The sequence below is a fragment of the Oncorhynchus clarkii genome, chromosome 6 (genome assembly GCF_045791955.1).
Source record: "Oncorhynchus clarkii lewisi isolate Uvic-CL-2024 chromosome 6, UVic_Ocla_1.0, whole genome shotgun sequence".
Lineage (NCBI taxonomy): Eukaryota > Metazoa > Chordata > Actinopteri > Salmoniformes > Salmonidae > Oncorhynchus > Oncorhynchus clarkii.
The window spans coordinates 66283997-66356085 of NC_092152.1; the positions used below are offsets into that span (position 1 = coordinate 66283997).

General features: G+C 43.4%; 3 protein-coding genes and 1 long non-coding RNA gene across 12 annotated transcripts; all 4 read right to left on the minus strand.

Moving 5' to 3' along the window:
- Positions 1-5722: 5722 nt before the first annotated feature.
- Positions 5723-10914, minus strand: LOC139411462 (ataxin-1-like). Its single transcript, XM_071157868.1, has 3 exons — positions 10795-10914; positions 7961-9102; positions 5723-7485 (listed from the first exon to the last, which is right to left on the minus strand). Exons 2-3 carry the CDS (start codon positions 8963-8965, stop codon positions 6097-6099), a joined length of 2394 nt encoding a protein of 797 aa, XP_071013969.1. The 5' UTR covers positions 8966-9102; positions 10795-10914; the 3' UTR covers positions 5723-6096.
- A 646-nt stretch (positions 10915-11560) lies between these two features.
- LOC139411464 (myotubularin-related protein 10-like) lies at positions 11561-37373 on the minus strand. The gene is made up of 16 exons (XM_071157869.1): positions 36707-37373; positions 36467-36527; positions 29515-29651; positions 28421-28493; positions 25758-25900; positions 21161-21254; positions 20703-20850; positions 20201-20288; positions 19854-19942; positions 19447-19577; positions 19211-19280; positions 15315-15385; positions 15031-15203; positions 14547-14717; positions 14200-14382; positions 11561-13907 (listed from the first exon to the last, which is right to left on the minus strand). Exons 1-16 carry the CDS (start codon positions 36761-36763, stop codon positions 13284-13286), a joined length of 2313 nt encoding a protein of 770 aa, XP_071013970.1. The 5' UTR covers positions 36764-37373; the 3' UTR covers positions 11561-13283.
- A 283-nt stretch (positions 37374-37656) lies between these two features.
- On the minus strand, positions 37657-52613 carry LOC139411465 (uncharacterized). 9 transcript variants are annotated; one of them, XM_071157878.1, is made up of 10 exons: positions 51920-52559; positions 51673-51740; positions 40439-40581; positions 39900-39984; positions 39437-39793; positions 38840-39298; positions 38640-38744; positions 38506-38530; positions 38372-38406; positions 37657-38278 (listed from the first exon to the last, which is right to left on the minus strand). In XM_071157878.1, exons 3-10 carry the CDS (start codon positions 40550-40552, stop codon positions 38082-38084), a joined length of 1377 nt encoding a protein of 458 aa, XP_071013979.1. In that variant the 5' UTR covers positions 40553-40581; positions 51673-51740; positions 51920-52559; the 3' UTR covers positions 37657-38081. The 9 variants fall into 9 exon arrangements, with proteins under 9 accessions (XP_071013979.1, XP_071013972.1, XP_071013977.1 ...); XM_071157871.1 differs by having other exon boundaries at positions 38506-38533; positions 39900-40581; positions 52067-52557; XM_071157876.1 differs by lacking the exon at positions 40439-40581 and having other exon boundaries at positions 38506-38533; positions 51920-52557.
- Positions 52614-53196: 583 nt separating this feature from the next.
- LOC139411466 (uncharacterized) lies at positions 53197-55839 on the minus strand. Its single transcript, XR_011634604.1, has 3 exons — positions 53914-55839; positions 53716-53820; positions 53197-53510 (listed from the first exon to the last, which is right to left on the minus strand). It is a non-coding gene; the product is annotated as an uncharacterized lncRNA (long non-coding RNA).
- Positions 55840-72089: the final 16250 nt, after the last annotated feature.

Here is a 72089-nt window from a genome sequence, read left to right on the forward strand (position 1 = left end):
GGTCCAGCTTTCAAGCAATGCTAAGGACTCACCCTAACATGATCCCTCACTGTAACCTCTCCCTATCCAGAGATACAGTCCATCTCCAAATGCCTTTCTGCTTATGAATAAAACACCAGGAGAGTGCCAAGAGGGGTCAATACAACAAGAGTGAACTGATCCACCTTTGCAGCTACAGAAAAACGGGGAAACTGGGTCACTTGGAAGCATCATTCCATTAACACATTGTACAGATCTTAAGGCGTTATTGACAAGCTTGATAATAGCCATACAAAACATTATCTCTACAAACATGCACAACTGTCAAGTGATTGTTTCATTGGGTTTTGTGTTGTTTAGCGCTAATAATTAAAAACTTCAATTAACCAACCGTTAATTTTATAATACTATAAAGGATGGCAAATTAGTGCATTTTTCTTTCTTGAATAAAATTGTAATCAAAAACGTACAGGTCAAATGTTTCCCCTTTCTTACGATGGTTAAGTCAAGAGAAGAACCTAGAAAACTGCTGAAGTAGCACTTTCACGCTCCGAGCAGAAGTCTGAGAACGATGCTAGTCTGACTAACAGAGGGCGTGCTGCTAATGTGCCTGTCCACTTGACTGTCTGCTGAGAGTCAGAGTGGTCATACAGCCACTACCACATACTGTGTTCAAGACAGAGAGGAAGAGGTAAATAAAAAGGAGGCACTGCTTTGCACCTAGAATGGTTGTCCCAGACCAGAATACTGAGTTTGATACACATGTTGTGTAGCATGGCAAGGGGAGGAGAGGAGGTGGTAAGACACAGAAGTGCTGTTTGTGCATGTGAGGAGTTCTGTTAATAATATTTTACTGAAGTAAGAATATCTGGAGGAAAGAGTGTGTTGATGAGCAGTGGGGTGTTCCAGGAAGCAGGATCATTACCGTAGCCAGTTAACTTTGATAGGCAGCCAAACAAATCTCTTCATTTTCATTGAGAAAACTAAACCCAAATATGGATTGTTGGTTGTCAAGTCAATTATACCATTACCACTTTCAAGTTGATAATTCTCGAAAAAAAATGCAGGTATTTACGTTTTTGGGGGGACCGTTAGCTGGCTAACTCATTGATCCTGCTTTCTGGAACAGCCCCCAGGGAGGTGGGACATGAGATGCAACCCATTCACAAAACATTTGACAACAGTGCACAGACACAGGCAGGCTGTTGACAGTGTCCTTTTTCAGAGCATCTGCACTCTCCACACCATCTCCTATAAAATGTGAGACAGGCCCAGCTGAGAGCCCTTGGTAAGGCAGTGGATTTTGGAGAGTAAAAGTTCACCAAAGAGAAGACTCTGACCCTACAGGGCTGAATACACACCGTAACATTCATACCATATCTAAACAAGGTATTGCTACACATGACCAAGAGAGATCGTAAGGCCAAAATCTAACTGGATTTCCATGCACATAATTTGCATTTCAGCACAAATCCATAGATGTCAATGACAGATTTACATCAAAATTTGAGTTACACATGCATACCCATCTATAGTCATGATTTGGCCCGTACTGCTTGGCAGCGGAAGGTGGAGGTAATAGGCTGAGCTGACTGGAACAAAACACTGCTGAACTTAGGTTAGTGACAACTAAGGGTCTGAACAAAAACCTAACTAAATAAATCCACTATATTCAGACACCTAAGAGTGGGCACTGATAAGCAATAGTACTCAGAGAGATCAGTGTACAATGACTGCATCAGCCACCTTCTTAAATAGATTACAAACCTGTCCTACCCCGTAGTAGGTACACTTGGACACTGAAGAGCAGAATACTTCAGAGTTTACTGCATAGCACATGCTTATACTACATGACGTTTTTAGGTATTCTGTGTAACTGTATTGCTTATAGCATAAATTTAACAAAACGTGATCACTGTAAAAAAATAAATTAATAAGTATTGAGAGGTTTAGGGTTAAATGTCTACTGCTCCACTGTGGAAAAATCATCCAGCTCATCTCTGTATGGCATTTGACCACTACCGTATTTAAAAACATTTATATTTCAACAAAATGTCAAATTGGTTGTCATGACGGTATCAAATGGTATGTGACTCTGCCCTGATCAGGCCTAACGGACCTCCCCTCTCCCTCTCCTTGTTGTTGAAGACATGAAGACAGTCAGAGGTTTTATCCTCAGTGAACTGTGAGTCCTTGGGGGCTCCACTCAAAATAAATGTTGTGGAGGCAGTAGGGTTGGAAGGGGTGTATGAACTAGATTTGACACAGCCATCTATAAATAGTGTGGATGAGGGACTCCAGTCCATTAGAAGGCATTGGGTGTCACCACACACAATCACCAGTCTTCACCTCAGAGCTCAAAGACCAGGATACAGGTACAGACAGGCCAGCTGAGAGATGCTCTAACACACAGTTACCTTCTCACACAGTATCGGTGAGCCTGGGATATTAATGCTTGGATCTGTGTTGGAGCACATCTTGTGACACAGGTGATATCAAAACAAATACACATTTACAGACAGGACTGTCGGTTCACAAGTGACCAGAGACATTAAAACTAGACAAAACTGATGTGAAATGTCTTTCTGACAAGAGCATTAACATTTAAGAATAAAAAAAATAACTGGAATTACCATAAGCTAATGGGAATATCTGGCTGCTTTGTGGAATGACATATCAAACTGAATGTCTGTCTGCTTTATGGAATGACATATCAAACTGAATGTCTGTCTGCTTTATGGAATGACATATCAAACTAAATGTCTGTCTGCTTTATGGAATGACATATCAAACTAAATGTCTGTCTGCTTTATGGAATGACATATCAAACTAAATGTCTGTCTGCTTTATGGAATGACATATCAAACTAAATGTCTGTCTGCTTTATGGAATGACATATCAAACTAAATGTCTGTCTGCTTTATGGAATGACATATCAAACTAAATGTCTGTCTGCTTTATGGAATGACATATCAAACTGAATGTCTGTGTGATTTTTACATCTGCTCTAATTGCACTTCATCTTGATTTCATCCACTTGAAGTTTCTGTGACTAAAATCTGTGTCCGAAAAAGGAAACTGCAGCATTTTTTCTTAGCTAATTTGTAAACAGCGTCAACCATGCAAGTTAGAATCTCTATTGCCAAAACACCCTTAAGAATACTTTAAAAGAAATAATGTAATAACTACAAAAACATTTGTAATTCCCATTACAAGGTCAGTGTGAATCAACAGGTGAAGTTTTCTATGTGCAATACAAGACAATCTTAAGGTCCACTGGAAATAATATTGCCATGGACAAAATAAAACAATTCTACATGTAGACAAGTAGATCAAAAGACAAAGGAGAGGACAAAACAGAGGACAGTTAAGATGCTGATTTGGACTCAAGCCTCTCTGGGAGATGCACTTGAATAAAATCATATAGGGTAACCATACAGGGTAACCATATAGGGAAACCATGTGGGGTAACCATACAGGGTAACCATACAGGGTAACCATATAGGGAAACCATATAGGGAAACTATATAAAACCATATATGGTAACCATATAGGGAAACTATATAAAACCATATATGGTAACCATATAGGGAAACTATATAAAACCATATATGGTAACCATATAGGGAAACTATATAAAACCATATATGGTAACCATATAGGGAAACTATATAAAACCATATATGGTAACCATATAGGGAAACTATATAAAACCATATAGGGTAACCATAAAAAAACATATAGGGTAACCATAAAAAAACATATAGGGTAACCATAAAAAAAACATATAGGGTAACCATAAAAAAAACATATAGGGTAACCATATAGGGTAACCATAAAAAAAAACATATAGGATAACCATATAGGGTAACCATAAAAAAACCATATAGGGTAACCATATAGGGTAACCATATAGGGTAACCATATAAAACCATAATGAATACTATCAGTGAGGATCGGAGCCTGAACCACCAGTCCATCAAAAATGAGACTATTCTCTCCAGAGGAAATGCCTGGTTTTTGAAAACAAATTATTTTCAAAAGACATGCTTTGATTGTGAATCTGTAATAACCATACAAAGAACAAAACATTTCAGAGACAAATTGTGCATCACCTTTGAAAAGCAGGAACGTTTCAGGTCAGGGTTAAAGATAGTATTAGGTCTGATACGCAAGATTTTAATATAAAAACAATAACAAAATACACAGAAAACCCCAAATAAACAGAAAAGCCACTATTGCTTTGATTTTGGTAACTGAGCAAGGATTGACTAGACTCATATACCCATTTCACACAGTCGTGTAAGCTGGCCAGGCCAGATAACATATCTAGTGCCATCCTGCTTTTAAACGAGCAGAGGCACATAGCTAGCTAGCCATGAACAACCTAAACCAGACTGGGAAATGGCAGGATAACCTTAAACCAATTATATATACTGGAAAGCAAGCCAAAAGATCCCCCCAGTTTGTGTTGAGACAGTAGTGTGAAAAAGGTATGAAGCAGGGCCAACTCCATCCCCTCCAACACACACAGGGCTCCCCCTCATAGGCCCAGCTGAACTGAAAGAGATTCTGTGGGGCCAACATGGCTCTATGAGGGCAGGGTCCCACTCTTTGGCCCTCACCGTCCACGACGGGCTGCAGCCAGTACTGCTCCATGCAGGCTTCATTCCCACAGGCGACATTAGTGGAGCAGCCCGTGCCTCCAGTAGTGGTACCTACAAATACAGTGACAGTAAACAGTCACCAGTCAGGCAGGGGAATGCTGAGAGGTATAGCAGGCAGGAAGGGCTGCATTCAGGAAGATGAGTGTTGTTTTGTCGTGGTCACTGATAATCACTATGATACTGGAATGCATGATCTCTTTTGGTTTCTTTCGAAGGGAAAACTGACATGTAACCGTGGCACAAACTGGGGTTGGGGTGTAAAATGAAAAACGGGGAAGCGTGGTTGGTGCGTTACGAAAGGAGTGAGCAGTTTCCTAGGTTCTGATTGGTTGATTGAAGGAGCTGATTGAAAGACCTCTAAGGCTGCCTGCCCTCCTCTCAGACCCTATCTCAGCAGACTGGGCCCTACGAGGAGAGGCAGGGAGATGAGGGAGAGCGTCTGTGCCTTAGTAGAAGTCCTCTGCTCCTACTAGAGAAGCACACTAAGTTACGATGACACACATCAAGAGTCTGCATCAAGAGAACCAACATCATTAGAGGGAAAAGCATATATGTGCCGATGCCAGCAATTCAGCACCGCAAGTGCAATTTTAGTCTTTTTTTCTTTTTGGGAGAACGCTTTTGAAGGTAACAGACCAAAATAGAAATGTGGGGGGAGACAGAGCATAATAGGATAGCTATGTTCTTGTCACTGTGTCAGACCCTGTTGTCTGTCTACCAGACATGAGCTATATATTCTCCCCAGTCTTGGGTTTCCAGAGGAGATGGTTTGGTCAAAGAAGAGAGAAAGTCCAGTGAATGCGATCACCTCTGATAAGGATGGTTCTGAGGGTTGGTTCACCTCTGATAAGGATGGTTCTGAGGATTGGTTCACCTCTGATAAGGATGGTTCTGAGGGTTGGTTCACCTCTGATAAGGATGGTTCTGAGGGTTGGTTCACCTCTAATAAGGATGGTTCTGAGAGGTTGGTTCACCTCTGATAAGGATGGTTCTGAGAGGTTGGTTCACCTCTGATAAGGATGGTTCTGAGAGGTTGGTTCACCTCTGATAAGGATGGTTCTGAGAGGTTGGTTTACCTCTGATAAGGATGGTTCTGAGAGGTTGGTATTTCGGAAGGAAGATGCAGTCTGAAGACTTTGGTAGGTGATTCACCAGCTACATACACTCCCTGCTTCTGCATCTGCTCCCTGTCAGCCTGGGAGAGCAGAGACCCAATCTCCTGATCACTGGACCAAGAGCTGTCCTGACTGACTGACAGGCAAATAGAGCGGACCTGACCAGCCACCAGACCAGGTAGTTCCCCTGAAAACAAAGAACTTGTAATCTTATTAGGTGTGCAAAATATCAAACATTCAGAGGCTACATTCCCACTCTTTTTCCCCTTTCCCCCTCTCTGATGCTTTCACTCCTCTGACAGTCTCTTCTGTGGTGTGGACTGCCATGGTTGGTGCTACTTCCCAGCATTAGAGCGCCCCTCGATGGACAGTTTGACCTCCTGTGGGATGAAGGAGGGTCGAGAGGAGCCAGAGGGGCCCAGCTGAGGGTGTGCCCCTTCCTCTACCTTCATGTACCTCTGAAGGCCGGGGGCGGACCAGCGTCTCTGAGACGCGCTCGAGACTGTTGACACCACTCCCAACCCCGCCCCTGGACGAGCAGAACCCTCCGTGTGCAAATAGTAACTGCTCTGGCTCCTAGTTTGCTCTGCTGAAGTCCTATTTGGTCTGGTGGGCATCTCACTCTGCACAACACCCCCTAGTTGCATGGGCTCCTCTTTATCCCCCCTCTCCCTCTGGACGCGTTCCATCCTGAAGTGAGGCTGTGGCCTGGGCTGCTGGGGGGCAGGGGGCCCCATGGGCTGGCCGATGGCCCCTGATGTGGAGTTGACTTTGGTGGAAGTCCTGGCTTGGGTCTGCTGCTGCTGCTGTTGTTGCTGCTGCTGCAGGGGCTGTTTCTGTTGCTGGGGTGGCTGCTGCAGAGTGATGGACACACACACGTCTCCTACCTGCAAGTGGTGGCAGGCCAGGCCATAGAGCTGGGCCGTGCGCTCTGGGCTGCAGGAGGACCAGCCCTGGCCAAACACAAAGAAGGGGTGTTCCGGGGGCACGTCGATGGTCACCTTGCTCTGCTGCTCGCCCACTGTGAAGTGCAGCGCCACCAGGCCGGGTCTCTGCTGGCTGGTCCTGATGTCCACCACCATGCTGGAGTCGATCTTCAGCCCCCCGCTCACCTCAGCACTCCGCACAAAATCCTGAGTCTGCAGGTCCTCTACACGCTTCAGCTCCCCCGTGGCCAGCTGGATGATGGCCCCCTTCATGAAATGGGAGGGATTGGAGGGGGCAGGGGTGGGCGCCGGGGCCAGGGCCTGCGTGAGGGCTGCCGCGACTGGAACAGAAATAGGCTGCTGCTCCACGGCGGCCAGTTCCACCACAGCCCTGTCTGGGAGGCACACTCTGGCTGGAGACTCAGAGGCTTTAGAGTAGGTGGTGGGGGAGGCTATGGTGACAGCAGGTGTGTCGTCATTGGTCCGGCTGGGGTAGTGCTGGGGTGGCTGTTGATGTTGATGATAGTCTAAGGGGACCAGGACTGTCTGTCCATTGGCCAAGATGACCGCATGGCCTGGCTGCACTGCCTGCTGTTGATGGGCCGTCACCCTGGGGTCTCCATACACCACAGGGTGGATCGCGTATGCTGTCCGGCCAGTACTCTCCCCTGCCTCCCCATGAGCCTCTCTGCCTCTCTGGGAGCCCTGGGATAGGTTCAGGGGACCAAAGGACACCTCTTTGCGCCCTCCACTCACAACTTGGACAGGAGAGGCTAGGCGACCAACAACCTGCTGAACCTTGAGGATGACAAAAGACACATCTTAACACATTTCAATCAACCTTTTCAGATTTAAAATGTAATAAATTGTTGTGTCTGAGAAAGAAGACTTGAGTTTTGTCCTCCTGTACCTCCTCTCAACCACCATTATTAAGCCTCAGAAACCAGTGGTTTCCTATCAACTCTAGTCGAGACCACAAGCCAGAGCATTTTTAGTCTTTCCTTGAAGCAGCAGGCAGTGTGTGGATGTGACTGGTTGCCCAATGATCAGCACACCCTCAAGTAATAAAGGAAGGAAGTGGAGGGGAACATGGATATTGTGCAACTGTCACAGCAGACACTATAAAAAGTCAAGTGCACTAAATAAAAGTCTGAATTTTGGACAATTCAAAATCAAAACTCTCCTTATTCGAAAACCATTTGAAAATAAAACATTTATTTAAAATAAGTAAATACGTGCGTGTAAGTTACTACAACAAAACCTTGAGTCTTACCTCCAGGTCAGTGTCTGGGGTGCTGCGCTGCCCAGGCGAAGCCCTCTCGTCCAGCCTTCGGCTCTTCAGGCTCCTGTCCTGTGCGTGCTCCAGTGCTACAGAGGTGGATGCTGCCTGCAGCAGCCTTGCATTCCTGGCATTGTAGTCCTGGAGCATCTCCCTGGCTGCCTGCTCCCTCTCCCCCCCATTCACCTCCCTATCCCTGTCCGTCTCCTGCTCCCCGCTGTAGGGGTCCCTGGGGGCAGGCGCAGCCCTGGTGCCCTGAGGGTGGTAAAAGACAGGCACTCCCCGAGGACTGAGCTCTGCGGCGGGCAGCGGGCCCAGGTGCTGGGCAGCCTGTTCCGAGGTCAGCATCAGCGGGACCCCTCCGGACGACCCCACTTTGGCAAAGGCATGGGCAGATACATGGGTCTGGGTAGGAGGGGAGACCAACCCCTCCTGGATGACTGACTGGTAGGGGACCAGGTGGGGCTGGGAGAGGGCAACTGAGGGGGAGATCAGGGTGCTGGGAACAAATCCAGGGGGGACTGCATAAGGGACTGCACCATATGGAGAGACAAACTGGAAAGAGGAGTGGGGGATCTGGGCATAGCCTAGAGGGGGATAGGAGATACCTGGATGATGTTGTAGGAGAGATGAGGGGACAGTGTAAGCTGGAGAGATATGGCTTAACACTGGGTGTAGATTGGTCTGGGAGTAGGAGACAGAAGGGAGAGCCACCCTATAGAGCATGCTGTACTGGTCAACAGGCAGCCCTTGGAGGCCCTCAGCACTCTCTACTCCATAGTGTAGACCAGGCTGAGCATGCAGCCACTCCTCTGCTGTGCCACCTCCCTGAGTGTCACTACCGACCCCTGAGCTCTGAGTGGAGGGCACTTCCTCCCCCCCTCCCCCTCCCATCCCACTTCCTGCCCCACCAGTAGCACCACTGCTACTGGTGCTGTTGTTGAGATCCCTCTTCTTGGGAGGCAGGCACTCCTGATTGCGCTCGTGACCCGGCTTCATGACGGTGCCGTGTGGTCTTGTCTGGGCGTGAAATGCTCTTTACTGTGCAGCACGGGGAGTGGAGCCCGTTGGCCAGGCAGTCAGCACCACAGGAACCAGCTCTGAGAACCTGCAGCTGACCTCGTCCACCGCCTCACCTAGAAACACAGAGAGAGACAGTGTGACCAGCCGCCAGACGACCCCAACGATTCACCTTAACATACTACATCAACACTAGACCCACGTCACAAGCCAGGCTTAGAGTGCCAAGATGTTTGAGAGAGATAGTAGGAAATGAAAGGAAACTTGTGTTTTCAGACCTAGACACAGGAGATCCACAAAATGATGGACACAAACAAACAGAATTTCAGTTAAAGATGCACTATGCAGAAATCGCTCCGCAATTTACTGATTGCTAAAATTCTAATAGTTCGCCTGATTTCAGTTTGGTGACAAAACAAGCAAGTATAGTATAGAGAATCATTGTACCTTCTAAACCGCTTTGAAGTATATTTTCCATAACCAAAAATATTGTATATTCAGCTGTTTGAAGCTGGTGTACAAAACCTAAAGTAAAAGATGCAAAAACAAATAGAAATAGCGCACATAGAACACATCTACCGCTTCTTAGACTTGCTTTCAATGAGAATGACAGATCAATAACACACGTCTATGTGAATTTTGTCAGGTCGCCCAAAAAGCTACATATTGCAGCTTTTAACTCTGGATATTATTTCCTTGAATAATTAGGCCTATTTGATGACAGGAGTTGAGAAAACCAACAGTACCATAAAGATCAGGCACACACTTCAACTCATTTATGGTCTACGCCATATTGCTTTCTCCCCATGGCAACAAGTTATGTTACAGGCTGAACTGTATGACATAGTGAATCACAGCACAAGAGGAAGAGGGGGAGTGAGTAAGAGAGTAATGGAGAGACTTCTCTACACCTCAGCTGCTGCAACCAGAAATGCTTTCAGATTACTCAGAACCATTTTTTTCAGCTAGCCTAATTATATTGTCTTGTCCCATGACACGGCTGTGTATTAGTAGGAAGCCAGGCGAGGGAAACGTAAGGGTGAAGACAGATGAGATTGTTAAACACCTACACAACAAACCCTCTTCCACCCACACACATCCTCTCTTTCTTTATAAAACCTTATATAAAACGTGCTAAATGACCAACATTCATATCACATGCCTCACTTTTCATGTGAAGAGGAGCGCAGGACACTTGATATATTCATAAATTTAGTGCTAACATTTCCCCCAATATAACCAATCTTTGACATGTCCATGAAGAAATTAGCGTTATTCGCTACAGTAGGCCTATTTGGTGAAGGATGCTGTTGTCATCTTCTTTGAATAGGAGCAATGATCTCAAGGCATAGATCATGTTGTCATTCGCAACGTAAAACATTGGACAAACTGCACTATAACTTAACATGTTCACATCTGATAATCAAATTGATTAAGCTCTCTTGATAGTTCTATAGCTAAAACTGAAATTTGAGTTGGGATGGGAGTAAAAAGTAGCAATCTAGTTGGGTGTTTCCTCATGTCATTCAAACAAGCTTGAGAATACTCATACTGGCTACAAAACATGATCAAATAATTGGATGACAATTACCTACTGTTCTGTGCACAGTTAGAAAAGTTAACTTTCGTGGGATGAAAATAATAGTGAAGTGAGAAGGCCAAGCAACGTCAGAATTTATGGCTTGACATCAGCGAACACTAGTAATGGCTTGCTAGCTAGCTAGCTGGATTGCCATTTATCACCTGTTATTATCGGTCAAATATAGTATCTCCAGACGCCACGACTTCCTGTCTTCTCGTGCACTTACCTCCAAATATCATTGTGGATATGCCTCGACTGCCTTAAGCTTTCGGAACAGTTAATATGATAAAGAAATATGGATGAAATCAGGGCTGATTAGTCGAGCCCATTTCAGAGGCCAGCAGACGAAAACCCAGTGGCGCTCCTAGATGACGTCAGACATAGTAAATTCGATTTCCTTGAGGCATATAAATCATATAAATCCGATAATTTTCATAAATTTGAGCTTCATAGCCAATAAAAAAATATGCATGTTTACCTTCTGCTAGGAATACTTGATTTGCCATTTCCGCCCCCGAATGTCTGCATGCACAGTTATCTATTTCCCTTTAGAACACACATTGCCTTGTTCCTCTCTAAATGGCAATCCTCAGGCAATGAAAACAGGTGGTATTTTAGCCATTATGGGTATCTCCTTGAGATTCGTTAGGAGGTGCCTGAAATACGAATGCAGTAATTTCTCAGATTTACAGTACCGGTATATTATTGTGACGTGTTGTTTTTGCAATTTTCCCGGTTGATGCTCCGAATTTACAGCAGGGGGTGCTGGTGGCATGCTTATTGATATACGTTAGAGTGTACAGTAGCTTTGCATTTTCTTATCCATACACTGACTGTAGTATGATCTGGTTTGAATGTAATCAGACCTGTATATAGCATGGTTAATATATTATTTTGAATAGCATGTGAATATTTTCAGTTTCCCTCAAATCTGTGTTGCAGACATTGCTAATCGTCTCATTTTGACAGCTTCGCAATCCAGCCCAGTCACAAGCGTTGCAGCCATTTTATTGGATGTCTGTGAAATACTGAGTACAGGAATTTTAACACACATCTCCCCCCATAACAAAAAACAACGACAACTTCTGAAATTGTTAGCATTTTTGTTTGCTCTAAATTCTTTAACATTGACATTTGGCCATCCCTTATGGTCAGAGTGTTGACAGTGCTTTTGCACTTCAGAACCCTCAATTTTACAAGTGTTCTGCAAGCATTAAATGTGCATCTCCAAACTTGACCTAACATATTGACACTCCACAGAGCACAAATGTACAACATAACATTAATCCAAACATGGTACTTCAGATCAAGCACTTAAATTTGGCTTCCAGATGCAGCTTTTGAAGTACTCAGTCTCAATGTCATTACTCTGGGTGTAACAACATGCATAGCAGAATAAGTGAACCGGTACATTGAACACAGTAAGTCACCCAAATTTCCATCTAAAATGGAATTTCCTACATTCCTGTTTTAGACCATTTGCATTATTGAATAAATATGTGCACTGTTGATCAATATCAAATTGTGTCAAATTAAGAGCACAATTGTTATACAATAACTGCTGAGTGCACCAATGCTGTGAATTAGTGGTAAACTAAAACAAGGGCTGTGCATCAATGGAATATAAACTAGAAGTTGGGGCTAAAAAACAGTGAGTACCATAATTAGAAAATTGTAAAATAAGTCATTTCAAGCAATAAAACTGTACATTATTTGCCAATATTATTTTCACCTTCTCAGAATTCAAACAACAATCACCATTACCAGTAGTTATTTCATACAGCTTCACTTCATATTTGGGATTTGTTTTGTTAATATCAGGTGAAGGAGCAATGAGGGCTCATTAGAGAAAACAGATTCCAACTGTTTACATGTCTCCACTTCAAACCCACTCTGAAACAAATCACCTGACTATGGTGAATAGACATGATGATTGTCTGAGCATCAGTTCAGACGGCGTCCAGCCATTAGCAGCATCAGTTCAGGCTGTGTGGGTGTACAGTAATGATAGGACAGGTATCCAGCCTGCCCAGAAGTTCTTTACTGCCCACAGCTCCAAAACATACATGTCCAGAAACTGATGCATTTCAATGCCAAAGCCATCAAGGGAAAAGTTGATTGATGAATGTCCACAAATGTATTGTCTCGAACGGTGAAGACATTTTCCAGTGCCAGTTCCCTGGCATTTTATTGGTGTGTTGTGTGATTGAAGATCATTTCCTGCAAGAAGGCCTAATAGTAAATAGCCCCGTCTGCCCTTCTCCTTTCACTATTTAGTTATTATTCATTCTAGAAATAATGCAGTACCTTACCAGAAGGTCTCTAGAAATACAACTAAACTAAGTGATACAAATAAAGCGATAAGTGTCTACCACAGATTTAACTCCTCCTCATAACTCATTTTTTCCTTCGCAAAGTGTCATCAGCACTACATCAATGTCACTACAAAATCATATTCCACTAACATTCTTCTACGTACTCAACTGAATCTCAAACTAGAAAGTGAAACTGGAAAACAAAATTGACTTCCTACAGAGAGCAACCCTGGCAAACCCCTGAAGAAATGTGTGATTTAAGCAAAGAATAATAATCTTGTGCAAAAACAAACAGCCACATCATCACATTCAACTGAGCTAGCCTCCAGCCTCCAGCATGATAGGACATCCCTTCTGGACTCTAAGCACTGATTTGAGTGAGAACTTTAGCCACGGGACCTCAGAGTGCCTCATTGGCCAGAGTTTCAGTGGAGAGCCATATCTTTGCCCCGTTCAGGAACTTGCTGAGAGGAGTGCCCAGGATGCTGCGGCGGCACATGTTCCCCACGGGAGAGAAGGGGAAGGAGGAGCTGAGGTACTCTGGAGTTGAAGAGGGCTCGTGGGTGGAACCGGCCTTAAAGTACATCCTGCTGTGGTCTGATGGGGGGGGGCTGGGGTTGGAGGTCGGGGTGCTGGCCGGAGTGGCCCCCTTGTACTGGCGTAGCTGGCTCTGCAGCTTCTCTACCTCATCAGCCAGCTGGGAGAGCTTGTGGTATGCGGTTACAGGGCCGCCCTTGGGGATGCTGGCTTCAGGGACCCAGCGCAGGAAGTAGAGCCTCCACAGGGCCAGGTGTGAAGGCAGGAGCTGGGGGATGAGCATCCCCTGTAGGTCTGCGGGCCGGGAGACCCAGTCCCTGAAGAAGCGCTCTGTTGGGCTCTCCACCACCTCTCTGATCTGGGAGAAGTCTGGTTTGAGCAGCGGAACCAGGGAGTTCCGCCTGGTCAGGGTGAGGCTGTCATGGCCGTCCATCAGGATGTTCCTCAGGGAAGAGGGCATCCCTCGGAGTGTAGAACTGTAGTTTTTCTGGAAGCGAAAGGAACACACACTCATTTACAAGTTATTTAATTTAGAATTTAGAATGTATACATGTAGATGGTGTTGATTTTACTTTGATGGACATGACATTTTGATCTTCATGAATTCAGGTTATTTCCAGGCATCTGGGACGGTCCCTGGATAGTCTTGCATAGCTATTCTTGCAAAGCTCCCTAATTTACACATCTAGAATTGAAATGTACTTATCCTGTTAAGGGGTAGTTGACAACTCTCTCTTTCACTGTATTCATTTGCATTCTCAAACAAAGAGCAAACTGACCTTGGTGCGTCTAAAGGACTTCACTGTTCCATTCTGAACACAGGTGGCACCTTTTCCAACATACATGGGGTTGTTGAAGAGGGCCTGGTCTTTGGGGGTGAACTGCTGTGACCAGTCCCAGACAGGGGGGAAACGCAGGGCCTTCTCTTCCCCCATAGGGATGCACTTACTCTTAGCAAAATCCTGTGGAGGAGGACAGTTAAGGTTACTAATACTGCACACAACTGCACACAGATCTGAGCTGCATCATATCAGAGGCGGTTGTATTCAACTCCGTCAACGCACAACCATGTTGTTGAGGGGGAACTTCCTGTGTTTGTGGCTTTGTGTGTGTGTGAGCTCCTCACCATGCTGTTCTCAGTGCGCTGCTGGGGACAGTTGAAGAGAAAGGTGCTGAAGACAGGGATCCACATGCTGTCACTGAGCACAGTCAGGTATGTCTCAGTGAACTCAAAGGCTGCTGGGTACTGATTTATAATCTGCCACACACAGTCCAGGAACAGCTGGAACAGAGGAGACTGAGGGGATGGAGGAGAGGAAGAGGGGGAAAGGTAGAGAATATTGTGATTAAGGGCGGCAGGTAGTCTAGCGATTAAAACCGTTTGGCCAGTAATCAAAAGGTTGCTGGTTTGACTCCCTGAGCCGACTAGGTGAACAATCTGTTGATGTGCCCTTGAGCAAGGCACTTATCCTGAGCGACTTACAGGAGCAATTAAGGTTAAAAGTGTTTGCTAAATTACTAAAATCACTGGACACAAAAACAATGACAACATTTCAAAGTACATCTACATGTCAAGCTCCATGTCAAGTATGCAAATAGACTAAGCCTACCTCCTCTTTGTCATTCTTCTTCAAATGGTTGCACCGGTGGAGGAAGCGATGGCCAGCCATCACCCACTCCTTCTGCACCAGGCTCTGGAAGCCAGTGAGGCTACGGAAGTGAGGGTCCAGCATCAGTTGTACCAGAGAGGACACCACACAGCTCAGGTCCCTGTCTTCTTCCTCTGGAGAGAGAAGAGAGAAAAGAAGAGAAGAGGAGAGAAATACAGGTCAGACAGAGACAGACAGACAGACACACACACACGACTAAAGGACAAAACCATGCATTTCTTTACCTTGCAGAATGACAGACACATGTTTTCCCTCCAGCAAGTAGACTACCTCGGCTGAATGCTTCAGGAAGGCCCTGGAGACAGGAATATGAAAGGATACAGTTGACTTTACTCTAGGTACAAATATGGCGCCGACAGAGATGGCCGCCTCGCTTCGCGTTCCTAGGAAACTATGCAGTTTTTTGTTTTTTTACGTGTTATTTCTTACATTAGTACCCCAGGTCATCTTAGGTTTCATTACATACAGTCGAGAAGAACTACTGAATATAAGATCAGCGTCAACTCACCATCAGTACGACCAAGAATATGTTTTTCGCGACGCGGATCCTGTGTTCTGCCTTACAAACAGGACAACGGAGTGGATTCCATGCAGCGACCCAAAAAAACGACTCCGAAAAAGAGGGAAACGAGGCGGTCTTCTGGTCAGACTCCGGAGACGGGCACACCGTGCACCACTCCCTAGCATACTTCTTGCCAATGTCCAGTCTCTTGACAACAAGGTTGATGAAATCCGAGCAAGGGTAGCATTCCAGAGGGACATCAGAGACTGCAACGTTCTTTGCTTCACGGAAACATGGCTCACTGGTGAGACGCTATCCGAGGCGGTGCAGCCAACGGGTTTCTCCACGCATCGCGCAGACAGAAACAAACATCTTTCTGGTAAGAAGAGGGGCGGGGGCGTATGCCTTATGGCTAACGTGACATGGTGTGATGAAAGAAACATACAGGAACTCAAATCCTTCTGTTCACCCGATTTAGAATTCCTCACAATCAAATGTAGACCGCATTATCTACCAAGAGAATTCCCTTCGATTATAATCACAGCCGTATATATCCCCCCCCCCAAGCAGACACATCGATGGCTCTGAACTAACTTTATTTAACTCTCTGCAAACTGGAAACGATTTATCCGGAGGCTGCATTCATTGTAGCTGGGGATTTTAACAAGGCTAATCTGAAAACAAGACTCCCTAAATTTTATCAGCATATCGATTGCGCAACCAGGGGTGGAAAGACCTTGGATCATTGTTACTCTAACTTCCGCGACGCATATAAGGCCCTGCCCCGCCCCCCTTTCGGAAAAGCTGACCACGACTCCATTTTGTTGATCCCTGCCTACAGACAGAAACTAAAACAAGAGGCTCCCACGCTGAGGTCTGTCCAACGCTGGTCCGACCAAGCTGACTCCACACTCCAAGACTGCTTCCATCACGTGGACTGGGACATGTTTCGTATTGCGTCAGATAACAATATTGACGAATACGCTGAATCGGTGTGCGAGTTCATTAGAACGTGCGTTGAAGATGTCGTTCCCATAGCAACGATTAAAACATTCCCTAACCAGAAACCGTGGATTGATGGCAGCATTCGTGTGGAACTGAAAGCGCGAACCACTGCTTTTAATCAGGGCAAGGTGTCTGGTAACATGACCGAATACAAACAGTGCAGCTATTCCCTCCGCAAGGCTATCAAACAAGCTAAGCGTTAGTACAGAGACAAAGTAGAATCTCAATTCAACGGCTCAGACACAAGAGGCATGTGGCAGGGTCTACAGTCAATCACGGACTACAGGAAGAAATCCAGCCCAGTCACGGACCAGGATGTCTTGCTCCCAGGCAGACTAAATAACTTTTTTGCCCGCTTTGAGGACAATACAGTGCCACTGACACGGCCTGCAACGAAAACATGCGGTCTCTCCTTCACTGCAGCCGAGGTGAGTAAAACATTTAAACGTGTTAACCCTCGCAAGGCTGCAGGCCCAGACGGCATCCCCAGCCGCGCCCTCAGAGCATGCGCAGACCAGCTGGCCGGTGTGTTTACGGACATATTCAATCAATCCCTATACCAGTCTGCTGTTCCCACATGCTTCAAGAGGGCCACCATTGTTCCTGTTCCCAAGAAAGCTAAGGTAACTGAGCTAAACGACTACCGCCCCGTAGCACTCACATCCGTCATCATGAAGTGCTTTGAGAGACTAGTCAAGGACCATATCACCTCCACCCTGACACCCTAGACCCACTCCAATTTGCTTACCGCCCAAATAGGTCCACAGACGATGCAATCTCAACCACACTGCACACTGCCCTAACCCATCTGGACAAGAAGAATACCTATGTGAGAATGCTGTTCATCGACTACAGCTCGGCATTCAACACCATAGTACCCTCCAAGCTCGTCATCAAGCTCGAGACCCTGGGTCTCGACCCCGCCCTGTGCAACTGGGTACTGGACTTCCTGACGGGCCGCCCCCAGGTGGTGAGGGTAGGCAACAACATCTCCTCCCCGCTGATCCTCAACACTGGGGCCCCACAAGGGTGCGTTCTGAGCCCTCTCCTGTACTCCCTGTTCACCCACGACTGCGTGGCCACGCACGCCTCCAACTCAATCATCAAGTTTGCGGACGACACAACAGTGGTAGGCTTGATTACCAACAACGACGAGACGGCCTACAGGGAGGAGGTGAGGGCCCTCGGAGTGTGGTGTCAGGAAAATAACCTCACACTCAACGTCAACAAAACTAAGGAGATGATTGTGGACTTCAGGAAACAGCAGAGGGAACACCCCCCGATCCACATCGATGGAACAGTAGTGGAGAGGGTAGCAAGTTTTAAGTTCCTCGGCATACACATCACAGACAAACTGAATTGGTCCACTCACACAGACAGCATCGTGAAGAAGGCGCAGCAGCGCCTCTTCAACCTCAGGAGGCTGAAGAAATTTGGCTTGTCACCAAAAGCACTCACAAACTTCTACAGATGCACAATCGAGAGCATCCTGTCGGGCTGTATCACCGCCTGGTACGGCAACTGCTCCGCCCACAACCGTAAGGCTCTCCAGAGGGTAGTGAGGTCTGCACAACGCATCACCGGGGGCAAACTACCTGCCCTCCAGGACACCTACACCGCCCGATGTTACAGGAAGGCCATAAAGATCATCAAGGACATCAACCACCCGAGCCACTGCCTGTTCACCCCGCTATCATCCAGAAGGCGAGGTCAGTACAGGTGCATCAAAGCTGGGACCGAGAGACAGAAAAACAGCTTCTATCTCAAGGCCATCAGACTGTTAAACAGCCACCACTAACATTGAGTGGCTGCTGCCAACACACTGACAATGACACTGACTCACTCCAGCCACTTTAATAATGGGAATTGATAGGAAATGATGTAAATATATCACTAGCCACTTTAAACAACGCTACCTTATATAATGTTACTTACCCTACATTATTCATCTCATATGCATACGTATATACTGTACTCTATATCATCGACTGCATCCTTATGTAATACATGTATCACTAGCCACTTTAACTATGCCACTTTGTTTACATACTCATCTCATATGTATATACTGTACTCGATATCATCTACTGTATCTTGCCTATGCTGCTCTGTACCATCACTCATTCATATATCCTTATGTACATATTCTTTATCCCCTTACACTGTGTATAAGACAGTAGTTTTGGAATTGTTAGTTAGATTACTTGTTGGTTATTACTGCATTGTCGCAACTAGAAGCACAAGCATTTCGCTACACTCGCATTAACATCTGCTAACCATGTGTATGTGACAAATAAAATTTGATTTGAATTTGATTTGATTTGTAACATTTACACATACATCTTAAGTACGACATTCATTAACTCTGACCAAAAGTTGAGTCCAACCAAAATTATCCTGTTCTTGTTCATGAAATATTACCACCATTAAAAAATGTAAATAAAAGGACTAATATATATACCAGATGGTAGAGAAAGAACCAGCAGGAGCGTCTGTCAATGCTAGTACTTTTCTAAATGAAACTTCATGCAGGACAGGACAGCGGCAATGCCAGTGCAAACAGCATGGTGAGCCAACCCGCTGGGCCAGTGGCGTCTAAATATTTGCACATACCTAACATACTCCAGCCATCGAGAGCTTTCCATGGACGACAGCCACTTCTCCTCAGACTCCTCAAAGGGCTCTGCACACAAACAAACACACAGTCAAACATCCCAAGAGCTTTCAGAATCCCTAAGAGCAGCAATAAAAGCCTAAGAACAACAAAGGGCCTTCATAAAAAAATGAATTAAGCAACAAATAAATCACAACATTCATTTGATTGATTGATTTCAATTCCTCCGACTTACCGATGACACAGATCTGCCGCACTTTGACAAAGGCAGCCTGGATGTCCTGGATGTTGGGCAGGTTCTTGTCCAGGTCGGACTTGAGGACGTCACTGCGCTGTGGGTGGCTCTTTGTTATGGCACTACAGATCCTACCACAACACAGAGCAGGAAAAGACTGTTGGAAATGGTCTTTACAGCACTGCTTATTTGACAAGCAGTTTATTTACTAATCTTTGGTACTGCGAGTCTGGACAGAATAGTTTGGCAAGCTCACTTGTCAGTTATGCCAAAATAACAAATCACAGTGCTGACATGATAATCACACTATTTGAAAGGAAATTGAAAACCGATGATTGTAGTAAACAATATGAAAACATCAACAAATATAAATGGATTCATTGATATTCTATTCAGTCTTATTATACCTCTGGTCCAGCTTCCTCTGCTGCAGTGGGTCACTGATGCTGGCCATGCGCACCAGGGCACTCCCGTTGGGGTGATTCCAGCACCACAACTAAGGGAAACACACACAAACACACACCACCTTGTCATGTTTCAGCAGTCACACACAAACGGTCCCCCTTGTTCTCTCACTTACAAACACTCACATACGCTCAAATGCATAGTCACTCCTCTCAAAGCACGTAACAAATCGGAGTCATTAATACTTGATAGAAACAGTCGGTCTAGGGAATTCTGTCTAAAACAGCAAGAAAGGCTTTTATTAAGCAAAAGCGGTTGTTTTTTGGGATGAAAGAGGCTGGCCACTCACAGGGATACGGTGAGCAGTGAAAAAACATAGGTACTGCTTCAGGTCTTGATCCGCCAGGGACACTGGGACCACAAAGTACTCTGGGAGACTGGAGAGAGATATATAAGAGGGAAATATGCATTACAGAGATGCTCCAAATGGCAAGAGGTTAACATTTGATGTCACTGAGTCAGGCGTCATATTATCCACAGCAGAGCCTGAAATGGTTCACCACAATATGAAAATAAATAACTCCAATTCTGTGGCAGCAAGTGAAGCAATTACTACATTTCCATCTCCACAAAGATTATATTACATAAAGTGTCAATGTAAGCCATTACCTAAGTGTGTTACATAAAGTATTACCATTCTGCCTGATGAGGATTATGACACTCTAATAAACTATGTTAATCATAATCCAAATCTGGTAATAATCCATGATGTCGTTTAGAAAATGAGCTGAACGCCTGCAGTAACCCTCCCTCCCCCTCATCCCCACTCCCCTAAACTATGTGGGCCCCACCTGGGTGAGACGACGTAGCCCTCGTTGATGGAGCACACCCTCCACTCTGCTGCACCTGTTCTCTTGATCTCTCGGTCCCATTCAGAGGGCCGGTCAAACAGGGGCATCTGCAGTCCTCCTCCGGGATCTACGCCAATAACTCGCTCCCCTGCACATGTAGCAGTGAGTTCTTGCTAATTAAAGACACACACCTGCTTGCTGTATTTCCTTCAACTCAAACATTGCAACAATTGTAAATATCTGTTGATGCCCCGGTGTTCCAACAAAACTCAATTGATCACATTGTTCCGTTAACAGTGTATTTCGGCATGTTTTCCTTTAGGTTCCTCACATGTCAAGACATGTACAGTGGGGATGCTATTGATAGCTAGAACAGTTTGGCAGACCACAGGGAATAAGGGTGTGTCAAAGCCTTTTCAGTCAGAACCAGATGATTAAGCAGTGTACTGTATACCTACCCAAGGATCCATAGTATTGCTTCCTTATGTATTCAAAGCCAAACAGCAGCTGGGGATCAGCGGGCTGGGAGTAGTGAGCGATGGCCAGGCAAACCTTAAATCACAGGGTGGGGCAAACACATGACTTCAAAAGGAAGGAACTGAACAGGTATATTCAGTACATACAGTGCCTTTGGAAAGTGTTCAGACTCCTTGACTTTTTCCACATTTTGTTACGTTACAGCCTTATTCTAAAATGGATAACATTCATATTTTTTCCTCAGCAATCTACATACAAACCCCATAATGACAAAGTAAAACAGGTTTAGATTTATTCGCAAATGTATTCAAAATTAAAAATAAACAAAATACATATATTTTTACATTTGCTAAGATTTCTAAAAACTTGTGTTTTTGCTTTGTCATTATGGGGTATTGTGTTAAGGTTGTTGAAAAAACAATTCATTACATTTTAGAATAAGGCTGTAACATAACAAAATGTGGAAGGGGTCTGAACACTTTCCGAATGCACTGTAGGCTCTCTCTTTTTTTCTACTGTGTTATTGACTTGTTAATTGTTTACTCCATGTGTAACTCTGTGTTGTCTGTTCACACTGCTATGCTTTATCTTGGCCAGGTCGCAGTTGCAAATTAGAACTTGCTCTCAACTAGCCTACCTGGTTAAATAAAGGTGAAATAAAATAAAAAAAATAGGGCCTAGTTATACGAGCCTGGAAGTTTCCCTTTGCTGCTTTTTGACTGTAACACCAGAGTATACACCTTTATATTATACTAGGGAAATTGTTTTCATAGCTAAGGCTGGCAGTGAGGACTAGTGAAGAGCAGAATAAACAACCTCTGAAGAATGAAAACAGTTGTTTTGTGAGGTGTTAAAGTTCATAGTAAACCATTGTTATGTAAATGCAGGCTGAAAAGTAGCAGTGGCCTGGCTTTGGCCCCAGGTGAGAGCAGATCTGCAGGAGCCATGGTCCAATGACATGGGTGCCGGCACACATAAATGGAAACAGAAAAGTATTTTGGATAAAACACTGCGGTAAGTCCTGTATGGAAATGCACCACTTGGGGCCAGGATATTTTCCAGACTCCCTGACCTGACAACAATACACTCTAAGGGAGATGGTCTGCTAGAATCTTTAAGATGTGACGGCAGATACTTCTGTACTGTGAATGGAGACAGGTTTCAGTGACTCCATAGGATATGCTGTCCCTTTTCAATGAGTTGTGTCTTTGAAATGCTCTTTGAGGCACGTTCTGGCTGCCTCGGAGTCGGCTGACCACGGCCAGTGTTTTTTTCTGTTCACCTCTTACAGGAGTTGTTTTTATTCATTTGGAGGTGATGCTTTTATTGGCTAAAGACTCAGGAACCTGCTTGGGAACTTTCAATACCACTTCAAGCTGTGCCTTGGCTACAAGGGGCCTCTAACTTTACTACAAGATTCCACCATTTAAACAGCTGAATGTATTATTTAGCCCAGACATTCTCAACAGCTGAGGCACTAAGTCATGTTTTCTACGCCTTGAAGGGTAGATAGAACTCACACACAGGAATACTATGAAGAGTAAAATAGATGGTCAAACTTGAATTTGACCATTAATAAAAAAACACAAGTCATTTCACCACATGCTGTATTTCATTTTAAGGGAGTGACAAAAACATTAATTTATGTCTCACTATTTCTAATAAAAGGCAAACGTTGAAAAGCAACGGCAAACATTTGAAAGACTTCAACCATTGAACCATAATCATGTATTTGTAAGTGTGCCTTGAGACGATCTGGGTAGCTAAGTTGCTCCAAGCAGTCAGAGTTAAGCGTGGCAGCCAGGATTTCATTTAAGTGAAACCTAGGAAAGCAAACTTTAGCAGAACGCCTATTTCTATTGGGATAGAGGGCGGAGTCTGGCGTTTGGAGCTTTCCATCAGTGGCAGTGGCATAGAATTACACAATGCTGTCCATTCATTGGAGGAGCTGCGACCAAAACACAGGACACAAGGAAGGAACTTGTGTTCATGTATGTATGTGTGTGTGTGTGCCTCTGTATATATTTGAGAGACTGCTCCCAACTCTGTAAATTCCTTTGGTATAATAAGCTATTATAGAATGGCTTCATTCCATATGTCACAAAGAAAAAGGACCAAGCCCTGGTTTAGCTCCCCACAGTAATTACATGGTGTGTCCCCATATAGAAATAGACACAGGGAGTGCAGTTAAATCCCACTCTGTACCATTCCAATACTTACAGCAGAAACACCCATTCATAAAAAACACCATGTGTAATCAGAAACAACCAGGAGTTACCATTGGACTTCTAAACAGCTGTCATAACAGTGCCCAAGACCCCCCCCCCCCCCCGAAGGCAGAGTAGCCAGGTAATGTTAATAGTTACTTCTTAGTTCAATATCTTTCAGGTGTGTGTTGAGGGGCTTCAAGCGCTAGCTCCCCCTTTCTCTGACAAACTGCTCCCACGTGGCATGCACCATGCGCTCTGGCTGGAGATCTAAGGTCACGTGTGTACATAGACGCAGGCTGTCAGGAAGATATATATATATATATATATATATATATATAGGTCTGCAGTCTCCCTGCCATGGCCATGCAGAGGACTCAGGGCTGCTGCTAAGAACTCTTGGAGGCCTTACTCCACATAACACAGAATTCACCTTTGGACCAGAACCTGGGGTGCACAGCATCTGTGTTTGCAGAGTGATCAGAAACTAGAGGGCTGAATGGTTGTTTTGTTCCCTGGTTGTTTTTTGTGGTGACTTTAAAACCTCTCTATCCGGCTTCATATGTTCCAAGGGGCTTGCAGGTTATATCCAGGGTGGCTCCCTCCTCCCCCCTACCCGGCTCCCTCCTCCCCCCTACCCGGCTCCTTCTCCCCCCCCCCTACCCGGCTCCCTCTCCCCCCTACCCGGCTCCCTTCTCCCCCCTACCCGGCTCCCTTCTCCCCCCTACCCGGCTCCCTTCTCCCCCCTACCCGGCTCCCTCATCCCCCTACCCGGCTCCCTCCTCCCCCCTACCCGGCTCCCTCCTCCCCCCTACCCGGCTCCCTCCCACCCCCACCCGGCTCCCTCCCACCCCCACCCGGCTCCTTCTTCCCCTCCCACCCCCACCCGGCTCCTTCTCCCCCCCCCCCACCCGGCTCCTTCTCCCCCCCCCCCCCCCTACCCGGCTCCTTCTCCCCCCCCCCCCCCCACTACCCGGCTCCCTCCTCCCCCTACCCGGCTCCCTCCCCCCCCTACCCGGCTCCCTCCTCCCCGGCTCCCCCCCCCCCCCCCCCCTACCCGGCTCCCTCCCCCCCCTACCCGGCTCCCTCCTCCCCGGCTCCCCCCCCCCCCCCCCCCCCCCCCCTACCCGGCTCCCTCCCCCCCCTACCCGGCTCCCTCCCCCCCATACCCGGCTCCCTCCTCCCCCCTACCCGGCTCCCTCCTCCCCCCTACCCGGCTCCCTCTCCCACCCGGCTCCCTCCTACCCGGCTCCCTCCTACCCGGCTCCCTCTCCCTCCTACCCGGCTCCCTCTCCCTCCTACCCGGCTCCCTCTCCCTCCTACCCGGCTCCCTCTCCCTCCTACCCGGCTCCCTCTCCCTCCTACCCGGCTCCCTCTCCCTCCTACCCGGCTCCCTCTCCCTCCTACCCGGCTCCCTTTCCCTCCTACCCGGCTCCCTCTCCCTCCTACCCGGCTCCTTCTCCCTCCTACCCGGCTCCTTCTCCCTCCTACCCGGCTCCTTCTCCCTCCTACCCGGCTCCTTCTCACTGCACACAGCATCACATTGTCTAGAATGAGCACAACAGGCCCACAGGGCTCGGTAACACTGTATACAGACTTTCTTTTTTTATATTGTTTTATTGACTGTATGCCTGTTTATTCCATGTGTAACTCTGTGTTGTAGTTTGTTTCGCACAACTTTGCTTTATCTTGGCCAGGTCGCAGTTGTAAAATTAGAACTTGTTCTCAACTAGCCTACCTGGTTAAATAAAGGTGAAATAAAAATAAATAAAAACTCCAGGTGAATGCTCTTGACCAGGCCTGTTTGTTGGCTTTGCTGTCAGAAATAGAAGAGGGGAGAAGAGGGGTGGAGAGGGGAGGAAAGGCACAGAAAGGAGGATACAGGGAAGCCTACATCACCCAAGAAGGGCCTCCTCAGTGTGTTTGTCAATGGGGTTACCATACACATACAGTCCTGTTTGGTTTTCTGGGAGAGGACATAGTACACATGGCATTTTTTCTCATCCAAAATAAAGGATTAACTAGTGTCATTGCCAGCATGTTTGCGCTCATACTCACATAATGGGACTTAACACTGATAATCATGTAGGCTAGCAAGAGATGATTAAAAAATATTTAAATCTGACAGTGGCAGTCTTTTGGGAACAGCTATACTGACAGCAGAGGCATTCCACTCCACAGTGAATTACCAGTGAAATCCTCTTAGAAACTAATCCACTGTAGTGGTGAGGCAGAGTTGAGTTGGAGGATTACCATGCTAGATGGCTGGTATCTAGCCTCAGGTACAATTCAAGAGTCAACACCATGTAAATGTATATAGTGTTTATACATCAAAAATGTCAATTTTGTTCAGAAAGCTTATATCGCAAACCTTCTTGGCGCTTTGGGGCCCAGCCTCGTCGAAGCGGAACCTGATGATTCGGAAGTCCTTGCAGTAAAGGATGAGCTCGTTGGGATTAAACTTCAGCTTCTGGTTGGAACACAGAACCTTCTGCTTCCCCTTAGCATCGTTCACTGAGAGGAACAAACACAAAACAAAGACCAGGGGCGAGACAGTGCTATAAAAATTGTATTTCACCTTTATTTAACCAGGTAGGCTAGTTGAGAACAAGTTCTCATTTACAACTGCAACCTGGCCAAGATAAAGCAAAGCAGTGCGACACAAACAACAACACAGAGTTACACATGGAATAAACAAGCGTAGTCAATAACACAATAGAAAAAAAGAAAGTCTATATACAGTGTGTGCAAATGGCATGAGGAGGTAAGGCAATAAACATCCCGTTTGTACTATCTGCAGGAACTCCTCTGTATGGAAACTTGCAGGAAAGAACAGACAATGGTGGCAACGTCAGCTATCTTAATCTACAGAGACAAACTAAACGCCTTTTATACACTACGTCTCCCACCCCTGTTTGCACACATCTGCTAACTGCCACATTAACAAAGAGATTGAACTTTTCTATAAAAGCTGAGAGCCAAATCTGTTCGTAGAGCTTTCAACTCTGACTATTCTTAGTGATGGTTTATTGCATCATTTTTGCAAATCATATAATACATTTGTTGTTTGAAAGAATCTGCAGTCTCTCTTCCTGACAATTTGGCGACAAGGACGAGATGGCTAACTCCGTTTGCTGATTGCCCCTGGGGAGACCGAGGTTGCGTTAGATGTGGCACGGAGCCCCACACTCCGACTAAGCAGAGCATAAAAGGGACCCGCTCGGACTGGCAGGGAGCGTCAGTGAGTGGATACGTCATTCAGAACAGACAAAATACATTTATTGAGTATGTATGTAGTATGCTTATTGGTCTTAAGATACAAATTCATTGATTTGACAAATGTCAAGAAAATGTTGAGCAATGTTATAAAGCAATGACTTCAAATAAGTGGTATAGTCGTTGTGCGTTCTCAATGGTCATTGTTAATTCTGGCTTTTGTTGCCAGCAGAACAGTGTCTGGAAGTAGCTAGCTACTTTACTATTAATATTTTTGACAACTTTTACTTCCCTACATTCCTAAACAAAAGTATGTACTTTTTACTCCTTACCTTTTCCCTGACACCCAAAAGTTCTCGTTACATTTTCAATGCTTAGCAGGACAGGAAAATGGTCTAATTCACACACTTATCAAGAAAACATCCCTGGTCATCCCTACTGCCTCTGATCTGGCAGACTCACTAAACACATACTTTATTTGTAAATTATGTCTAAGTGTTGGAGCGTGCCCCTGGCTATCTGTAAATACATTTTAAAAAACAAGAAGATGGTGCTGTCTGGTTTGCTTAATATAAGGAATTTGAAATGATTCATACTTTTGATACTTAAGTATATTTTATCAATTACATTTACTTTTGATAGTTAAGTATATTGAAAACCAAATACTTAGACTTTTACTAAAGTAGGATTTTACTGGGTGACTTACTCTTTTACTTGAGTCATTTTCTAAAAAAAAAGGTATCTTTACTTTTCCTCAAGTATGACAATTGGGAACTTTTTCCACCACTGGTGAAATCCATAGATTAGGGCCAAATGTATTTATTTTAATTGACTGATTTCTTTATATGAACTGTAACTCAGTCAAATCTTGAATTTGTTGCATGTTGCGTTTATATTTTTGTTCAGTATATAATGATCTTAGAACCAGAAGGGGATTATTTGCATGTTTCCATGGCACACCAGGAATCTAGTCTTGGCCTGTGTACCACCACCTGCACACACATTCACTACCTTAAGACCAATGCCTCGTCTCAGTTTGTGGTGGGTGGAGCGTTGGGTCAGTAATTTTGCCAAGCTAAGGCTCTCATAAAGGACCTTTGTTGAGGGCGTACTGAGTAGAAAACATTGCTTCATGCTCTATCAGCTCAGCACAACAGCCCCACGCTCCCAGCCACGTCAGCAGAGAGTGAGGCTATGAGTTACACAAACAAGGTTAATCCGGAACAGGCTTTTCAGCCAGGGCCCTCTGTCTGGGCTATGACCTCATCTATGGAGATACTAAAAATGGATCCGTGTCCAGGGGGAGCAGGCAGGCAGTTACCAAAAATGATGTGTGTCAAATCAGCCTGGTATCAGCCTAAACACAGAGACTGGGGTCAGCCAGATGGGACGTGATTGGATCTGAGAGATCCGACTGGTCCCTCAGCCATCATACAAAAAAACATTCATGGGGATTTCAAAGGAGGAGAGCACAACCTGTCCATTGTGCATTCATAGTTCAACAGCTGGGTGTAGATGAAGCATTACAGCTGCAGCGGTCCAAGAAGTGTAGGGGGTCTTACAAAATCCACTATATCGGTCATAAAGACAGAATCGTGGGAGGCAATGCGTTTCATAGGTAATTTATTTTACACAGGCTATTAAAAAAAAACATTACCTGTCAGGAACCAAAACTGATCTTTTCTTCTGGACTAAAGGGACTGCCAGTGTCATATGAGTAGGCTACTTTCCACTGAGAGTTATATTTTGGTGGAGATTGCGGTTTGAGTTTGTTTACCATCTCATCACCATGGTTAGCATAATAGCACATGGTCTTACCTGTCACCACTTGCTCCACACACGCAAGGGGAACATCGTGCTCTCCAAGCAGACGGTTGGCAACCTGGAACCTCTGAGAGAACAACACAACACAGAGATCAACATGGTGAGGAGTGTAGGTACCTGGGGAAAAAGCAAACAATAGTTCCAGGGAGACCAGAGGTTTTAACTGGAGCGGAGTGAGACTGCACCACATGTTATCAACAGCTGAGAAGAGAATATTTGAACCATCTGGAAATGCTCTGCCAGGAACACTGATGATGATACTGTTGTTTTTGTATTTCAGTGAAATATAATGATTAACATGGAATCAGCTGATAAATGGAGATCATTGACAACTTTCGAGCAAATGTGTGAATCTAAAAGTTACCCCATTTGCACTGAAAGGCAAATCCAGAATTTTGCCATCAATGAGGACCATTAAGATCAAGGCTGATTTCCAAGAGCAGTGCAATCCGTCCACGAGTCCTATAAACTTTAGTTTTTCAAGTAAACAGATCTGGGATGACTCACTAAGTTGTTTAAGAGGTGAAGGCATCAAAATAAGCTTAACACAAAACAGGTGGTCTAAAAGCACAGGGTGGGAGGTTACAAAAAACATCTGACACTGGAAGAAAGACACCAGTGTCCTACAAACCTTTTTGTTGATGGGTATTTCACAACAGGCCTATCCCACATGCTGCTTATCATGTGACAACCTTGACCACACTTTCTCCAATAAATCTCCAATAAACTCAGGTGTGATCATGTAGGGCCAGTCTCCCAGGACACAGATTAAGACTAGTCTTGGACTAAAAATACATTTTAATGGAGAATGTCTCGGATTAATCCGTGTCTGGGTAACTAGCCCATAGAGCTACAGTCATTTTTGGGAGAGAGGCACACAGTGTACCACAGGAGGTTGGTGGCACCTTAATTAGGCAGGACGGGCTCGTGGTAATGGCTGGAGCGGAATCAGTGAAATGGTATCAAATACATCAAACACACGGTTTCCATGTGTCTGATGCCATTCCATTCTCGCCGTTCCAGTCATTATTATGAGCAGTCCTCCCCTCAGCAGCCTCCACTGGAGTGCACTCACATTGAAAATATACCTGTTTGGGGAGGGCATCATGGGTGATGAAGGAAACCTTGAAGTTGGTGCATATCAGCTTCCCCCACAGGTCACCATGACTGCTATCTGCTCCGATGCACTTCCTCACAAAGCTCACTTCATTCACCACAATCTCCCCTGAGAAACAAACAGGAAGTAACATGAACCAACATGAACCATGACATTTAGGTTTCAAAGAAAATAGGTATAAAACATAGGCCTAAAAGGGACAGAAATGGAAGGTGTGAGTGTTAACCACAAAGTTATTTTTTCATGACAGAGGAGGTCAACACAACACTCTGTTGCCTAACCTATAGGCCTAGTAGCCCGTTGTGCCCTCTACTCTTTAACCCCTCTTTGGTTCCAGTAGCATCTCAGGACAAAACACCCACAGCCTGACAAACAACCTGGTGTCTGAACCAATGAGGGTTCCCTCCATTTACAGGACTTTCCTCTCCTCCTCACAAACAGATGTTTTTAATTACCTCCATAGCCCAGATGCACACGGCTCCAAGAGGTATTTATTTTTCAATATAAAAAAAGAGCCCATGATGAGTCACATACACTGCTGACTGTTTCTACTCCAGGATCGCTCTCTCTCTGGCCATTCAGTGGGAGTTCACAGACTCAGCACATGCACTACGGGCTTGCCAGGAAAACCCCATGAGCAGGAGAATGGGGATCAGGTGGGCCTAGCTGTCCTTCTCCTGGGAAAATGATCTGCCATTAGAAGAACTGAGAACCCAGCATAAACGTTTAACGGAGCACAGCCTCAAACGGACAGAGACCACTTTGGTTAGTAAGGCTGCTTGATGGATCAAGGTCCTCCTCTCAAGTTTTACATCCAGATCAAAACCACTCTTCATCAAAGACAGGTCTACCCAGTCCTAAACTAGACCGTAACTTTCTAGACTAAACCATTCATGTAGATTTTATTGATGTTGCCATTTCCTGTGTCACTGAACAGGGACCTAAGAGGTCTGACAGTAATTAGCTCTCAACCTCGCTGGCAACATTGAAGGACATGAATGTTTATGACAAACCATTCTCTCTCTCAAACGCTTCAAATCTAAACAATCACCAGATCAATGAATGCAGCTGCTACCTTTGCATAGTGCAAAATTCCTGGCATTTCATGATAGATTAAGCATGAATTTACCATTGCATGAAATGAAGACATAAAGTAGAAGAGACTGTATGATAGACTAGTACATGAATGCAGTGGTGATTCCCTATATCGTGGCAGTATGGTTGTGAGTGACACTGCAGCATCGCTAGACTATAACAGCTGGAGCTGTTTTGCAGAGGGTTACCATAGGACAGGCAGGGAACAGCCAAAGCGAACCAGGCCCAGCACTGTAAACAGGATCATCACATGTCAAAATGACAGATTTTCCCTCAGTCAGCATGAGTTTAACCCATTCAGCCCAGAAGTAATCTGTCACTTTCCATTTAGCTGGTTTATTTTGATGCATTCATTCAGATTATACACTGCATTGTCTATGAGCAAATTAGAGCCTGCCCGTACACTCAAATTAGAGCCTGCCCGTACACTCAAATTAGAGCCTGCCCGTACATTCAAATTAAAGCCTGCCCGTACACTCAAATTAGAGCCTGCCCGTACACTCAAATTAGAGCCTGACCGTACATTTACAGTTGGAAGTTTACACACACTTAGGTTGGAGTCATTAAAACTCGTTTTTCAAGCAGTCCACAAATTTCTTGTTAACAAACTACAGTTTTGGCAAGTCGGTTAGGACATTCACTTTGTGCATGACACAAGTTATTTTTCCAATAATTGTTTACAGACAGATTATTTAATGTATAATTCACTGTATCACAATTCCAGTGGTACAGAAGTTTACATACACTAAGTTGACTGTGCCTTTAAACAGCTTGGAAAATTCCAGAAAATGATGTCATGGCTTTAGAAGCTTCTGATAAATGATGTCAATTAGCCTGAGTCAATTGGAGGTGTACCTGTGGATGTATTTCAAGGCCTACCTTCAAACTCAGTGTCTCTTTGCATGACATCATGGGAAATTCAAAGGAAATCAGCCAAGACCTCAGAAAACAAATTGTAGACCTCCACAAGCCTGGTTCATCCTTGGGACCAATTTCCAAATGCCTGAAGGTACCACGCTCATCTGTACAAACAATAGTATGCAAATATAAACACCATAGGACCGAGCAGCCGTCAAACCGCTCAGGAAGGAGACGCATTCTGTCTCCTAGAGATGAACGTACTATAGTGTGAAAAGTGCAAATCAATCCCAGAACAACAGCAAAAGACATTGTGAAGATGCTGGATGAAACAGGCACAAAAGTATCTATATCCATAGTAAAACGAGTCCGATTTTGACACAACCTGAAAGGCCGCTCAGCAAGGAAGAAGCCACTGCTCCAAAACCGCCATTAAAAAGCAAGATTACGGGTTACAACTGCACATGGGGAAAAATACAGTATTTTTTGGAGAAATGTCCTCTGGTCTGACGAAACAAAAATATAACTGTTTGGCCATAATGACCATCGTTCTGTTTGGAGGAAAAAGGGGGAGGCTTGTAAGCTGAAGAACACCATCCCAACAGTGAAGCACGGGTGTGGCAGCATCATGTTGTGGGGGTGCTTTGCTGCAGGAGGGATTGATGCACTTCACAAAATAGATGGCATCATGAGGTAGGAAAATGATGTGGATATATTGAAGCAACATCTCAAGATATCAGTCAGGAAGTTAAAGCTTGGTCGCAAACGGGTCTTCCAAATGTACAATGACCCCAAGCATACTTCCAAAGTTGTGGCAAAATGGCTTAAGAACAACAAAGTAAAGGTATTGGTGTGACCATCACAAAGCCCTGACCTCAATCCTATACAAAATGTGTGGGCAGAACTGAAAAAGCATGTGCGAGCAAGGAGGCCTACAAAACTGACTCAGTTACACCAGCTCTGTCGAGGAAAGGGACAGAATTCACCCAACTTATTATGGAAAGCTTGTGGAAGGCTACCCGAAACGTTAAACAATTTAGTGGCAAGTTAAACAATTTAATGATAATGCTACTAATACAAATTGAGTGTATGTAAACTTCTGACCCACTGGGAATGTGATGAAAGAAATAAACTCTGAATCCTTCTATCTACTATTATTCTGACATTTCACATTCTTAAAATAAAGTGGTGATCCTAACTGGCCTAAGACAGGGAATTTTTACTAGGATTAAATGTCTGGAATTGTGAAAACTGAGTTTAAATGTAGTTGGCTAAGGTGAATGTAAACTTCCGACTAACACATGGAGTACACGGTGTAATGAAATGCTGACTTGCAGGTGAATCTTGCACTGTGAAGGCTACTCCTTGTAGATGACGAATAAACAAACGTGAACATGTTACTTATGAATTACGCCCAAGGCTAGGCCTATTTGTTCTTGCCTGTATTCCATGTTAAACATTGTTAACAAGCTACATTATATCACCCATGCCACTGCATCACAAGATGTTTAACGTTGGCACAAGAATGTAACAATAAGACTTTATGGCCTGTGAGTTTTATTGAAGATGAGGAGTGGGTATAGTAGGGTGGAGTTCTACTGTCATGTTTCACAGCATGGATTAAGATCAGACAAGGAACAGAGAGAGAGACTGAAGAAATAGGTTGTCGCTCTTGTAATTGTGGGACCAGTCAGCAACCGCCCACCATCACCCCTGTATTTACTTCCAAAGCTAGGTCTAATAATCTGCTGGCTTGATGAGTTAACAACTCTTTTGTGGAGGCAGAATGCTGACAGGTCTGACACAAAAGTACAGTACTGCCTGAACTGCAGCCTTTAACCCCCACTGGACTGCAACTCTGCCAGTAAGTAACCTGGGTTACCACAACATCTAACAAACAGTACTGTGGTCACATCATCAACCGCTTACATCATAGCACTCTCTGTTTATCACAGAGTTGGCTACTTTCAGTGCCGATTCAGATAAATGTCAATTGGCCACGGTCATGGTCTATCATGTGACCAGAGGTAACACAGATTCAGAACAATCACAAGGACTATCCTGTGTGTGATTGGCATGTCAAAAACATGTATATCACGTAATCATACTGGAGGAAACAAACACTTCCTAGGATGAGTCCACAAAACCCTAAATCAAATAGGGCTACTCATGTGATCACACCTGCCAACTGACAAAACTAACCACAACCTGGCTTTGCTTCCTGGGGTTTTGTAGCTTTCAAAGCAGGCTACCTGTGTTTGTGTACAGCACCTAGCAAACCAGATCACAGTTTGGACATCTGGTGGCGAGGGAAACAAGCTCAGAGACCCAACATGGTCTCTGTATACAGTGATTATCACAATCCTCTGAGTCACACGAGACTAGGGAGAAATGCCTCAGTCACAACACAAAGATGGCAGTTAAAGGGACAGATATGCTTCAGCATTCCACCTGTACAATAGTAGAGTACAGTGCGCCAGTAACACCATCACATTGCTGATGGATAGCGACAGGACACGTCATTTTGAGAAACTCATGACTTTGCCCATATTAGCCTAGCTTGTGTGATTAACGGAGCAGAACTCATGCGCTGACAAACTAAGTGGTGAAGAGAGACTGAGGACAGTAGGAGTATGTGGGCCAGAGAGGTGAGAATGTGCTTGGGAGTACAGAGAGTTAGCTTTGCCTCATGCAAACACCACTGCTAGGCACATTTTTCCACCGCCTCAGGAGAGGCCTCAGCTCACATTCTCCTACTGAGAAAACAACAGCGGGACATCTATTACAGTACCTGTCTAACTATTATTACAGATGCCTACAGTTCAGATGAACATGTGTCAAAGGTGACAGTGTGTCAGCGAGGAGCCGAAACAAAACAGTCAATGTTGGTCGTCTATGTTTGGACACCCACACACACTCCAGAAACACAGGTCACATACAAAGAGAGAAAGAGAGTGTGGGGGGTGAGAGAACTAGGCCTAGAGGAGGAGAAAAATATAAACATTCAGCGAGAAGAGGGAGAAACCCAACCAGACAGTTCAATAATTAGAGGTGGGCAGCCAGCAAAGGATCCAGCCAGGGATGAAGAGAGAACCTGATGAAGACAGAGAGATAAACAGAGAGCTACAGAAATTAAGGGAGGAGGACAGATGAACAGAGAGAGAGAGGGGAAGACAGACGAGAGGAGGACAGTTGAGATGAGTTGTTGAGATGAGTTAGCCCCACTGTGGTCCTCTGTCTCGTCAGGTTGGTGTGCACTTGAATGGATCATTCAATCAGAGACCCCTTTGAATGGGTCACATTTAAGTCGCATAGCAACCCTACCGAGGAGCTGGGAGGCCCACAAATAAAGCCAAAGTCTCTCCATTCAGGGCCACCCTCACAGAGTCATGAACTAAAGATCAGAACATAGACCATAGTGTAAAATCAAACCTGAGATTCAATGTAGGCTAAACTGTTCGTAGTCAGGTTGAGGGAGAAGAAGTGACTATCATATTTTGTAAAGAGCTGGCCAGGTTGCACTGCGTGAGCGCATCATGTGCCAATCATGCCAATCACACACTGCCAGCATTCATTGAAACACACTGACAGAACCCAGCAATAACAATAGCTAAACCTCCAGCCAAGGAAAAACCAGTATCCCTCTATAAAACATTCCAGTGTCTTAAAATAATCCACTGAAATAGATAAGGGTAAAACTATACATACCAAAGCAGGGCTACAGAGTGTGACAGTTTTACTCACATATGCGCCCAAATATTGCTGAGCAATGTAAAAAAAATAATTAAGGATTCTAGTTTTATTACATCAAATATTAGTCAGTGTGTTCCTAACTGTATTTGTGTATGCAAACATTTTCCAATTTAAGTCAGTGTAAAGCCCCGCAAAGCAGAGAAAATAGCAATAAAGTGCAAGAGGGAGGTTTTGTTATTATTTCAGCAGAGTAAGTAAAACCAGGCAAGGCGCATCTATTTTAGAATGAAGGAAGGTCCATCCTCTGTTGCTTAATTATAAGGAGTGAACGCCTCAAAGGGAAATTCATCCCACAGCACAACCTCTGATTCACAACTTGTCCTCAGACACAGATATAGGCCTAATGACACTTCAAGGTCATATGGTCAAGTGTTTCTTTATCTTGCTCCATTATATCAGTGAGCTTCCGCCTCCATAACAGCCATGAATGAACTGAAATGCTTAAGAATGTTGTTGGCTTTTAATATGGAGAGGTTGGGTGTCAGTTTAGCTCACACAAACACTGCCAACTTAATGGAAAAAAGTAAACAAACCTGAGGCCCTGCCACGCATTACAAATTCAAAGTTGCCAAGAAAAACACACGAAAGGCAAGAAATAGTTTTCAGTGACTGATGCTCCGTGAACAGGAAATACCCTTGTGAATCTCTTATTGTAACCTCCTTAAGACAGTCATTAACCAACTCGCATCCTCTCTGAGCTGGGATTTGACTGCAAAATAAGGAGGCATATCTGAACCAGCCCATTGTTAACTAAGGCTAAATTATGCACAGTTAGTTGCAGTGATGAAAAGGTGGCCAGGCAGGCACTGCACTGCCATGGTGACTTGAGACAGCCTAGAGAAAATAGACTTTCAGTTGGATGAGATTACCACAGCCTAATGATGCGACAATATTTGATGCCAAATGCCTGTGGGGAAAACCACAAGTGAGGTGCACTGACAGAGAACACATTCAAAACAAGAAATTACATTTAGTTGAAGAGATATGGGAGTTTTCACTGGCTGGTCATTGAAATATCAGTCATCTTCTACCTTAGCATGAAAAGAAAGACTATAGCTGGATGAGGTCAGCCTTTACTGGTTATTTTTCAGGAGCGGGATATTTTGATGGGTGGTTAAATGTATGTATTCTCTATGTACTCATAACATAGTTGATAGTTACAAATAGAACAGTCAGAAACAACAAGCTAGCTGTGGCAGAGGGAACTGTAAACTCACCTGGAAGTAACTTGGCCTCTAACTTCTTGATAGGTGGCTGTGGAGTTTTTTTCAGATCGGTCTGCATGAAATATAAAACAGAGATAGTTTGTTAGTCTATAATAAGAAAACTAAATTATGCACAACATATAGCTAGTGAATTGAACAAGTAATCCTAGCTAGCGAACTACTCAGTAATAGCAAGTAACTGTAAGTATACCGAGGACAGAGTAACTTTGCTAGTCAAGTGAGGTTACTCACCTGTACAGGCAGAAGGTAGGATTTAAAGGTTGGTTTCAAGGGCTTCACAGAAAACATTATTCATAGCTTGAGTCCAATAACTAAAGATGATTAATGGATACTTCCAAGATTACAGTGAGAAAAGAATGTCAAACGTTAACTTGTACCTTGGCTAGAACAATAACAGCTAAAAAAAATAAACTGCTGAAAATGTGAAGTAGTCAACAATACAGTCAAATTTTTCGAGATAGATTTCCCCATATGGATCAGGCCGGGATAGCTTGCTGGGTATCTCCTTTCGTTTCGTGTCAACACAGCTGCTGTCTGTGCTGGCGAGCTCTGGTTGTCCTCCTCGCGAGCAAGTTACTAGCTAGCCTTGTAGTTAGCTGCTAGCAAGCAACTTTTACGTCGTCAAACAACCTAGCTAGCTTTAGCTAACTAGCAAGCATTCCATTCGCAGAACTTTGAGAACGCCTAGCTGCAGACCGTGAGTTAATTCACTAATTTACTGGAGAAGAACTCCACAACGTAAACCCTGCTGGCATACAGCAGCGATAACTTTCGTATTTAGCTAGCAGCATTATATCCAAGGCTTTGCTATCCTTTTTGCTATGGACACAATGGCCATGTTTCCATTCGGGAGGAGACAGAGGGGGGAAGAGCATCGGTCTATGTTGCACCCCCAAGCACAGATCTGGGACCAGCTGTAACTGACTCCTGTTCAGATTTAAGATTTAAAAAAACGGAGAAAAAAAATCAATTTAAGGGCTTTTGACCTGAAACGGAGGGTAGGGAGGGCCCCAGAAAATGCTATATCTTAATCTCTTGATACCTCAAGCATCGTCTGGTTCATTAATTTGTCTATTTAAGACAATGATTACTCATGTTTAGTCTACACTATCGCCCATTGATATTGCAATGATTGAGTACCATGCCCCCCCCCCCCCCAACAAAAAAATAAAAAATAATAATGTACATTTTATTTCTGCAATGTTTATTCCATGTTACAAAATAATTAGGTAATCACACATATTACACAATATCAGAGAAACAGTAAGCACAACTGTAGGACTGAGCACTAACACCATCTAGTGGAAATGTTCAGTAGAGCATGAATTAACACAAAAACATTCAATTAAAAAAAGAAAGTAAATTCTCATTCTCTTTAATTTAACTTCATTTTTGTTTTTTATTGAGTCACATAACCTGTACAATCAATAAGAATCACAAATGTTTTTTTAACCAACACTCAACCCCTCCCACCGGCCATCCCAAACAAACCCCTGGCAGCCCCGCCCAAATCCGTGTCTAAACACAATATGAAAGACCAATCATGAAAACTTAATCTTTAGCTCACTTTTCTACATCATATGAGTAACTATTGGCAGCTAGTAACTCATACTTTCGCTCCAATCCTGAGGTGGCAGGTGGATGATGTCTGAGTGGCCTGGGGGTCAAAGGCCTCATACTCAGTATTGAGCATGACTACAGAATAGGGCTCGACAGCAACAGCAGCAGGATCTCTCACTTCAGTCAGCTTCAGAAGTGAGTAGAGCCCCCCATCCTCTCCTCTGCCCTCAGCATATGGGGAGCCTACACCCAGAAAGAGGAAGCAGTGGGGTTAGATGGGTTTGAAAATCTGTCAGTATTGCAAATTCCTTTTATGGAAATAATATGCAAACTTACAGTCTGAGTTAATTGTCTCTTCTGCATTGTCTGCTCTGCAATGATTAAATAAAGTATTTATTATAAAATTCCATAGGACCAACATGTAATTAATTCATGGCTATCGGAAATGTTATTTTCAAATAATGAAATACCTTTTCATTCTCAGAGTGTGAGATTCTGCTGGAGGAAGAAAGAAACAGAAAGCCCATGTCAATAACATTAAATTATTATTTTTTTTAAATACATACCTGATGATAGAACATACAGTATGTGGGTTTTTAATCACCTTGCGAAATCTTGGTATTTTTCATCACGACAATGACAATGGCAGTAACAAACAGGCAGGAGAAGAACAAGGTTCCCACTACATACAGTGGTATGTAAGGATCCCCTTTTAATAAAACACAAAGCATTCAGAATGAAGATCAATTAGGTATTATTCATGATAATTTTATGTATTAGTAATAACAATATACTGTGACTCACCAGGAGTATATAACAGGGCTGTGTCATTCCTGTTGGGGTGGTTGTTGAATTCTCCATTCACACTGACTGTGACATTAGTTATTACCTTCCAGTGCCCTTTTTTATTCTTAAGCACCTGTATGGCACAAACATACTGTCCGCTGTCTGAATATGTGGCATTGCTGATCTTAAGGTTATGAAAGATAGGGCCTGTTTGGGGACTAGATGAAGTATTTGACCTTCGTTTCAGCAGGGCCTCATCAATGAGACAATGGTGGTCATATAATTGTCCAGTACTATCATAAGAATAAGAATAAATACATGTGCTACTGTTGCCATTGATGGTTTTGATCCAATACACTGAAAATGGAAGGTTAGAGTAATCTTTGGCTACTGTGAAATTACATGCAAGGTTGACTGATTCTCCATGCTGTTTGGTAACATACGTTTTAGTTTCCACATCAGGGTAGAATTTCACCACTACAGAAACAGAACATAATTTGAAGTTAAATATTTTCCTAAACAGATGTATATATACATACAATATTTTGTACAGTATACTGTAATGTGAGTTGTATATCATTTAGAAATTGTGAAAGTTAGGAAATGTGAACTTACTCTTTGGTTCAACAAATGCCACAATAAATGATTCCACCTGATCTTTTGAAGGTTTAAAGGGGAATAAGTGTTGGTCATTTGATGGAAAGGTATGAAAACATGCAAAGAATCCAGTGACGCGTTTCTCCGATTTCATATTTAAACATTGTTTGATACTGTTTTTGCAGGGTTTTGTTTCTAATGTAAATGCTGTATTGCACTTCGGATCTTGGTCACATTTCTTCTCATTGTCACGAAGACTGCAATTAAAAGTGCAATCCACTATGTTGTCTTCATCTAGATCAAGTTGCCAAATTCTCTCTTCACATTGTAGGAATATAGCTTCCTCTTTCTCTTGATAATTTAGATAAGTGTTCCCTTTGAGAGAGAAAAAGGTTTCCAAAGTTAGAATCAAGCTCCTCAATTGTAGACTCACAAACCCTATTATTCAAGTCTTAAACTGTTGATAAAAATAGTTACCGACCTTGACATTTTCCTACGATTCCTACGAGAGTCATCACCATGAAGACAGATAGCATATCCATGACCATTGAACTTAGATTACAAAGCTGTTTTGTTCATGATTCACAGAATGAGGAAACAGAGCAGAATTTTACAGGAAGGAAGAATGAACAGAGGGTGTTTGTGGTGTTTGTATGATATACAGTTGATGTTGGAAGTTTAAATACACTTAGGTTGGAGTCATTAAAACTCGTTTTTTAATAACCACTCCACAATTTTCTTGTTAACAAACTACAGTTTGGCAAGTCGGTTAGGACATCTACTTTGTGCATGACACAAGTAATTTTTCCAATAATTGTTTACAGACAGATTATTTCACTTAAAATTCACTGTTTCACAATTCCAGTGGGTCAGGAGTTTACATACACTAAGTTGACTGTGCCTTTAAAAAGCTTGGAAAATTCCAGAAAACTATGTCATAGCATTAGAAGCTTCTGATAAATGATGTCAGTTAGCCTGAGTCAATTGGATGTGTACCTGTGAATGTATTTCAAGGCCTACCTTCAAACTCAGTGCCTCTTTGCTTGACATCATGGGAAAATCAAAGGAAATCAGCCAAGACCTCAGAAAACAAATTGTAGACCTCCACAAGCCTGGTTCATCCTTGGGACCCATTTCCAAATGCCTGAAGGTACCACGTTCATCTGTACAAAGAATAGTATGCAAATATAAACACCATAGGACCGAGCAGCGGTCATACCGCTCAGGAAGGAGACGCGTTCTGTCTCCTAGAGATGAACGTACTATAGTGCGAAAAGTGCAAATTAATCCCAGAACAACAGCAAAAGACCTTGTGAAGATGCTGGATGAAACAGGCACAGATATCTATATCCACAGTAAAACGAGTCCGATATCGACATAACCTGAAAGGCCACTCAGCAAGGAAGAAGCCACTGCTCCAAAACCGCCATAAAAAAGCCAGACTACGGTTTGCAAGTGCACATGGGGAAAAAGACCGTACTTTTTGGAGAAATGTCACATGGTCTGATGAAACAAAAATAGAACTGTTTGGCCATAGTGACCATCGTTATGTTTGGAGGAAAAAGGGGGAGGCTTGCAAGCCGAAGAACACCATCCCAACCGTGAAGCACGGGGGTGGAAGCATCATGTTGTGGGGGTGCTTTGCTGCAGGAGGGACAGGTGCACTTCACAAAATAGATGGCATCACGAGGAGGAAAATTATGTGGATATATTGAAGCAACATCTGAAGATATCAGTCAGGAAGTTAAAGCTTCGTCGCAAATGGGTCTTCCAAATGTACAATGACCCCAAGCATACTTCCAAAGTTGTGGCAAAATGGCTTAAGAACAACAAAGTAAAAGGTATTGGTGTGACCATCACAAAGCCATGACCTCAATCCTATAGAAAATGTGTGGGCAGAACTGAAAATGCGTGTGCGAGCAAGGAGGTCTACAAACCTGACTCAGTTACACCAGCTCTGTCAGGAGGAAAGGGCCAAAATTCACCCAACTTATTGTGGAAGGCAACCAGAAATGTTTGACCCAAGTTAAACAATTGAATGGCAATGCTACCAAATACTAATTGAGTGTATGTAAACTTCTGACCCACTGGGAATGTGATGAAAGAAATAAACACTGAAATAAATCCTTCTCTCTACTATTATTCTGGCATTTCACATTCTTAAAATAAACTGGCCTAAAACAGGGACGTTTTACTAGGATTAAATGTCAGGAATTGGGAAAAACTGAGTTTAAATGTATTTGGCTAAGGTGTATGTAAACTTCCGACTTCAACTGTATATACACATGGAGTACACGGTGCAATGAAATGCTGACTTGCAGGTGAATCTTGCACTGTGAAGGCTACTCCTTGTATATGACGAATAAACAAATGTGAACATGTTACTTATGAATTACGCCCAAGGCTAGGCCTATTTGTTCTTGCCTGTATTTCATGTTAAACATTGTTAACAAGCTACATTATATCACCCATGTCACTGCATCACAAGTTGTTTAACTTATGCACAAGAATGTAACAATAAGACTTTATGGCCTGTGAGTTTTATTGAAGATGAGGAGTGGGTATAGTAGGGTGGAGTTCTACTGTCATGTTTCACAGCATGGATTAAGATCAGACAAGGAACAGAGAGAGAGACTGAAGAAATAGGTTGTCGCTCTTGTAATTGTGGGACCAGTCAGCAACCGCCCACCATCACCCCTGTATTTACTTCCAAAGCTGGGTCTAATAATCTGCTGGCTTGATGAGTTAACAACTCTTTTGTGGAGGCAGAATGCTGACAGGTCTGACACAAAAGTACAGTACTGCCTGGACTGCAACTCTGCCAGTAAGTAACCTGGGTTACCACAACATCTAACAAACAGTACTGTGGTCACGTCATTCACTGCTTACATCATAGCACTCTCTGTTTATCACAGAGTTGGCTACTTTCAGTGCCCATTCAGATATATGTCAGTTGGCCAAGGTCATGGTCTATCATGTGACCAGAGGTAACACAGATTCAGAACAATCACAAGGCCTATCCTGTGTGTGATTGGCATGTCAAAAACATATATATCACGTAATCATACTGGAGGAAACAAACACTTCCTAGGATGAGGTTCTCCTTTTTGACTAAGTCCACAAAACCCTAAATCAAAGAAAGTTCACTAATTAGAGGTGGGCAGCCAACAAAGGATCCAGCCAGGGATGAAGAGAGAACCTGATGAGGACAGAGAGATAAACAGAGAGCTACAGAAATTAAGATAGAAGAGAGAGGAGGACAGTTGAGATGAGTTGTTGAGATGAGTTAGCCCCACTGTGGTCCTCTGTCTCGTCAGGTTGGTGTGCACTTGAATGGATCATTCAATCAGAGACCCCTTTGAATGGGTCACATTTAAGTCGCATAGCAACCCTACCGAGGAGCTGGGAGGCCCACAAATAAAGCCAAAGTCTCTCCATTCAGGGCCACCCTTACAGAGCCATGAACTAAAGATCAGAACATAGACCATAGTGTAAAATCAAACCTGAGATTCAATGTAGGCTAAACTGTTTGTAGTCCAGTTGAGGGAGAGGAGGTGAATTTTGTAAAGCAAGGCCAGGTGGCACTGCGTGAGTGCGTCATGTTTACTTTCACTGCCAGTATTCATTGAAACACACTGGCAGAACCCAGCAATAACAATAGCTAAACCTCCAGCCAAGGAACAACCGGTATCCCTCTATAAAATATACCAGCGTCTTAAAATAATCCACTGAAATAGATAAGGGTCAAACTATACATACCAAAGCAGGGCTACTGAGTGTGACAGTTTTACTCACATATGCGCCTAAATATTGTCGTGCAATGTAAAAAAAATTAAGGATTCTAGTTTTATTATATCAAATATGAGTCATTGTGCTCCTAACTGTATTTGTGTAGGCAAACATTTTCCAATTTAAAGTCAGTGTAAACCCTGCAAAGCAGAGAAAAGAGCAATACAGTGCAAGAGGGAGGTTTTGTTATTATTTCAGCAGAGTAAGTAAAACCAGGCAAGGCGCATCTACTTTAGAATGAAGGAAGGTCCATCCTCTGTTGCTTAATTATAAAGAGTGAACGCCTCAAAGGGAAATTCGTCCCACAGCACAACCTCTGATTCACAACTTGTCCTCAGACACAGATATAGGCCTAATGACACTTCAAGGTCATATGGTCAAGTGTTTCTTAATCTTGCTCCATTATATCAGTGAGCTTCCGCCTCCATAACAGCCACGAACGAACCAAAATGCTTAAGAATGTTGTTGGCTTTTTTGCAACAATAGTTTATGGAGGGGGCAACATGAATTGAGTGGAGGGTCATGGCCCCTCCCTGTACACGGATTGAGTGGTGGTTAGACACATAAATAGACTTTTCATTATTTACATTCTCTTTAAATGTCTCCTTGTTTATCTTAATACACTGGAGCAAAATGTAATATGGAGAGGTTGGGTGTCAGTTTAGCTCACACATAAACACTGCCAACTTAATGTAAAAAAGTAAACAAACCTGAGGTCCTGCCACGCATTAAAAATTCAAAGTTGCAAAGAAAAACACACAAAAGGCAAGAAATAGTTTTCAGTTACTGGTGTTCTGTGAATCTCTTATTGTAACCTCCTTAAGACAGTCATTAACCAACTCGCATCCTCTCTGAGCTGGGATTTGACTGCAAAATCAGGAGGCATAGCTGAACCAGCCCATTGTTAACTAACTGGAATCCATACATCCTGAGGCTGCATTCATTGTAGCTGGGGATTTTAACAAGGCTAATCTGAAAACAAGACTCCCTAAATTGTATCAGCATATCGATTGCGCAACCAGGGCTGGCAAAACCTTGGATCACTGCTATTCTAACTTCCACGACGCATATAAGGCCCTGCCCCGCCCTCCTTTCAGAAAAGCTGACCACGACTCCATTTTGTTGATCCCTGCCTACAGACAGAAACTAAAACAAAAAGCTCCCACGCTGAGGTCTGTTCAATGCTGGTTCGACCAATCTGATTCCACACTCCAAGACTGCTTCCATCACGTGGACTGGGATATGTTTCATATTGCATCAGACAACAACATTGACGAATACGCTGATTCGGTGTGCGAGTTCATTAGAACGTGCGTTGAAGATGCCGTTCCCATAGCAACGATTAAAACATTCCCTAACCAGAAACCGTGGATTGATTCGCGTGAAACTGAAAGCGCGAACCACTGCTTTTAATCAGGGCAAGGTGACCGGAAACATGACCGAATACAAACAGTGCAGCTATTCCCTCCGCAAGGCAATCAAACAAGCTAAGCGTCAGTATAGAGACAAAGTAGAATCTCAATTCAACGGCTCAGACACAAGAGGTATGTGGCAGGGTCTACAGTCAATCACGGATTACAAAAAGAAAACCAGCCCCGTCACGGACCAGGATGTCTTGCTCCCAGGCAGACTAAATAACTTTTTTGCCCGCTTTGAGGACAATACAGTGCCACTGACACGGCCTGCAACCAAAACATGCGGCCTCTACTTCACTGCAGCCGAGGTGAGTAAAACATTTAAACGTGTTAACCCTCGCAAGGCTGCAGGCCCAGACGGCATCCCCAGCCGCGCCCTCAGAGCATGCGCAGACCAGCTAGCTGGTGTGTTTACGGACATATTCAATCAATCCCTATCCCAGTCTGCTGTTCCCACATGCTTCAAGAGGGCCACCATTGTTCCTGTTCCCAAGAAAGTTAAGGTAACTGAGCTAAACGACTACCGCCCCGTAGCACTCACTTCCGTCATCATGAAGTGCTTTGAGAGACTAGTCAAGGACCATATCACCTCCACCCTACCTGACACCCTAGACCCACTCCAATTTGCTTACCGCCCAAATAGATCCACAGACGATGCAATCTCAACCACACTGCCCTAACCCATCTGGACAAGAGGAATACCTGTGAGAATGCTGTTCATCGACTACAGCTCGGCATTTAACACCATAGTACCCTCCAAGCTCGTCATCAAGCTCGAGACCCTGGGTCTCGACCCCGCCCTGTGCAACTGGGTACTGGACTTCCTGACGGGCCACCCCCCAGGTGGTGAGGGTAGGCAACAACATCTCCACCCCGCTGATCCTCAACACTGGGGCCCCACAAGGGTGCGTTCTGAGCCCTCTCCTGCACTCCCTGTTCACCCACGACTGCGTGGCCACGCACGCCTCCAACTCAATCATCAAGTTTGCGGACGACACAACAGTGGTAGGCTTGATTACCAACAACGACGAGACGGCCTACAGGGAGGAGGTGAGGGCCCTCGGAGTGTGGTGTCAGGAAAATAACCTCACACTCAACGTCAACAAAACTAAGGAGATGATTGTGTACTTCAGGAAACAGCAGAGGGAACACCCCCCTATCCACATCGATGGAACAGTAGTGGAGAGGGTAGCAAGTTTTAAGTTCCTCGGCATACACATCACAGACAAACTGAATTGGTCCACCCACACAGACAGCATCGTGAAGAAGGCGCAGTAGCGCCTCTTCAACCTCAGGAGGCTGAAGAAATTCGGCTTGTCACCAAAAGCACTCACAAACTTCTACAGATGCACAATCGAGAGCATCCTGGCGGGCTGTATCACCGCCTGGTACGGCAACTGCTCCGCCCACAACCGTAAGGCTCTCCAGAGGGTAGTGAGGTCTGCACAACGCATCACCGGGGGCAAACTACCTGCCTTCCAGGACACCTACACCACCCGATGTTACAGGAAGGCCATAAAGATCATCAAGGACAACAACCACCCAAGCCACTGCCTGTTCACCCCGCTATCATCCAGAAGGCGAGGTCAGTACAGGTGCATCAAAGCTGGGACCGAGAGACTGAAAAACAGCTTCTATCTCAAGGCCATCAGACTGTTAAACAGCCACCACTAACATTGAGTGGCTGCTGCCAACACACTGACTCAACTCCAGCCACTTTAATAATGGGAATTGATGGGAAATTATGTAAAATATATCACTAGCCACTTTAAACAATGCTACCTAATATAATGTTTACATACCCTACGTTATTCATCTCATATGTATACATATATACTGTACTCTATATCATCTACTGCATCTTTATGTAATACATGTATCACTAGCCACTTTAACTATGCCACTTTATTTACATGCTCATCTCATATGTATATACTGTACTCGATACCATCTACTGTATCTTGCCTATGCCACTCTGTACCATCACTCATTCATATATCTTTATGTACATATTCTTTATCCCCTTACACTTGTGTGTATAAGACAGTAGTTTTGGAATTGTTAGTTAGATTACTTGTTGGTTATTACTGCATTGTCGGAACTTGAAGCACAAGCATTTCGCTACACTCGCATTAACATCTGCTAACCATGTGTATGTGACAAATAAAATGTGATTTGATTTGATAAAGCTAAATTATGCACAGTTAGTTGCAGTGATGAAAAGGTGGCCAGGCAGGCACTGCACTGCCATGGTGACTTGAGACAGCACAGAGAAAATAGACTTTCAGTTGGATGAGATTACCACAGCCCAATGATGTGACAATAAGGGATGCCAAATGCCTGTGGGGAAAACCACAAGTGAGGTGAACTGACAGAGAACACTTTCAAAACAAGAAATTACATTTAGCAGGATGGTAGGGGACGCCATGTGCGACTAACATGTTTTCCGTTTGCTCCCGTGGTATTCTTAAAGTTTATGTGAATTCTGCAGCAGAACCGTATTTATTTTCAAATATTAATTTGGTGATTCCTTTCCGTAAAAACCAAGACTACTTTGCTTCCGAATGTCAGCATGTCGACCAAACATAAGGCCAAAAGCATGACTTTGAGAAAACCCGGCCTACAAGACCCGCTCTCATCACCGCCCTCTCCTGAGTCTGAGGGCCCGGGGACGCACACTTTACCTGGGGGCGCGGCTTGGCCTGGCGGCGCTGAAATGAACATTCGAGGCCATCAAACTACTACGCTCTGAGATAGTTGAAATGAAAACACAGGTGGTTGCTACGATTGAGGCCAGAATACAGGAGGTTTCTGATACTTTAAAAGCAGATTTAACCATCCTGCGGAACGAGACCGTGCCAGCAATCACATTACTCAAAACAACAACTGCGTCACACACTACAACGATTGCAGCACTGGAGACCTCAGCTACTAATGTCTCCGATTTAACTACATACCTGGAGGCTGAAGTTAAACGCCTAGCTGCGGATTTGAAAAAGGTGAAGGCGAGCTGTGTGAGTTTAGAGGGATTCTCTCGCCGCAATAATCTGAGACTTGTATCGGTCCCAGAGTCAGCGGAAATGCATCGCGCCACGGATTTCGTTTCAGGGCTGCTGAAGGATGTTCTTGCCTTAGATGAAAAGCCCCTGATTGATCGAGCCCACCGGTCGCTGCGCCCAAAGCCCCGGGATGGGGAGAGGCCCCGTGACATAATTCTTCGAGTGCACTTTTTTCATGAGAAGATGGAGATCCTCCGACAAGCCCGCAATACCACTCTGAGCTTTCAAGGACAGAGCTTTTCCATCTACCAGGACTACTCCCCCATTGTTTCCAGGCAGCGCGCAGCTTTCGGACAGGCCAAACGAGTACTTCGGGACCATCCAAGTGTGAAGTATGGACTGAGATTCCCGGCCCGTTTATGGATATCTCATGAGGGTAAAGACTACACATTTGAATCTCCGGATGAGGCTATGGCTCACATTCAATGTCACATCAAGAAGTCTTGAATATGCTCACAGTTCAGCAACTGTTGCTTGCGAACTGTGGATAGTAAGTAACCCACTTGTGGTACAATTATGTTTAGATATAACAGGCTAGTCTTGTATAGTTGGTGGAACTATTCAGGCTTATTTGATGTGATCTAATGTTTTGATCATCTAGTGTGCGTGCCTTATCTCGCTCACCTATTTAGTTTGCTTACACATTGTCTCAGTGACTCAAAATAATTTTGGTTATTTGTTTACTGCATTCGTTTGCATTGACCCAGTAAACAGTAAATGTCTCCCGAGGCTACACGGTTTTTGGGGCCTCACTTTAATTTTAAAAGTTTTGAGCGTCATTTATGCCCAGCAAAGTTTTTTGGTATTGGTTGTAAGCTGTCTCAGCTTCAACTAGACTACTATTATAATTACAATTATTTTTGATTGTCTTACTACGATTTCCTTACTTCAAATTAGATTTTTGGCTGAGAGCCTTTATACATTTTATTTATTTTCTCTCTCAATGCCTGTTATAAGACTGGGAATACAATTATATACATCTACAAGTGGTGCTTTTGTCATTCCGTTTGCACAAGGGATTCGCCTTTTTTTTATTTGAAAAAATACATACAAATCTTTCTTTTTGCTGCTTGATCCACTAACAAAACGCGACTTTAAAGAGCGGGACTGTGGGTTTAGGTTTAAGACCGCACTCTCACAGACATACTGTGCAAAGAGAACATGCTCTATTTAGGCTTGTACCTCCTTTGGGGAGGTATTGTCTGGGATGGGGGGAGGGGGTGGGGGGGCAGGTTGAATTGTTCAGTTCTAATGTTGTCATTCTGTCTTTTTATTTTTTTCTTCTGTTTTTTCCCCCAAACATTTACCACCGTACATTATTACTCTGAGACAAGTTATTCTGGGGGTTTTGGGCGCTCATTGCTTTTCCATTCTATGCTCTAATGACAGGGTTGAATAACGGGAATGCCCAGAGGGGCCGAAATAATACGATCAAGTACATTTCTTGGAATACCAAAGGGGTTAACAACCCGGTGAAGCGTAAGAGGGTGTTGACTCACTTAAAGGGTTTGAATGCAAATATTGCATTTCTACAAGAGACTCACTTGAGGACTGGTGAGCATTTTAGGATGCGTAAGGACTGGGTTGGTCAAGTGTTCCACTCAAACTTTCATAGTAAGTCAAGAGGTGCTGCTATTCTGGTTGATAAAGCTACTCCGTTTGTAGCTTCTGAGGTTATTGCTGATCCTAAGGGACGATACGTCATAGTAACCGGTGAACTGTTTTCTACCCCTCTTGTTTTGGCTAGTGTTTATGCTCCCAATTGGGATGACACAAGTTTCATTTCTTCCTTTCTGTCTGCTATTCCCAATTTAGATTCTCATTTGTTGATTTTAGGGGGGGATTTCAACTGTAAAAAGTCCTCACAAACAAATACAGGCCCATCTAAATGTGCCCTACTTAGTCAATCCTTTCTTCAGAAATATGCTATGTTTGAGGCCTGGCGTTTCCTACATCCTACAGATAGACAGTATTCCTTTTATTCTCATGTTCATCAAACATACTCCCGGATTGATTACTTATTTTTGGACAAAAAACTTCTGCCTAACCTTCGGCAGTGTACTTACGAGAGTATTGTTATCTCTGACCATTCACCATTAGTGCTTGAACTAGAGTTTCCCCAGCGACCTCCTATGTGTTATCAATGGCGTCTCAACCCCATTTTACTCTCAGATAAGGAGTTTGTCAATTTCATTTCTTCTGAAATCACCTTATTCCTAGAAACTAATTCAACACCAGGTATGTCCTGCTCTACCATATGGGAGTCTCTCAAAGCATACCTACGTGGCCAAATTATTTCTTATACAGCCAACCAAAACAGAGTTCGCTCTGAGCGAGTCCATAGCCACATTGGATGAGAAGTATGCTACGGATCCTTCCTCTGATCTGCATAAAGAGCGCCAACTACTCCAATCTGAATTTGATGAGCTTTCTACCAGGCAAGCTGAACAGTTACTCTTGCGAGCTCGATACAAAGTCTATGAACAAGGCGACAAGGCCAGTAAACTGAGCTGAACAAGCTTCCTAGGGGCGCAATTTCAGATGTATATGCAATCATTCATGACTTACAGAACCCCTCTTTGGTGCCTTTAAAGACTCGATGGGAAAATGATTTGGGGGAGGAACTTGGGGAAGACGCCTGGGAATCTGTGCTGCACAGAGTGCACTCGTCCTCTTTTAGCACTAGACACAGCCTCATTCAATTCAAGGTGGTTCACCGTATCCACTGGTCGGGGGCCAGACTTGGAAGAATATTCTCTGATTTTGATCCTACCTGTGTCAGATGTAAAGTGGAACCAGCCACACTGTTGCATATGTTTTGGGGCTGTCATAAACTGTCAGGTTTCTGGGAATTAATATTTAAATGTTTCTCTGATATATATGACACTGTTATAGATCCGTCTCCCCTTACAGCCCTTTTTGGAGTACTGCCCATGGGTACCCCCCTATCAAGAATCCAGTCGGACACTGTTGCTTATACAACTCTTTTAGCTAGACGGCTAATACTACAGAACTGGAAGATGGCAGCTCCCCCATCTTATAAATATTGGGTGAGGGATGTGTTGTGTTCTCTGAAACTAGAAAAAATGTAATTCAATTCACGTGGGAACCCCAAACTGTTTGATGAGGCTTGGGCTACATTCCGGTCTTACTTTAAACAGTCCATCCTCTGATGGCATTCCAATTAATACTAAAATAAGTCTGTGACTTAAGGGTTGGAGGGGCTTCTCTCTGTGTTTTTGCTGGGGGGGGGCATTAAGGTCCATGTGCTTATTGATTGTGATCCGCAGATGCCTTGTTCATCTTGCCCGGGCAGAGACTGAAGTGTGAGCTTGTTTTTCCCAGTTATTTTTACATTTTGTTCACGCCTACATGAATAATCATTTTATTTTTTTATTTTAAAGCATTGTAAACTTTTTTTTTGTCCAGTGGATGGTCGGTCTGTGGCCATGACTCTCTGTGAGTGGTTGCATTTCTCCACCCTTATCCCTTTACTGTTTACAGGAACAATGGTGAGGTGTTTGCTCTGTCCCTGTACTATAGATTGCCCTTTAACCTCTGTAGCCTTCTGCCTTGTGTGTTTAACTTGTCTAAAGTATGGTATCTTTAAAGCTATTTTTTTATTTGTATTTTTATTTGTATTTTTTTTCTAGTTGAGTATATTATTTATATTGCTTTGTCTTGTCTGTGTGTGTGTATGTTCAAAACTTAATAAACAGAGTTAAAAAAAAAAAGAAATTACATTTAGCTGAAGAGATATGGGAGTTTTCACTGGCTGGTCATTGAAATATCAGTCATCTTCTACCTTAGCATGAAAAGAAAGACTATAGCTGGATGAGGTCAGTCTTTACTGGTTATTTTCCAGGAGAGGGTTATTTTGATGGGTGGTTAAATCTATGTAGCCTCGATGTACTCATAACATAGTTGATAGTTACAAATAGAACAGTCAGAAACAACAAGCTAGCTGTGGCAGAGGGAACTGTAAACTCACCTGGAAGTAACTTGGCCCCAGGAAGCAAACTTCTTGATAGGTGGCTGTGGAGTTTTTTTTAGATCAGTCTGCATGAAATATAAAACAGAGATATTTTGTTAGTCTATAATAAGCTAACTAAATTATGCACAACATATAGCTAGTGAATTGAACAAGTACTCCTAGCTAGCGAACAACTCAGTAATAGCAAGTAACTGTTAGTATACCGAGGACAGAGTAACTTTGCTAGTCAAGTGAGGTTACTCACCTGAACAGACAGAAGGTAGGATTTAAAGGTTGGTTTCAAGGGCTTCACAGAAAACATTAATAGCTTGAGTCCAATAACTAAAGACGATTAATGAATACTTCCAATATTTCAGTGAGAAAAGAATGTCAAACGTTAACTAACTTGTACCTTGGCTAGCACAATAACAACAGCAAAAAAAAATAAACTGCTGAAAATGTGAAGTAGTCAACAATACAGTCAATTTTTTTTAGATAGATTTCCCCATATGGATCAGGCCGGGATAGCTTGCTGGGTATCTCCTTTCGTTTCGTGTCAACACAGCTGCTGTCTGTGCTGGCGAGCTCTGGTTGTCCTCCTCGCGAGCAAGTTACTAGCTAGCCTTGTAGTTAGCTGCTAGCAAGCAACTTTTACGTCGTCAAACAACCTAGCTAGCTTTAGCTAACTAGCAAGCATTCCATTCGCAGAACTTTGCGAACGCCTAGCTGCAGACCGTGAGTTAATTCACACATTTACTGGAGATGAACTCCACAACGTAAACCCTGCTGGCATACAGCAGTGATAACTTTCGTATTTAGCTAGCTAGCAGCATTATATCCAAGGCTTTGCTATCATTTTTGCTATGGACACAACGGCCATGTTTACATTCGGGAGGAGACAGACGGGGGAGGAGCATCGGTCTATGTTGCACCCCAAGCACAGATCTGGGACCAGCTGTAACTGACTCCTGTTCAGATTTAAGATTTTAAAAAAGGAGAAAAATCCATTTAAGGGCCTTTGACCAACAACGGAGGGTAGGGACGGCCCCAGAAAGTGCAAAATCTTACTCTTGATACCTCAAGCATCGTCTGGTCCATTCATTTATGTCTATTTAAGACAATGATTAATCATGTTTAGTATACACTATCGCATAATTAATATTGCAATGATTGAGTACCATGCCACCCCCCCCCCCCCCCCCCCCAAAAAAGGGAAATTTTACTTCTGCAATGTTTATTCATTGTTACAAAATAATTAGGTAATCACACATACGACACAATATCAGAGAAACAGTAATCACAACTGTAGGACTGAGCACTACCACCATCTAGTGGAAATGTTCAGTAGAGCATGAATTAACACAAAAATATTCAATTAAAAAAGAAAGTGAATCCTTTTCTTTTTAATGTAACTTAATTTGTCAACTAAGTTTTTTATTGAGTCACATAACCTGTACAATCAATAAGAATCACAAATGTTTTTTTAACCAACACTCAACCCCTCCCACCCGCCATCCCAAACAAACCCCTGGCAGCCCCGCCCCAATCCTGGTCTAAACCCAATATGAAAGACCAATCATGAAAACATTATCTTTAGCTCACTTTTCTACATCATATGAGTAACTATTGGCAGCTAGTAAATCATACTTTCGCTCCAATCCTGAGGGGGTAGGTGGATGATGTCTGAGTGGCCTGGGGGTCAAAGGCCTTGAACATGACGACAGAATTGGGCTCGACAGCAACAGCAGCATGTTCTTCAGCTCCGTTCTGTGCAGTCACAGGATCTCTCACTTCAGTCAGCTTCAGAAGTGAGTAGAGCCCCCCATCCTCTCCTCTGCCCTCAGCATATGGGGAGCCTACACCCAGAAAGAGGAAGCAGTGGGGTTAGATGGGTTTGAAAATCTGTCAGTACTGCAAATTCTTTTTACGGAAATAATATGCTAACTTACAGTCTGAGTTAATTGTCTCCTCTCTCATCCATGTCAATAACATTATATGATTGTTTTTTTTTTTAAATACATACCTGATGATAGAACATACAGTATGTGGGTTTTTACTCACCTTGCGAAATCTTGGTATTTTTCATCATGACAATGACAATGGCAGTAACAAACAGGCAGGAGAAGAACAAGGTTCCCACTACATACAGTGGTATGTAAGGATCCCCTTTTAATAAAACACAAAGCATTCAGAATGAAGATCAATTAGGTATTATTCATGATAATTTTATGTATTAGTAATAACAATATACTGACTCACCAGGAGTATATAACAGGGCTGTGTCATTCCTGTTGGGGTGGTTGTTGAATTCTCCATTCACAGTGACTGTGACATTAGTTATTACCTTCCAGTGCCCTTTTCTATTCTTAAGCACCTGTAAGGCACAAACATACTGTCCGCTGTCTGAATATGTGGCATTGCTGATCTTAAGGTTATGAAAGATAGGGCCTGTTAGGGGACTAGATGAAGTATTTGACCTTCGTTTCAGCAGGGCCTCATCAATGAGACAATGGTGGTCATATAATTGTCCATTACTATTCTAAGAATAAGAATAAAGACATGTGCTACTGTTGCCATTGATGGTTTTGATCCAATACACTGAAAATGGAAGGTTAGAGTAATCTTTGGCTACTGTGAAATTACATGCAAGGTTGACTGATTCTCCATGCTGTTTGGTAACATACGTTTTAGTTTCCACATCAGGGTAGAATTTCACCACTACAGAAACAGAACATAATTTGAAGTTAAATATTTTCCTAAACAGATGTATGTATATATACAATATTTTGTACAGTATACTGTAATGTGAGTTGTATATCATTTAGAAATTGTGAAAGTTAGGAAATGTGAACTTACTCTTTGGTTCAACAAATGCCACAATAAATGATTCCACCTGATCTTTTGAAGGTTTAAAGGGGAATAAGTGTTGGTCATTTGATGGAAAGGTATGAAAACATGCAAAGAATCCAGTGACGCGTTTCTCCGATTTCATATTTAAACATTGTTTGATACTGTTTTTGCAGGGTTTTGTTTCTAATGTAAATGCTGTATTGCACTTCGGATCTTGGTCACATTTCTTCTCATTGTCACGAAGACTGCAATTAAAAGTGCAATCCACTATGTTGTCTTCATCTAGATCAAGTTGCCAAATTCTCTCTTCACATTGTAGGAATATAGCTTCCTCTTTCTCTTGATAATTTAGATAAGTGTTCCCTTTGAGAGAGAAAAAGGTTTCCAAAGTTAGAATCAAGCTCCTCAATTGTAGACTCACAAACCCTATTATTCAAGTCTTAAACTGTTGATAAAAATAGTTACCGACCTTGACATTTTCCTACGAGAGTCATCACCATGAAGACAGATAGCATATCCATGACCATTGAACTTAGATTACAAAGCTGTTTTGTTCATGATTCACAGAATGAGGAAACAGAGCAGAATTTTACAGGAAGGAAGAATGAACAGAGGGTGTTTGTGGTGTTTGTATGATATACAGTTGATGTTGGAAGTTTAAATACACTTAGGTTGGAGTCATTAAAACTCGTTTTTTAATAACCACTCCACAATTTTCTTGTTAACAAACTACAGTTTGGCAAGTCGGTTAGGACATCTACTTTGTGCATGACACAAGTAATTTTTCCAATAATTGTTTACAGACAGATTATTTCACTTAAAATTCACTGTTTCACAATTCCAGTGGGTCAGGAGTTTACATACACTAAGTTGACTGTGCCTTTAAAAAGCTTGGAAAATTCCAGAAAACTATGTCATAGCTTTAGAAGCTTCTGATAAATGATGTCAGTTAGCCTGAGTCAATTGGATGTGTACCTGTGAATGTATTTCAAGGCCTACCTTCAAACTCAGTGCCTCTTTGCTTGACATCATGGGAAAATCAAAGGAAATCAGCCAAGACCTCAGAAAACAAATTGTAGACCTCCACAAGCCTGGTTCATCCTTGGGACCCATTTCCAAATGCCTGAAGGTACCACGTTCATCTGTACAAAGAATAGTATGCAAATATAAACACCATAGGACCGAGCAGCGGTCATACCGCTCAGGAAGGAGACGCATTCTGTCTCCTAGAGATGAACGTACTATAGTGCGAAAAGTGCAAATCAATCCCAGAACAACAGCAAAAGACCTTGTGAAGATGCTGGATGAAACAGGCACAAAAGTATCTATATCCATAGTAAAACGAGTCCGATATCGACATAACCTGAAAGGCCGCTCAGCAAGGAAAAAGCCACTGCTCCAAAACCGCCATAAAAAAGCCAGACTACGGGTTACAACTGCACATGGGGAAAAAGACCGTACTTTTTGGAGAAATGTCACATGGTCTGATGAAACAAAAATAGAACTGTTTGGCCATAGTGACCATCGTTATGTTTGGAGGAAAAAGGGGGAGGCTTGCAAGCCGAAGAACACCATCCCAACCGTGAAGCACGGGGGTGGAAGCATCATGTTGTGGGGGTGCTTTGCTGCAGGAGGGACAGGTGCACTTCACAAAATAGATGGCATCACGAGGAGGAAAATTATGTGGATATATTGAAGCAACATCTGAAGATATCAGTCAGGAAGTTAAAGCTTCGTCGCAAATGGGTCTTCCAAATGTACAATGACCCCAAGCATACTTCCAAAGTTGTGGCAAAATGGCTTAAGAACAACAAAGTAAAAGGTATTGGTGTGACCATCACAAAGCCATGACCTCAATCCTATAGAAAATGTGTGGGCAGAACTGAAAATGCGTGTGCGAGCAAGGAGGTCTACAAACCTGACTCAGTTACACCAGCTCTGTCAGGAGGAAAGGGCCAAAATTCACCCAACTTATTGTGGAAAGCTTGTGGAAGGCAACCAGAAATGTTTGACCCAAGTTAAACAATTGAATGGCAATGCTACCAAATACTAATTGAGTGTATGTAAACTTCTGACCCACTGGGAATGTGATGAAAGAAATAAACACTGAAATAAATCCTTCTCTCTACTATTATTCTGGCATTTCACATTCTTAAAATAAACTGGCCTAAAACAGGGACGTTTTACTAGGATTAAATGTCAGGAATTGGGAAAAACTGAGTTTAAATGTATTTGGCTAAGGTGTATGTAAACTTCCGACTTCAACTGTATATACACATGGAGTACACGGTGCAATGAAATGCTGACTTGCAGGTGAATCTTGCACTGTGAAGGCTACTCCTTGTATATGACGAATAAACAAATGTGAACATGTTACTTATGAATTACGCCCAAGGCTAGGCCTATTTGTTCTTGCCTGTATTTCATGTTAAACATTGTTAACAAGCTACATTATATCACCCATGTCACTGCATCACAAGTTGTTTAACTTATGCACAAGAATGTAACAATAAGACTTTATGGCCTGTGAGTCTTATTGAAGATGAGGAGTGGGTATAGTAGGGTGGAGTTCTACTGTCATGTTTCACAGCATGGATTAAGATCAGACAAAGAACAGAGAGAGAGACTGAAGAAATAGGTTGTCGCTCTTGTAATTGTGGGACCAGTCAGCAACCGCCCACCATCACCCCTGTATTTACTTCCAAAGCTGGGTCTAATAATCTGCTGGCTTGATGAGTTAACAACTCTTTTGTGGAGGCAGAATGCTGACAGGTCTGACACAAAAGTACAGTACTGCCTGGACTGCAGCCTTTAACCCCCACTGGACTGCAACTCTGCCAGTAAGTAACCTGGGTTACCACTACATCTAACAAACAGTACTGTGGTCACGTCATTCACCGCTTACATCATAGCACTCTCTGTTTATCACAGAGTTGGCTACTTTCAGTGCCCATTCAGATATATGTCAGTTGGCCAAGGTCATGGTCTATCATGTGACCAGAGGTAACACAGATTCAGAACAATCACAAGGCCTATCCTGTGTGTGATTGGCATGTCAAAAACATATATATCACGTAATCATACTGGAGGAAACAAACACTTCCTAGGATGAGTCCACAAAACCCTAAATCAAATAGGGCTACTCATGTGATCACACCTGCCAACTGACAAAACTAACCACAACCTGGCTTTGCTTCCTGGGGTTTTGTAGCTTTCAAAGCAGGCTACCTGTGTTTGTGTACAGCACCTAGCAGACCAGATCACAGTTTGGACATCTGGTGGCGAGGGACACAGGCTCAGAGACCCAACATGGTCTCTGTATACAGTGATTATCACAATCCTCTGAGTCACACGAGACTAGGGAGAAATGCCTCAGTCACAACACAAAGATGGCAGTTAAAGGGACAGATATGCTTCAGCATTCCACCTGTACAATAATAGAGTACAGTGTGCCAGTAACACCATCACATTGCTGATGGATAGCGACAGGACACGTCATTTTGAGAAACTCATGACTTTGCCCATATTAGCCTAGCTTGTGTGATTAACGGAGCAGAACTCATGTGCTGACAAACTAAGTGGTGAAGAGAGACTGAGGACAGTAGGAGTATGTGGGCCAGAGAAGTGAGAATGTGCTTGGGAGTACAGAGAGTTAGCTTTGCCTCATGCAAACACCACTGCCAGGCACATTTTTCCATCGCCAGGGTTAGGGTAAATGTATTTAGAGAGACCTCAGCTCACATTCTCCTACTGAGAAAACAACAGCGGGACATCTATTACAGTACCTGTCTAACTATTATTACAGATGCCTACAGTTCAGATGAACGTGTGTCATAAAGGTGACAGTGTGTCAGCAAGGAGCCTAAACAAAACAGTCAATGTTGATCGTCTATGTTTGGACCCCCACACACACTCCAGAAACACAGATCACATACAAAGAGAGAGAGAGAAAGAGAGAGAGTGTGGGGGGTGAGATAACTAGGCCAAGAGAAGGAGAAAAATAAAAACATTCAGCGAGAAGAGGGAGAAACCCAACCAGAAAGTTCACTAATTAGAGGTGGGCAGCCAGCAAAGGATCCAGCCAGGGATGAAGAGAGAACCTGATGAGGACAGAGAGATAAACAGAGAGCTACAGAAATGAAGAAAGGAGGACAGCTGAACAGAGAGAGAGAAGATAGAAGAGAGAGGAGGACAGTTGAGATGAGTTGTTGAGATGAGTTAGCCCCACTGTGGTCCTCTGTCTCGTCAGGTTGGTGTGCACTTGAATGGATCATTCAATCAGAGACCCCTTTGAATGGGTCACATTTAAGTCACATAGCAACCCTACCGAGGAGCTGGGAGGCCCACAAATAAAGCCAAAGTCTCTCCATTCAAAAAGGAATAATAGTAGATAGAAGGATTTATTTCAGCGTTTATTTCTTTCATCACATTCCCAGTGGGTCAGATGTTTACATATACTCAATTAGTATTTGGTAGCATTGCCATTAAATTGTTTAACTTGGGTCAAACGTCTCGGGTAGCCTCCCACAAGCTTCCCACAATAAGTTGGGTGAATTTTGGCCCATTCCTCCTGACAGAGCTGGTGTAACTGGGTCAGGTTTGTATAGGCCTCCTTGCTCGCACACGCTTTTTCAGTTCTCACAAATTTTCTATACGATTGAGGTCATGGCTTTGTGATAGTCACTCCAATACCTTGACTTTGTTGTCCTTAAGCCATTTTTTATGCTTGGGGTCATTGTCCATTTAGACGACCCATTTGCGACTAAGATTTAACTTCCTGACTGGTGTCTTGAGATGTTGCTTCAATATATGATGCCATCTATTTTGTGAAGTGCACCAGTCCTTCCTGAAGCAAAGCACCCCCACAACAGGATGCTGCCAACCCTGTGCTTCACGGTTGGTATAGTGTTCTTCGGTTTGCAAGCCTCCGCCTTTTTCCTCCTAACATAACCATGGTCATTATGGCCAAACAGTTCTATTTTTGTTTCGTCAGACCAGAAGACATTTCTCCAAAAAGTACAATCTTTGTCCCCATTTGCAGTTGCAAACCGTAGTCTGGCTTTTTTAATGGCGGTTTGGAGTAGTGGCTTCTTCCTTGCTCAGCGGCCTTTCAGGTTTTTAAAAAGTATTTTTTAATTTCACCTTTATTTAACCAGGTAGGCAAGTTGAGAACAAGTTCTCATTTACAATTGCGACCTGGCCAAGACAAAGCAAAGCAGTTCGACACATACAAAAACACATAGTTAAACATGGTCCTGGTCAGTTCCTGGATGGGAGACCAAAAGCTGCTGGAAGTGGTTTTGGAGGGCCAGTAGGAGGCACTCTCTCCTCTGGTCTAAAAAAATATCCCAATGCCCCAGGGGAGTGATTGGGGACACTGCCCTGTGTAGGGTGCCGTCTTTTGGATGGGGTTTTAAACGGGTGTCCTGACTCTGAGGTCATTAAAGATCCCATGGCACTTATCGTAAGAGTAGGGGTGTTAACCCCGGTGTCCTGGCTAAATTCCCAATCTGGCCCTCAAACCATCACGGTCACCTAATAATCCCCAGTTTACAATTGGCTTATTCATCCCCCTCCTCTCCTCTGTAACTATTCCCCAGGTCGTTGCTGCAAATGAGAACGTGTTCTCAGTTAACTTACCTGGTTAAATAACGGATAAATAAATAAATGGAATAAAACAAACATACAGTCAATAATACAGTAGAAAAATAAGTATATATACAATGTGAGCAAGTGAGGTGAGATAAGGGAGGTAAAGGCAACAAAAAAAAGGCCATGGTGGCAAAGTAAATACAATATAGCAAGTAAAACACTGGCACGGTAGATTTGCAGTGGAAGAATGTGCAAGGTAGAGATAGAAATAATGGGGTGCAAAGGAGTTAAATAAATAAGTACAGTAGTAGGAGAGGTAGTTGTTTGGGCTAAATTATAGATGGGCTATGTACAGGTGCAGTAATCTGTGAGCTGCTTTGACAGCTGGTGCTTAAAGCTAGTGAGGGAGAGTGTTTCCAGTTTCAGAGATTTTTGTAGTTTGTTCCAGTCATTGGCAGCAGAGAACTGGAAGGAGAGGCGGCCAAAGGAAGAATTGGTTTTGGGGGTGACCAGAGAGATATACCTGCTGGAGCGCGTGCTACAGGTGGGTGCTGCTATGGGGACCAGCGAGCTGAGATAAGGGGGGAATTTACCTATTAGGGTCTTATAGATGACCTGGAGCCAGTGGGTTTGGTGACGAGTATGAAGCGAGGGCCAGCCAACGAGAGCGTACAGGTCGCAGTGGTGGGTAGTATATGGGGCTTTGGTGACAAAACGGATGGCACCGTGATAGACTGCATCCAATTTATTGAGTAGGGTATTGGAGGCTATTTTGTAAATGACATCGCCGAAGTCTAGGATCGGTAGGATGGTCAGTTTTACAAGGGAATGTTTGGCAGCATGAGTGAAGGAGGCTTTGTTGCGAAATAGGAAGCCAATTCTAGATTTAACTTTGGATTGGAGATGTTTGATGTGAGTCTGGAAGGAGAGTTTACAGTCGAACCAGACACCTAGGTATTTGTAGTTGTCCACATATTAAGTCAGAATCGTCCAGAGTAGTGATGTTGGACGGGCGGGTAGGTGCAGGCAGCGATCGGTTGAAGAGCATGCGTTTAGTTTTACTTTATGGTACCTTTACTTTATAGGTTATGTCGATATAGGACTCGTTTTACTGTGGATATGGATACTTTTGTACCTGTTTCCTCCAGCATCTTCACCTTGGGCGTAATTCCTTTGCTGTTGTTCTGGGATTGATTTGCACTTTTCACACCAAAGTACGTTCATCTCTAGGAGACAGAACTCGTCTCCTTCCTGAGCGATATGACGGCTACGTGGTCCCATGGTGTTTATACTTGCGTACTATTGTTTGTACAGATGAACGTGGTACCTTCAGGCGTTTGGAAATTGTTCCCAAGGATGAACCAGACTTGTGGAGGTCTACAATTTTTTTTCTGAGGTCTTGGCTGACTTCTTTTGATTATCCCATGATGTCAAGCAAATAGGCACTGTGTTTGAAGGTAGGCCTTTAAATACATTCACAGGTACACCTCCAGTTGTCTCAAATGATGTCAATTAGCTTATCAGAAGCTTCTAAAGCCATGACATAGTTTTCTGGAATTTTCCAAGCTTTTTAAAGACAGTCAACTTAGTGTATGTAAACTCCTGTTCCACTGGAATTGTGAAACAGTGAATTATAAGTGAAATAATCTGTCTGTAAACAATTATTGGAAAAATTACTTGTGTCATGCACAAAGTAGGTGTCCTAACCGACTTGCCAAACTGTAGTCTGTTAACATGAAAATTGTGGAGTGGTTATTAAAAAAAGAGTTTTAATGACTCCAACCTAAGTGTATTTAAACGTCCAACATCAACTGTATATCATACAAACACCACAAACACCCTCTGTTCATTCTTCCTTCCTGTAAAATTCTGCTCTGTTTCCTCATTCTGTGAATCATGAACAAAACAGCTTTGTAATCTAAGTTCAATGGTCATGGATATGCTATCTGTCTTCATGGTGATGACTCTCGTAGGAAAATGTCAAGGTTGGTAACTATTTTTATCAACAGTTTAAGACTTGAATAATAGGGTTTGTGAGTCTACAATCGAGGAGCTTGATTCTAACTTTGGAAACCTTTTTCTCTCTCAAAGGGAACACTTATCTAAATTATCAAGAGAAAGAGGAAGCTATATTCCTACAATGTGAAGAGAGAATTTGGCAACTTGATCTAGATGAAGACAACATAGTGGATTGCACTTTTAATTGCAGTCTTCGTGACAATGAGAAGAAATGTGACCAAGATCCGAAGTGCAATACAGCATTTACATTAGAAACAAAACCCTGCAAAAACAGTATCAAACAATGTTTAAATATGAAATCGGAGAAACGCGTCACTGGATTCTTTGCATGTTTTCATACCTTTCCATCAAATGACCAACACTTATTCCCCTTTAAACCTTCAAAAGATCAGGTGGAATCATTTATTGTGGCATTTGTTGAACCAAAGAGTAAGTTCACATTTCCTAACTTCCACAATTTCTAAATGATATACAACTCACATTACAGTATACTGTACACAATATTGTATATATACATACATCTGTTTAGGAAAATATTTAACTTCAAATTATGTTCTGTTTCTGTAGTGGTGAAATTCTACCCTGATGTGGAAACTAAAACGTATGTTACCAAACAGCATGGAGAATCAGTCAACCTTGCATGTAATTTCACAGTAGCCAAAGATTACTCTAACTTTCCATTTTCAGTGTATTGGATCAAAACCATCAATGGCAACAGTAGCACATGTCTTTATTCTCATTCTTATGATAGTAATGGACAATTATATGACCACCATTGTCTCATTGATGAGGCCCTGCTGAAACGAAGGTCAAATACTTAATCTAGTCCCCTAACAGGCCCTATCTTTCATAACCTTAAGATCAGCAATGCCACATATTCAGACAGCGGACAGTATGTTTGTGCCTTACAGGTGCTTAAGAATAGAAAAGGGCACTGGAAGGTAATAACTAATGTCACAGTCACTGTGAATGGAGAATTCAACAACCACCCCAACAGGAATGACACAGCCCTGTTATATACTCCTGGTGAGTCAGTATATTGTTATTACTAATACATAAAATGATCATGAATAATACCTAATTGATCTTCATTCTGAATGCTTTGTGTTTTATTAAAAGGGGATCCTTACATACCACTGTATGTAGTGGGAGCCTTGTTCTTCTCCTGCCTGTTTGTTACTGCCATTGTCATTGTCATGATGAAAAATACCAAGATTTCGCAAGGTGAGTAAAAACCCACATACTGTATGTTCTGTCATCAGGTATGTATTTAAAAAAAAATAATAATAATGTTATTGACATGGGCTTTCTGTTTCTTTCTTCCTCCAGCAGAATCTCACACACTGAGAATGAAAAGGTATTTCATTATTTGAAAATAACATTTCCGATAGCCATGAATTAATTACATGTTGCTGATATGGAATTTTATAATAATAAATACTTTATTTAATCATTGCAGAGAACAAGATGGAGAGGAGACAATTAACTCAGACTGTAAGTTAGCATATTATTTCCGTAAAAAGAATTTGCAGTACTGACAGATTTTCAAACCCATCTAACCCCACTGCTTCCTCTTTCTGGGTGTAGGCTCCCCATATGCTGAGGGCAGAGGAGAGGATGGGGGGCTCTACTCACTTCTGAAGCTGACTGAAGTGAGAGATCCTGTGACTGCACAGAACGGAGCTGAAGAACATGCTGCTGTTGCTGTCGAGCCCAATTCTGTCGTCATGTTCAAGGCCTTTGACCCCCAGGCCACTCAGACATCATCCACCTACCCCCTCAGGATTGGAGCGAAAGTATGATTTACTAGCTGCCAATAGTTACTCATATGATGTAGAAAAGTGAGCTAAAGATAATGTTTTCATGATTGGTCTTTCATATTGGGTTTAGACCAGGATTGGGGCGGGGCTGCCAGGGGTTTGTTTGGGATGGCAGGTGGGAGGGGTTGAGTGTTGGTTAAAAAAAACATTTGTGATTCTTATTGATTGTACAGGTTATGTGACTCAATAAAAAACAAAAATGAAGTTAAATTAAAGAGAATGAGAATTTACTTTCTTTTTTAATTGAATGTTTTTGTGTTAATTCATGCTCTACTGAACATTTCCACTAGATGGTGTTAGTGCTCAGTCCTACAGTTGTGCTTACTGTTTCTCTGATATTGTGTGATTACCTAATTATTTTGTAACATTGAATAAACATTGCAGAAGTAAAATGTACATTTTTGGAGGGGGGGGGGGAAATAATAACAAAACCTCCCTCTTGCACTGTATTGCTCTTTTCTCTGCTTTGCAGGGTTTACACTGACTTAAATTGGAAAATGTTTGCCTACACAAATACAGTTAGGAGCACAATGACTCATATTTGATATAATAAAACTAGAATCCTTTTTTTTTTTTTACATTGCACAGCAATATTTAGGCGCATATGTGAGTAAAACTGATAGTGTGACAGTTTTACTCACATATGCGCCTAAATAATGTCGTGCAATGTAAAAAAAAAAAAAAGGATTCTAGTTTTATTATATCAAATATGAGTCATTGTGCTCCTAACTGTATTTGTGTAGGCAAACATTTTCCAAATTAAGTCAGTGTAAACCCTGCAAAGCAGAGAAAAGAGCAATACAGTGCAAGAGGGAGTATATAACAGGGCTGTGTCATTCCTGTTGGGGTGGTTGTTGAATTCTCCATTCACAGTGACTGTGACATTAGTTATTACCTTCCAGTGCCCTTTTCTATTCTTAAGCACCTGTAAGGCACAAACATACTGTCCGCTGTCTGATTATGTGGCATTGCTGATCTTAAGGTTATGAAAGTTAGGGTTTGTTAGGGGTTTAGATTAAGTATTTGACTTTCGTTTCAGCAGGGCCTCGTCAATGAGACAATGGTGGTCATATATTACTATCATAAGAATAACAATAAAGATGTCCTACTGTTGCCACTGATGGTTTTGATCCAATACACTGAAAATGGAAAGCTAGAGTAATCTTTGGCTACTGTGAAAATACATGTAAGGTTGACTGATTCTCCATGCTGTTTGGTAACAGACATTTTAGTTTCTACATCAGGGTAGAATTTCACCACTACAGAAACAGAACATAATTTGATGTTAAATATGTTCATAAACAGATATATGTCTATATACAATATATTGTTTTTGTAGTTTTTTTTTCTAATGCAAATGCTGTATTGCACTTCAAATCTCGGTCACATTTCTTGTCATTGTCACGAAGACTGCAATTCAAAGTGCAATCCACTATGTTGTCTTCATCAAGATCAAGTTGCTAAATTCTCTCTTCACAGTGGTGGCAGCGTAGCCTAGTGGTTAGAGCGTTGGACTAGTAACAAAGGTTGCAAGATCAAATCCTTAAACTGACATGGTACAAAAGCTGTTGTTCTGCCCCTGAACAAGGCAGTTAACCCACTGTTCCTAGGCTGTCATTGAAAATAAGAATTTGTTCTTAACTGACTTGCCTAGTTAAATAAGGGTAAAAAAAAACATTGTGGAGATATAGCTTCCTCTTTCTCTTGATAATTTAGATAAGTGTTCCCTTTGAGAAAGAAAAAGTTTTCCAAAGTTAGAATCAAGCTCCTCAATTGTAGACTCACAAACCCTATTATTCAAGTCATAAACTGTTGATAAAAATACACTGCTCAAAAAAATAAAGGGAACACTAAAATAACACATCCTAGATCTGAATGAATTAAATATTCTTAATAAATACTTTTTTCTTTACATAGTTGAATGTGCTGACAACAAAATCACACAAAAATGATCAATGGAAATCAAATTTATCAACCCATGGAGGTCTGGATTTATAGTGACACTAAAAATTAAAGTGGAAAACCACACTACAGGCTGACCCAACTTTGATGTAATGTCCTTAAAACAAGTCCAAATGAGGCTCAGTAGTGAGTGTGGCCTCCACGTGCCTGTATGATCTCCCTACAACGCCTGGGCATGCTCCTGATGAGGTGGCGGATGGTCTCCTGAGGGATCTCCTCCCAGACCTGGACTAAAGCATCCGCCAACTCCTGGACAGTCTGTGGTGCAACAGACTGTCTGGTGGATGGAGCGAGACATGATGTCCCAGATGTGCTCCATTGGATTCAGGTCTGGGGAATGGGCAGGCCAGTCCATAGCATCAATGACTTCCTCTTGCAGGAACTGCTGACACACTCCAGCCACATGAGGTCTAGCATTGTCTTGCATTAGGAGGAACCCAGGGACAACCGCACCAGCATATGGTCTCACAAGGGGTCTGAGGATCTCATCTCGGTACCGAATGGCAGTCAGGCTACCTCTGGCGAGCACATGGAGGGCTGTGCGGCCTCCCAAAGAAATGCCACCCCACACCATTACTGACCCACCGCCAAACCGGTCATGCTGGAGGATGTTGCAGGCAGCAGAACGTTCTCCACGGCGTCTCCAGACTCTGTCACGTCTGTCACGTGCTCAGTGTGAACCTGCTTTCATCTGTGAATAGCACAGGGCACCAGTGGCGAATTTGCCAATCTTGGTGTTCTCTGGCAAATGCCAAACGTCCTGCACGGTGTTGGGCTGTAAGCACAATCCCCACCTGTGGACGTCGGGCCCTCATACCACCCTCATGGAGTCTGTTTCTGACCATTTGAGCAGACACATGCACATTTGTGGCCTGCTGGAGGTCATTTTGCAGGGCTCTGGCAGTGCTCCTCCTTGCACAAAGGCGGAGGTAGCGGTCCTGCTGTTGGGTTGTTGCCCTCCTACGGCCTCCTCCACGTCTCCTGAGCTACTGGCCTGTCTCCTGGTAGCGCCTCCATGCTCTGGACACTACGCTGACAGACACAGCAAACCTTCTTGCCACAGCTCGCATTGATGTGCCATCCTGGATGAGCTGCACTTCCTGAGCCACTTGTGTGGGTTGTAGACTCCGTCTCATGCTACCACTAGAGTGAAAGCATCGCCAGCATTCAAAAGTGACCAAAACATCAGCCAGGAAGCATAGGAACTGAGAAGTGGTCTGTGGTCACCACCTGCAGAACCACCCCTTTATTGGGAGTGTCTTGCTAATTGCCTATAATTTCCACCTGTTGTCTATTCCATTTGCACAACAGCATGTGAACTTTATTGTCAATCAGTGTTGCTTCCTAAGTGGACAGTTTGATTTCACAGAAGTGTGATTGACTTGGAGTTACATTGTGTTGTTTAAGTGTTCCCTTTATTTTTTTGAGCAGTGTAGTTACCGGCCTTGACGTTTTCCTACGAGAGTCATCACCATGAAGACAGATAGCTTATCCATGATCATTGAAGATTACAAAGCTGTTTTGTTCCTGATTCACAGAATGAGGAAACAGAGCAGAATATCAAAGGAAGGAATGAATGAAAAGAGGGTGTTTGTGGTGTGTGTAGGATATACACTATATTAACAAAAGTATGTGGACACCTGCTCGTCAAAAATCTCAAACAACATAACAATATCATGGGCATTAATATGGAGTTGGTCACCCCTTTGCTGCTACAACAGCCTCCACTCTTCTGGGAAGGCTTTCCACTAGATGTTGGAACATTGCTGCAGGGACTTGCTTCCATTCTGCTGCTCTTTAATTACTTGTTATTTTGATTTTATTTCTTATCTTTATCAATTTTTTACTTAACATGTATTTTTCTTAAAACTGCATTGTTGGTTAAGTGCTTGTAAGTTAGCATTTCACTGTAAGGTCTACACATGTTGTATTCATCGCATGTGACAAATACAATTTGATTTGATTTGAAGAGGTCAGGCACTGATGTTGGCGATTAGGCCTGGCTCACAGTCGCTGTTCCAATTCATCCCAACCGTTTTCGATGGGGTTGAGGTCAGGGCTCTGTGCAGGCCAGTCAAGCTTTTCCACACTGATCTCGACAAATCATTTCTGTATGGACCCTCTGTTTTCCGTTAGACAGGTAACTCTTTATCCACAATATAGCACAATATAGCAGGTAAAGCCATAACACAATAAAGCCATAACACATACGTTTTTCCAGCAGAAGATTATGATCCATAATGTCAAAAGCCGCACTGAAGTCTAAAAAAACATCCCCCACAATATTTGTATCATTAATATCTCTCTGCCAATCAGCAGTCATTTGTGTAAGTGCTGTGCTTGTTGAATGTCCTTTCCTATAAGCATGCTAAAAGTTCAAATCAAATCAAATCAAAATGTATTTGTCACATACAAATGGTTAGCAGATGTTAATGCGAGTGTAGCGAAATGCTTGTGCTTCTAGTTCTGACAATGCAGTAATAACCAACGAGTAATCTAACCTAACAATTCCACAACTACTACCTTATGCACACAAGTGTAAAGGGATAAAGAATATGTACATAAAGATATATGAATGAGTGATAGTACAGAAGGGCATAGGCAAGTTGCAGTAGATACATATGAGATGAGTAATGTAGGGTATATAAACATAAAGTGGCATAGTTTAAAGTGGCTAGTGATACATGTATTAGAGTACAGTATATACATATACATATGAGATGAGTAATGTAGGGTATGTAAATATTATATTAAGTGGCATTGTTTAAAGTAGCTAGTGATACATTTTTACATCAATTTCCATTATTAAAGTGGCTGGAGTTGAGTCAGTATGTTGGCAGCAGCCACTCAATGTTAGTGGTGGCTGTTTAACAGCCTGATGGCCTTGAGATAGAAGGTGTTTTTCAGTCTCTCGGCCCCTGTTTTGATGCACCTGTACTGACCTCACCTTCTGGATGATACCGGGGTGCTACAACAGCCTCCACACCCTCCAGTTTGTTGTCAATTTGTTTACTGTAAAATTGCATTGTATCTGATCAAACATATTTTTTTCCAAAAGTTTACAAAGGGTTGGTAACAGGCTGATTGGTCGGCTATTTGAGCCAGTAAAGGGGGCTTTGCTATTCTTAGGTAGCGGGATGACTTTTGCTTCCCTCCAAGCCTGGGGGCACACACATTCTAGTAGGCTTAAATTGAAAATATGGCAAATAGGAGTGGCAATATTGTCCACTATTATCCTCAGTAATTTTCCATCCAAGTTGTCAGACCTCGGTGGCTTGTCATTGTTGATAGACAACAACAATTTTTTCACCTCTTCCACACTCACTTTACGGAATTCAAAACCACAATGCGTGTCTTTCATAATTTGGTCAGATATACTTGGATGTGTAGTGTCAGCGTTTGTTGCTGGCATGTCATGGCTAAATTTGCAAAATATTGCCAATGAAAAAATCATTAAAGTAATTGGCAATATTAGTTGGTTTTGTGATGAATGAGTCATCTGATTCAACGAATTATGAGTTTTCTTTTTTCCACAAAATGTAATTTAAGGTGCACCAAAGCTTTTTACTATCATTCTTTATTTAATTTATCTTTGTTTCATAGTGTAGTTTCTTCTTCTTTTTATTCAGTTTAGTCACATGATTTCTCAATTTGCCAATCGGTTGTGCAGCCAGACTTATTTGCCATTCCTTTTGCCTCATCCCTCTCAACCATACCATTTTTCAATTCCTCATCAATCCACAGGGATTTAACAGTTTTTACAGTCATAGATGTGTTGTGACGCCCTGACCTTAGTTATCTTTGTTTTCTTTATTATTTGGTTAGGTCAGGGTGTGACGAGGGTGGTTTGTTTAGTTTTTGTATTGTCTATTGGTTTTTGTAAGTCTAGGTGTTTATATGTCTATGGTTGCATAGATTGGTTCTCAATCAGAGGCAGCTGTTTATTGTTGTCTCTGATTGGGAACCATGTTTAGGTGGCCATATTCCTTGGGTATTTTGTCGGTTCTTGGTCAATGTTTAGTTGCCTGTCTGCACTATGCATATTAGCGTCACAGTTCGTTTTGTTGTTTTGTATAGTTTGTTCTGTATTCTTTCTTTGATTAAAGAAGTATGTATGCTTATCACGCTGCACCTTGGTCTCCTCCATATGACGACCGTGACAGAAGAACCCACCAAAAAAGGACCAAGCAGCGTGCTAAAGAGGAGTGGACATCCTGGACCCGGGAGAAAGAGGAGTGGAGGACATCCTGGACCTGGGAGGAGGTAATGGCAGGGGACAAGACCCTGCCATGGAAGCAGGTGGAGATAGCACAGGAGGAACGGCGACGATACGAGGGGACACAGCTAGCACGGAAGCCCGAGAGGCAGCCACAATATTTTTTGGGGGGACACACACGAGGAGATTGCCTGAGTCAGGTTGGAGACCTGAGCCAACTCCTTGTGCTTACTGTGGGGAGCGTGTGACTGGTCAGGCACCGTGTTATGCAGAGATGCGCAAGGTGTCTCCAGTTCACATTCATAGCCGGTGCGCTCTATTCCAGCTCCTCGCATTGGCCGGGCTAGAATGGGCATCCAGCCAGGAAGGAAGGTGCCGGCTCAGCGCTCCTGGTCTCCAGTATACCTCCTTGGACCAGGATATCCTGTGCCCGCTCTGCGCACTATGTCTCCGGTGAGTCTGCATGGCATTTGCAGGGCGAAAATAAACATCCAGCCAGGACGGGTTGTGTCAGCTCTACAATCCAGACCTCCAGTGCGCCTCCACAGTCCAGTACGCCCTGTTCCTGCTCCTTGCACTCACCCTGAGGTGTGCCTACAGTGTGCCTCGGCAGTCCAGAGTGTCCGGCGACAGTACCCAGTCAAGAGCGTCCGGCGACAGTACCCAGTCAAGAGCGTCCGGCGACAGTACCCAGTCAAGAGCGTCCGGCGACAGTACCCAGTCAAGAGCGTCCGGCGACAGTACCCAGTCCGGAGCGTCCGGCGACAGTACCCAGTCCGGAGCGTCCGGCGACAGTACCCAGTCCGCAGGGTCCGGCGACAGTACCCAGTCCGGAGCGTCCGGCGACAGTAACCAGTTCGGAGCGTCCGGCGACAGTAACCAGTCCGGAGAGTCCGGCGACAGTAACCAGTCAAGAGCGTCCGGCGACAGTACCCAGTCCGGAGCGTCCGGCGACGGGCCACAGTCCGGGGTCTCCGGCGACGATCCCCAGTACGGAGCCTCAGGCTACGATCCACGGGTCAGTGCTGCAAAGGCGGAGGGATCAGTATAAAGAAGGGGGGCGGCGTCCAGAACCAGAGCCGCCACCGAGGTTAGATGCCCACCCAGACCCTCCCATATAAGGTTAGGTTTGCGGCCGGGAGTCCGCACCTTTGGGGGAGTACTGTCACGCCCTGACCTTAGTTATCTTTGTTTTCTCATTTGGTTAGGTCAGGGTGTGACAAGGGTGTTTGTTTAGGTTTTGTATGTCTAGGGGTTTTTGTAAGTCTAGGTGTTTATATGTCTATGGTTGCCAAGATTGGTTCTCAGAGGCAGCTGTTTATCGTTGTCTCTGATTGGGAACCATATTTAGGGAGCCATATTCCTTGGGTATTTTGTGGGTTCTTGGTCTATGTTTAGTTGCCTGTCTGCACTACGCATATTAGCTTCACGGTTCGTTTTGTATAGTTTGTTCAGTATTCTTTCTTTGATTAAAGAAGTGTGTACGCTTACCACGCCGCGCCTTGGGCTCCTCCATATGATGACTGTGACATGTGTCTGTTTGCTCCTCTTTACACACCACGGACCAATACATATTCTTTAAATCAACAACATAGGAATCACAACAAAACTTATTGTATGACCTCTTCTACACTATATTAGGCCCAGCATTTGGATCTTTGGTTTTCCTAGATATGGCTACTATATTGTGCTCATTACATCCAATGGAACCGGAGACTGCTTTCATAAATGGAACACTAGTCACTTTAATGCCACTTTAAGAATGTTTACGTATCTCGTGTTATTCATATATGTGTGTACTGTATCCATCTATTGCATCTTAGCCGCTCTGTCACTGCTCATCTATATATTTTATACTTCTATATTCTCATCCCATTCCTTTACTAGATGGTGTGTATTAGGTTTTGTTGTGGAATTGTTAGATATTACCTGTTAGATACTGCTGTGCTGTCAGATCTAGAAGAATAAGCATTTCA

What these genes read in the sequence shown, in the direction of transcription:
- LOC139411462 (XM_071157868.1), bottom strand. Translation starts at nt 8,965, where the DNA reads ATGAAGCCGGGTCACGAGCGCAATCAGGAGTGCCTGCCTCCCAAGAAG. An exon ending in CCCCAGACACTGACCTGGAG is followed by an intron (nt 7,486 to 7,960) that starts GTAAGACTCAAG and finishes GTCATCCTCAAG; the next exon opens with GTTCAGCAGGTTGTTGGTCG.
- LOC139411464 (XM_071157869.1), bottom strand. Translation starts at nt 36,763, where the DNA reads ATGTTTTCTGTGAAGCCCTTGAAACCAACCTTTAAATCCTACCTTCTG. An exon ending in TGTGGAGCAAGTGGTGACAG is followed by an intron (nt 25,901 to 28,420) that starts GTAAGACCATGT and finishes TGTTCCTCTCAG; the next exon opens with TGAACGATGCTAAGGGGAAG. An exon ending in AGCGCACTGAGAACAGCATG is followed by an intron (nt 14,383 to 14,546) that starts GTGAGGAGCTCA and finishes CCTCCTCCACAG; the next exon opens with GATTTTGCTAAGAGTAAGTG.
- LOC139411465 (XM_071157878.1), bottom strand. Translation starts at nt 40,552, where the DNA reads ATGGGTCCCAAGGATGAACCAGGCTTGTGGAGGTCTACAATTTGTTTT. An exon ending in AGCCCTGTTATATACTCCTG is followed by an intron (nt 38,745 to 38,839) that starts GTGAGTCACAGT and finishes TTTTATTAAAAG; the next exon opens with GGGATCCTTACATACCACTG. An exon ending in AGAGACAATTAACTCAGACT is followed by an intron (nt 38,279 to 38,371) that starts GTAAGTTTGCAT and finishes TTCTGGGTGTAG; the next exon opens with GCTCCCCATATGCTGAGGGC.